Source organism: Cherax quadricarinatus, chromosome 2 (genome assembly GCF_038502225.1).
Source record: "Cherax quadricarinatus isolate ZL_2023a chromosome 2, ASM3850222v1, whole genome shotgun sequence".
Classification (NCBI taxonomy): Eukaryota; Metazoa; Arthropoda; class Malacostraca; order Decapoda; family Parastacidae; genus Cherax; species Cherax quadricarinatus.
In genome coordinates, this window is record NC_091293.1 from 39,251,737 (window position 1) to 39,323,825 (window position 72,089).

Sequence of the window (72,089 nt, forward strand, 5' to 3'; positions counted from 1 at the left end):
TATATATATATATATATACATGTCGTGCCGAATTTGCGATCTTGGCTTAAATAGCAACGCTCATCTTGCCATATAGGACAAGTAAAAATTTGTGCATGCAATAATTTCGCCAAAATCATTCTGAACCTGACGAAAAAAATATATTTCACTGTGTTTGTTTAGTATTAAATTGCTATAAACAAATCTAAAATATATTTAGTTGGGTTAGACTAAAATAAATTGTTCATGTTATAATAAGGTTAGGAAAGTTTTCTAAGATACTTTTGGTGCAAAATTAAAATTTTTTTACATTAACATTAATGAAAAAAGTATATCTTTAAACGTATAAGAATTTTTTTTAGAAAAGGCTTAATTTTAAATGAGTTCTTGCTAATTGACCAGTTTTACATATTCGGCACGACATATACTATATATATATATATATATATATATATATATATATATATATATATATATATATATATATATATATATATAGCCATCAACAACAACCCTGAGGAAGACCCCATCACTGAACAATTAATTTTGCCTGAATCGGAAGTCTATAAGGCTATTGTGTCATTTCCTGCAGGATCTGCAGGAGATTACACGGGAATTCGATCTCAGCACCTCAAGGAGATGGTAAATCCAGTACTCAGTGCATCTGCATCACTTCTTCTCACCGAGTTAACAACTTTCGTCAACAACTGCCTGGCTGGGCGAATCCCAGAAGAAATTAAACCTTTCTTTTTTGGAGCCTCACTGTGTGCCTTGAAGAAAAAGGATGGGGGAATCAGACCCATTGCGGTTGGAAACACTCTTCGCCGTCTCGTTGCCAAAGCAGCAGTAAGAAACATTCGCCTAGAAGCTGCCAGTTTACTCCAGCCACACCAACTGGGCTTTGGGGTCCCTCAAGGCAGTGAAGCTGCAGCTCATGCGGCAAGGGCCTACATCAGGGACCTACCAGAAGACAAGGCTATAGTCAAACTTGATTTTAGAAATGCCTTTAATATGGTAAAGAGAGAGATGCTGTCTTGCCAGCTGTTCGGGATCGCTTCCCCAGTCTTTTTCCCTTCATTTCAGCCTGCTACAGCAAACCCTCAATTCTTTTGTTTGGAGAACATAAAATTCTCTCATCAGAAGGTGTTCAGCAGGGTGACCCACTCGCTCCACTTCTCTTCTGCATGGCAGTAAGAGAACTAACTTCCAGCCTACACAGCGAGCTCAACATCTGGTACCTGGATGATGGCACTCTGGCAGGTACTGAAGAGTCCCTGGTAGGGGACCTACAACTGGTGAAAACACAGGGAGAAGACTTGGGACTCATCCTCAATCCCTCCAAGTGTGAAATCATCACAGCAAACCAGGAAATAATCAATGCTGTGCGAAGAATCCTCCCAGAAGTCTCTACTACCACTCCGTCCAACAGTACCCTCTTGGGAGCACCGCTGGGCCACCAGGCCATCGACACAGTCCTCAAGGACAAATTGAATGACCTGATGAGAATGGAGGAGAGAATAAGCAATCTTGATGCCCATGATGCTCTGTATCTCCTCACAAGGTGCCTTACTATTCCAAGACTCACTTACTTCCTCAGGTGTGCACCCTCTTTTGACAACCCAACACTTGACGAATATGATGCACACCTGAGGTCAACCCTTAAGAAGGCACTGAACCTGTCACTAGAGGATCAGCAATGGGATCAGGCAACCCTCCCAGTATGACTGGGAGGTATAGGGGTGCGCAAAGCAACGCATGTTGCTTTACCTGCTTTTCTGTCTTCGTGTTTGGCTTCCAGTGCATTAGTCAAGAAGATTGTTCCCGAACGCTTGAGAGACATAGTAGGAGCTCAAGACCCCAGGTTTACTGAAGCAGCGATTCGGTGGGACACCCTTACAGATTCCTCCAGTAGACCAGCTCCTCCCAAAGAACACAAACAGTCCCACTGGGACAAACCGCCAACGCCTCAGGAAAGGACAAAGCTCGTCTCCTGGCAGTGAAGGCACCACACTCAAGAGATTTCCTGTTTGCTGTTCCCAATTCCTCCTTGGGCACTCGACTAGACCCACAGGCCATTCGGATTGGTGTTGCTTTTCGCCTAGCCACCCCCATCCTCACCGAACATAGGTGTATTTGCGGCAGGGGGACAGCTGATCAATTTGGACTTCATGATCTCGTGTGTCACACAGCAGAAGGGAAGTATGCCAGGCATGAGGAGGTCAATGACATCATAAAGAGAAGCCTCGCCACAGCCCGTTGCCCAGCTCAACGGGAACCCCCAAGTGCAGAGGTCTGACGGAAGTCTAAAGCGTCCTGATGGAGCCACTATGCTACCTTGGAAGGATGGAAAGCAGATTGCCTGGGACTACACATGTGCCGCCACATTGGCAGACACCTACTTGCCATACTCCGTAGTGGAAGGGGGTGGAGCTGCCAGCCACAGGGAGACTCAGAAGATCCGCAAATATGAAGACCTTCCCCCTTGCTATAACTTCATCCCAATAGGGTCGGAGACCCTTGGAGCATGGGGCAAGTGTGCTCTAAAGTTCCTAATAGAGCTGGGTGAAAAGCTCATCATAGAAACAAAGGACCACAGGGCGACCAGCTTCCTCTTTCAGAGACTCAGTGTTGCGATCCAGAGAGGAAATGCCTGCAGCATTCTGGGCACGCGGCCCACCGCCGGGGAGCTGGACGAAGTATTCGAGATGTAGCTCTGAGTTACCTATGTTGTTTTACTTTGTATCATATTTTTGTGAATGTTTTGTCAATGTATTTTGTCTTTAAATAAAATATATATATATATAATATAGGGGGTGGTAGGAGAAAATTCTCAAACAGCTTCAGGGAGAATCTTTAGTTTTCCCTGAAGCAAGTTTATTCTTTTCTCTGAGGATGAGGGTCCCTATAACAGTTCTAGAGGTGGTACCTAGAGGTGGGATTGATGGGATAAAGATAAAAATGTTAAAAGTAGGTGGGGATATAGTTTTGGAGTGGTAAGTCCTATTATTTAATAAATGTATGGAAGAGGGTAAGGTACCTAGGGATTGGCAGAGAGCATGCATAGTTCCTTTGTATAAAGGCAAAGGGGACAAAAGAGAGTGCAAAAATTATAGGGGGATAAGTCTGTTGAGTATACCTGGTAAAATGTATGGTAGAGTTATTATTGAAAGAATTAAGAGTAAGACGGAGAATAGGATAGCAGATGAACAAGGAGGCTTTAGGAAAGGTAGGGGGTGTGTGGACCAGGTGTTTACAGTGAAACATATAAGTGAACAGTATTTAGATAAGGCTAAAGAGGTCTTTGTGGCATTTATGGATTTGGAAAAGGCATATGACAGGGTGCATAGGGGGGCAATGTGGCAGATGTTGCAGGTGTATGGTGTAGGTAGGTAGGTTACTGAAAGCAGTGAAGAGTTTTTACGAGGATAGCGAGGCTCAAGTTAGAGTATGTAGGAAAGAGGGAAATTATTTCCCAGTAAAAGTAGGCCTTAGACAAGGATGTGTGATGTCACCGTGGTTGTTTAATATATTTATAGATGGGGTTGTAAGAGAAGTAAATGCGAGGGTCTTGGCAAGAGGCGTGGAGTTAAAAGATAAAGAATCACACATAAAGTGGGAGTTGTCCCAGTTGCTCTTTGCTGATGACACTGTGCTCTTGGGAGATTCTGAAGAGAAGTTGCAGAGGTTGGTGGATGAATTTGGTAGGGTATGCAAAAGAAGAAAATTAATAGTGAATACAGGAAAGAGTAAGGTTATGAGGATAACAAAAAGACTGGGTGATGAAAGATTGGATATCAGATTGGAGGGAGAGAGTATGGAGGAGGTGAATGTATTCAGATATTTGGGAGTGGACGTGTCAGCGGATGGGTCTATGAAGGATGAGGTGAATCATAGAATTGATGAGGGGAAAAGGGTGAGCGGTGCACTTAGGAGTCTGTGGAGACAAAGAACTTTGTCCTTGGAGGCAAAGAGGGGAATGTATGAGAGTATAGTTTTACCAACGCTCTTATATGGGTGTGAAGCATGGGTGGTGAATGTTACAGCGAGGAGAAGGCTGGAGGCAGTGGAGATGTCATGTCTGAGGGCAATGTGTGTGGTGTGAATATAATGCAGAGAATTCGTAGTTTGGAAGTTAGGAGGAAGTGCGGGATTACCAAAACTGTTGTCCAGAGGGCTGACGAAGGGTTGTTGAGGTGTTTGGACATGTAGAGAGAATGGAGCGAAACAGAATGACTTCAAGAGTGTATCAGTCTGTAGTGGAAGGAAGGCTGGGTAGGGGTCGGCCTAGGAAAGGTTGGAGGGAGGGGGTAAAGGAGGTTTTGTGTGCGAAGGGCTTGGACTTCCAGCAGGCATGCATGAGCGTGTTTGATAGGAGTGAATGGTTTTTAATACTTGACGTGCTGTTGGAGTGTGAACAAAGTAACATTTATTAAGGGATTCAGGGAAACTGGCAGGCCGGACTTGAGTCCTGGAGATGGGAAGTACAGTGCCTGCTCTCTGAAGGAGGGGTGTTAATGTTACAGTTTAAAAACTGTAGTGTAAAGCACCCTACTGGCAAGACAGTGATGGAGTGAATGATGGTGAAAGTTTTTCTTTTTCGGGCCACCCTGCCTTGGTGGGAATCGGCCAGTGTGATAAAATAAATAAATAAATATATATATATGTCGTGCCGAATAGGCAGAACTTGCGATCTTGGCTTAAATAGCAACGCTCATCTTACCATATAGGACAAGTGAAAATTTGTGTATGCAATAATTTCGCCAAAATCATTCTGAACCTAACGAAAAAAATATATTTCACTGTGTTTGTTTATTATTAAATTATTGTAAACAAATCTAAAATATATTTAGTTGGGTTAGGCTAAAATAAATTGTTCTTGTTATAATAAGGTTAGGTAAGTTTTCTAAGTTCCTTTTGGTGTAAAACAATAATGAAAAAAAATAAGTCTTTCAACGTATAAGAGAAAATTTTAGAAAGGACTTAATTTTAAATGAGTTCTTGCTAATTGACCAGTTTTACATATTCGGCACGACATTATATATATATATATATATATATATATATATATATATATATATATATATATATATATATATATATATATATATATATATATATAACACATCGGCCGATTCCCACCAAGGCAGGGTGGCCCGAAAAAGAAAAACTTTCATCATTCACTCCATCACTGTCTTGCCAGAAGGGTGCTTGACACTACAGTTATAAAACTGCAACACCCCTCCTTCAGAGTGCAGGCACTGTACTTCCCATCTCCAGGACTCAAGTCCGGCCTGCCGGTTTTCCTGAATCCCTTCATAAATGTTACTTTGCTCACACTCCAACAGCACGTCAAGTATTAAAAACCATTTGTCTCCATTCACTCCAATCGTACGCTGAGGTCAGTGGTCACGTGAGGTCATCCTGTCCTAAGCTGTCTGGGGATTAGTGTGAGGTGTTGCTGAGCACCATGGCTTGTTGTAGTGTTTTAGAATCTCATGCTAAAGTGTTGAAGGAGGTTCTACTTCTTCAGGAGAAAAATAGGAAGCTGAAGCTTTGCCTATATGGGTTTGGAGTGTGAGATGGTTGGAGCTGGTAAAGAGGAAAAGGTTACCAGCAGTGAGTTGGAGATTGGCAGCCGCTTTAAGTGGCAAGTTGTTCACAATTCAGGAGGAAGCATCAAGATAAGGAAGGTTAATAGTGAAAATTTGAGGTAGGAAATCGATTCTCTGTTCTCCAGGACGAGTGTACTTCAGTGGTTAGTGAGGTTAAAGGTACTACTGACTCCCCTGCTAACCAAGGAAAGAACATTCTGATTGTGGGAGACTCTCAGATAAGATATATGGACTGTGCTTTTTGTAACAGGATAAGACGGTGAGATAAAGAGTGTGTTTTCCTGGAGCTGGTATTGGTGACATAGTCAACAGGTTGAATATCATGTCAGGTCATGAGAACAAGCCTGTTATCTGTCTCAGTGCTGGTGGAAATATTGGGAAGGGTAGGAGAGAAGATCTGCTACATAAGTACCAGTCACCTATACATTTAATTAGGTCTAAGGGAGGGGTCCCAATCATATGTAGCATCTTGCCTTAAGGGGGGGTGGGCAATGAATGGTTGTCTAGGGCAATTGGTGTAAATTGCTGGCTAGACAGATACTGCAAGGAACATGCAATCCCATTCATTGACAACTGAGACAACTTTTATGGCAAACATGTTATGTATGCAAGGGATGAGGTACATCTCTCTGGGGCAGGGGTGGCAGCATTTGGCAACTTGATCGAGAGGGCCATTGCTGACATGTCCAGGATTTTAAACTGATAGAAGATAGGGGCAGGTGTGTGTGTGGGAAACAGTCAGGTTGCAGCATAAAGATTCAAAATAGTAAATGCTTAAAAGACATTATTCATCATAAAGTTACAAATAAAGACAATGGATCAGGCCAGCAAACAAAGGGAGACAGCGGAGGGCAGCAAGAGACTAGCTCCCTTAAGGTTTACTATACAAACAGTAGGAGTGTAAGAATTAAGGTAGACGAGCTAAGATTAACTGCAAGTGCAAGAAGCATATATAATATTGATATAACAGAGACCTGGCTCAATCTGAAAGAGAAATTCCTTCTGAATGCCACATACAGGGCTATAAATTATTCCACAGTGATAGGGTCAACATGAAGTGTGGCAGAGTAGCAATGTATGTCAGAGAGCATTTAAATTGTGTTACATAAGATATAAAATTAGAAGCATCAGAAGGTGAATTTGATCCATTACAGCTTCTTGAGGGCCGTGAAAAACTAATCTTGGGTGTGATTTACAGGCCCCCAAACCTTGACAGGGAGTGCAGTAAACTTCTATGGGACGAAATTCGTAAGGAATCAACATACGAAATTGTTGTGCTAATGGAGGATTTTAATTTTAGACAAATTGTTTGGGGCAATTTGACAGGAAATTCAAAGTCAAACGACTTTCTTTATATGATTCAGGATTTTTTTAAAACAGATTGTGACCGAACCAACTAGCAGAAATAACCTGCTAGACTTGGTTCTTGCCAGCAGGGAATCACTAATTAATTATCTTGAGGTTAATGATGAGCTTGGGGAAAGTGATCACAAATCCCTAATTTTAATACATCATAGAATTACCCTAATAATGGCAAACAAGTCTCTGTCCCTGACGTCCATCTGGCTGATTTCACAGGACTTAGAAATTACCTGGGTGGACTGAAATGGGATGACCTGACTATGGGTCAGGTAGGTGGTGATGGTTGCCGATATGACGTTTTCCAGAACATAGTTTTAGCTGCTCAGACAACTCATGTTCCAAATAGGGATACCTTTGAAAAAGAGTTTCGAGAGCTTCGCTACTCTCGGAGCCTGGCCTGCTTGCCTGGTCAATAAGGCTGTTGCTGCTGGAGGCAGATCAAATAAAAATAATCTTAAATGGATAAACAATAGATTGAAACATCTCATTGATCAAACGAGGCGCATATATAGGCGAATCAAAAGCGGATAGGGGCAGTTAAGAAATTAATATATTTAGTTAGAAATAAAAAAGGGAATAAGAAAAGCAGAGAGATTATGAGGTTAAAGTTGCAAGGGAATTGAAGACTAACTCAAACGGATTCTTTCAGGTATACAGAAGTAAGATTTGAGACAAGACAGGCCCACTCAAAAGTTACTCAGGTCAGCTCACCGACAGTGATAAGGAAATGTGTAAAATTTTTAACAACTTCCTCTCAGTTTTTACGCAGGAAGATACTAGCGATATTTTAGAAATAATAAATTATGTAGAACAGGATGATAAACTATGCACGATTAGGGTCACAAGTGATATGATCCTTAGACAAAAAAATTAAAACCTAACAAATCCCTGGGTGCTGATGAGATGTATAGAAGGATTCCAAAGGAATGTAAAGAGGAGCTTAGCTAATCTTTTCAACCTATCACTACAAACTGGCATAGTGCCAGATAAGTGGAAAAAAGCAAATATGATACCTATTTTCAAAGCAGGTGACAGGTCCTTAGCTTCAAACTATACAGTGCTAGTCATGGAATTATGTCGCCCCTCCCCCACACACGCACCAAAACACAAACATATACCATGAAAGATTATATATATTTGCACACTTACTGAGGTTTTTAATACTTGGTGCTGCACCCTTAATGCTTAATCACATCCCTCAACCATGTAGGAAGACTCTCACAAATTCTTGAGGTTTCTAGGAGGTACATTATTTCATGCCTCATGTAGAGCAGCCTCCAGCCACGGGATGGAACTGTTATCTTTGCCCTGTAAACTTCACTGCACTATCTACCAGTGGTTTTCAAAAGGGTTTAGGTCTGGGGAATTGCCTGGCTAGTCACTAAGAACCTCACTTCAAAGTCCTAAAGCCACTGAACTACAGATTTGATGGTATGACATGGTGTACCGTCCTGCATAAAAACCGTAGCCCCACACTTGACAAATGCCTCAGGTAAATTGTCATACAATAACTCCTGGTAATTATAATGCAGAGAATTCGTAGTTTGGAAGTTAGGAGGAGGTGCGGGATTACTAAAACTGTTGTCCAGAGGGCTGAGGAAGGGATGCTGAGGTGGTTCGGACATGTAGAGAGAATGGAGCGAAGCAGAATGACTTCAAGAGTGTGTCAGTCTGTACTGGAAGGAAGGCTGGGTAGGGATCGGTCTAGGAAAACTTGGAGGGAGGGGGTACAGGAGGTTTTGTGTGCGAGGGGCTTGGACTTTCAGCGGGCATGCGTGAGCGTGTTTGATAGGAGTGAATGGTTTTTAATACTTGACGTGCTGTTGGAGTGTGAGCAAAGTAACATTTATGAAGGGGTTCAGGGAAACTGGCAGGCCGGACTTGAGTCCTGGAGATGGGAAGTACAGTGCCAGCACTCTGAAGGAGTGGTGTTAATGTTGCAGTTTAAAAACTGTAGTGTAAAGCACCCTTCTGGCAAGACAGTGATGGAGTGAATGATGGTGAAAGTTTTTCTTTTTCGGGCCACCCTGCCTTGGTGGGAATCGGCCAGTGTGCTAATAAAAAATAATAAAATTATACTGGTTCATATACTGGTTTTTGGGAAGCACAATGAGTTCAACACTCTGAGCACTGAAACACCCTGAAACCATGAGCGAGTCTGGGTGTTTGGTGGTCACAGGTGTAGCCTGGGTCTAGCGGGTCACTACCTCTAGGCCGGTACACATGTCCCCCACAGTTGATAAATTAGACATGTGCAACTCTTGGGTAATTTTATTGAGGAAACGTTTCGCCACACAGTGGCTTCATCAGTCCATACAAAGGAGAATCTTGAAGAACAGGAGGAGAATGAGGTAATCAGTCCCTCAACCTTGAGTCGATGTGGTCAGTCCATCAATCTTGAATCATTCTATTCAAGATTGATGGACTGAACCATTCATCTACGTCCCTCCCCCCAGTTACAGGTGACGGTGAAGGTTGCTTCATTGCTCCAAAGTACTTCAGACCACTGTTGAGAATTGCAGTGAAAATATTTCTTTGCATAATCCAGCCTACGTTTCTTCGGTGGCTTGGAGAGGACCACTTTTTTAGCCTGGCAGTGACTACTGTAGCCCATTTCTAACACACGTCTGTTAACAGTTTTACAGACATCTCTGAGAGATGTGGGTTCTTTTCTTTCAATTATCTAACATTTATCTTAGGTGTACTCTCTAACTGCTTCTTTAACATAGTTAAGGAACGAACAGATGTCTTCTTCAAGGTGCCAGGCCGAGGTTTGGCAGACAGTATCTCGTCACTGCCATCAGCCTTGAAATGCTGCACCCAGTTCCTCATGGAATGCTCACACACACCAACATTCTCCACTATTTCTTTTATTTGGTGCCCAGCTTTGTGAAGCCCTATGATTTGAGCTATTGTTTCAGGTCTTAAAGACTTCATTTTACCCATAATCAAACATGTATAGCCCAAAAACCAAAGAGAACACCGGGGGCGGATGAGAGAAGTGCAACACTTCCTCTCACTACGGCAGCCATGTGAGCACTGAGGAGTCACTGTGGAGTGTAGCTGCAGGCCGTGACGTCATGCTAACAGCTGCTACCTGGCATAATGCACTGACGGAAAAAGACCCCACCTTGTATGGTAGGCCTTTGATTTTCGTCACGGTACTGTGCCGGGGCGCTCATCCTGCATGTCATGCCTGGCACTGTAGATCAGTAAGCCTAACCTCAACAGTGCAAAAATTTATGGAATCAATAATTGCCGAGGCAATTCGTAGCCATCTTGAAAAGCATAAATTGATCAAGAAATCTCTGCACAGTTTTACAAAAGGGCATTCCTGCCTTACGAATTTATTAACTTTTTTCACTAAGGTACCTGAGGAGGTAGATCATGGTAATGAATATGATATTGTGCATATGGACTTCAGTAAGGCTTTTGATAGAGTCCCACACCAGAGACTATGGAGGAAAATTAAGGCACACAGAACAGGAGAAGTTTTAACCTGGACAGAGGCGCGGTTGAGAGAGAGGCAGCAGAGTATTTGCACAAATGGGGAGAAATTTGAGTGGGGAAGCGTCACAAGCGGCGTTCCACAGAGTTCAGTGTTGGGCCCCTTGTTGTTCAAAATCTACATATATGACATGGATGAGGGAATAAATAGCGATATAAAGCAAGTTTGCCAATGACACCAAAATAGGCCGGCGAATTCATTCTAACAAGGACATTAGAGCACTCCAGGAAGATTTGAATAGACTGATGCAGTGGTCGGACAAGTGGCAGATGCAGTTTAATATAGACAAATGCATAGTTCTAAACACTGGACAGGTAAATAACCATGCCACATATAAACTAAGTGTTCACAATAAAGCGAACACAATCCTTGGCCTCATACCAAGAAGCATAAATAATAGGAGTCCTCAGGATGTTCTTCAACTCTGTATAGCCTTGGTTAGGCCTGCACAGTTTGGTCACCGTATTACAGAATTGATATAAATGCTCTGGAAAATGTACAAAGGAGGATGACAAAGTTGATCTAATGTATCAGATATCTTCCCTATAAAGATAGACTGAAGGCCCTGAATCTGCACTCTCTAGAAAGGCGTAGAATTGGGGGATATGATTGAGGCATGTAAATGTAAAGCAGGAATAAATAAAGGGGATGTAAATAGCATGCTAAAAGTATCTAGCCAAGACAGGACTCACAGCAATGGTTTTAAGGTGGAAAAATTTAGATTCACGAAGCATATAGGAAAGAACTGGTTTGGTAATAGAATAGTCATAGAAGCTAAGACGTTGTGTAGTTTTAAAAATAGGTTAAATACATTAGTGGATGTGGGTGGGTGTGAGTTAGACTTGACTAGCTTATGCCAGTAGGTTTGATGCTGTGCTCCTTAGGTGAATGTGACCTGACCTGACTAGGTTGGATCATTGGCTTAAGCCAGAGGAAGACTTGGACCTGCCTCGCATGGGCCAGTAGGCCTGTTGAAGTGTTCCTTCTTTCTTATGTTTTGTTCTAAGCGCCTAGAAAAAGCTTGAGGCTGGCTATTATATCTTCTAATTTCATATTTCTTGACTCCTCAAAACCCAGAGACAAGTTGAAAAATTAGACACATGTGCAACATCTGGGTATCTTTATTGTAGACGTTTCACCAACCAGTGGCTTTATCAATACAATAATGATACCCAGATGTTGCACATGTGTCTAATTTTTCAACTTGGCGTTATTGTATACCGTTCATGTACAACTTGTCAGACACTGCAACATCATGGAACCTTGGTTCAGAGGACATCCACATTACCTCTTCACAGCTGCTGCTACTACTACTTCGACTACTACTACCGCGATTACTACTACTACTACCACCACCACTAACCCGTGCCTCAGGTATGACCTACTTCCACTGGAGTTTCCCGCCCACCAGTGAGTATGCCCTCCATCTTCCGCCAGTATAAAAGCAGCAGCCTTCGTCTGTGATCCAGAATCTTCACGACCACGGTGCTCTCAACACCAACTTCAAGGCCGAGGGACTGATTACCTCATCTTTTGTATATAGTTCTACTGTCTTCTAATCATGTTCTAGAATTTGTATTGATAAAGCCACTGGTTGGCGAAACGTCTACAATAAAGATACCCAGATGTGGCATGTGTGTCTAATTTTTCATTTTATATATATAGATATATATATATATATATATATATATATATATATATATATATATATATATATATATATGTGTGTGTGTGTGTGTGTGTGTGTGTGTGTGTGTGTGTGTGTGTGTGTGTGTGTGTGTGTACTCACCTAGTTGTACTCACCTAGTTGAGGTTGCGGGGGTCGAGTCCGAGCTCCTGGCCCCGCCTCTTCACTGATCGCTACTAGGTCACTCTCCCTGAGCCGTGAGCTTTATCATACCTCTGCTTAAAGCTATGTATGGATCCTGCCTCCACTACATCGCTTCCCAAACTATTCCACTTACTGACTACTCTGTGGCTGAAGAAATACTTCCTAACATCCCTGTGATTCATCTGTGTCTTCAGCTTCCAACTGTGTGTGTGTGTGTGTGTGTGTGTGTGTGTGTGTGTGTGTGTGTGTGTGTGTGTGTGTATTTAGTCCTATGTAGGATCACACCCTGGCTGCGGAACGTACATGGGACTAATGTGAGGAACTTATGTAGTTCCCTGTCGAAGACTGCCCAATGTTCTTTGGTAATTCCCCTTATGCACGGAGGGAGAAAAGTTGGGAACTTCTGCAACTCATAGAGTTAATAAATTAGACACATGTGCAACACTTAGGTATCTTTATTATGTAAACGTTCTGCCACACAATGGCTTAATCAGTCCAGTACAAAGAAGAATGGTGAAGATCAGAAGGCGATTGGCGAATTCTGACCAGAGGTTTGGTAAGATGGGGAAGCAAGGAGGATAGGTAAGGATGGAATATGGGAAAAGGGTTGGTGGGGAATGGGGAGAAGGGGTAATAAAGGTAAGTAGCCTAACCACTTTGGTGCATTTAAATAAATGTGTGTGTGTGTGTACTCACCTAATTGTGGTTGCAGGGGTCGAGACTCAGCTCCTGGCCCCGCCTCTTCACTGATCGCTACTGGGTCCTCTCTCTCTCTGCTTCCTGAGCTTTGTCATACCTCTTCTTAAAACTATGTATGGTTCCTGCCTCCACTACTTCACTTGCTAGGCTATTCCACTTGCTGAAAACTCTATGACTGAAGAAATACTTCCTAACGTCCCTGTGACTCGTCTGAGTCTTCAGCTTCCAGTTGTGACCCCTTGTCCCTGTGTCCCTTCTCTGGAACATCCTATGTCTGTCCACCTTGTCTATTCCCCGCAGTATCTTGTATGTCGTTATCATGTCTCCCCTGACCCTTCTGTCTTCCAGTGTCGTCAGTCCGATTTCCCTTAACCTTTCCTCGTACGACATTCCCTTGAGCTCTGGGACTAGCCTTGTTGCAAACCTTTGTACTTTCTCTAGCTTCTTGACGTGCTTGACCAGGTGTGGGTTCCAGACTGGTGCTGCATACTCCAGTATGGGCCTAACATACACAGTGTACAGTGTCTTGAACGATTCCTTATTAAGGTATCGGAACGCTATTCTCAGGTTTGCCAGGCGCCCGTATGCTGCAGCAGTTATTTGGTTGATGTGTGCCTCCGGTGATGTGCTCGGTGTTATGGTCACCCCAAGGTCTTTCTCCCTGAGTGAGGTCTGTAGTCTTTGTCCACCTAGCCTATACTCTGTCTGCGGTCTTCTTTGCCCCTCCCCAATCTTCATGACTTTGCATTTGGCTGGATTGAATTCGAGAAGCCAGTTACTGGACCACATGTCCAGCCTGTCCAGGTCTCTTTGCAGTCCTGCCTCATCCTCGTCCGATTTAATTCTTCTCATCAACTTCACGTCATCTGCGAACAGGGACACTTCAGAGTCTATTCCTTCCATCATGTCGTTCACATATATCAAAAATAGCACTGGTCCTAGAACTGACCCCTGTGGGACCCCGCTCGTAACAGGCGCCCACTGTGATACCTCTTCACGTACCATGACTCGTTGCTGCCTCCCTGTCAGGTATTCCCTTATCCATTTCAGTGCCCTCCCTTTTACATGCGCCTGATCCTCCAGCTTCTGCACTAATCTCTTGTGGGGAACTGTGTCAAAGGCCTTCCTGCAGTCTAGGAAAAAGCAATCTACCCACCCCTCTCTCTCGTGTCTTACGTCTGTTACCTTGTCATAAAACTCCAGGAGGTTTGTGATACAGGATTTGCCTTCCATGAACCCATGCTGGTTTTCATTTACAATCTTGTTCCTTTCCAGGTGTTCGACCACTCTCCTCCTGATAATCTTCTCCATGACTCTGCACACAATACATGTCAGAGACACAGGTCTGTAGTTTAGTGCCTCGTTTCTGTTTCCTTTCTTAAATATGGGGACTACATTAGCTGTCTTCCATTTCTCAGGTAGTTGCCCAGTTTTAAGGGATGTGTTGAAGATTGTGGTTAGAGGCACGCACAGCATCTCTGCTCCTTCTCAAAGGACCCATGGGGAGATGTCCGGTCCCATCGCCTTTGAGGTGTCAAGGTCACTTAAGAGCTTCTTCACCTCCTCCTCAGTTGTTCGCATGTCATCCAACACTTGTTGGTATATTCCCTCTTGATGTTCCCTTCTGTGCTGTCTTCCCACAGCCCTTCCTGTCTCTACTGTAAAAACTTCCTTAAATCTCCTGTTCAGCTCCTCACATACCTCCTGATCATTTCTTGAGAATTCTCCACCTTCTGTCCTTAATCTGATCACCTGGTCTTTGACTGTTGTCTTCCTCCTGATGTGGCTATACAACAGTTTCGGGTCAGTCTTGATTCTCGATGCTATGTCATTTTCATACTGTCGCTGGGCCTCCCTCCTTACCTGTGCATACTCATTCCTGGCTCTGCGACTGATCTCCATATTTTCGTGTGTTCTCTGCCTTCTGTACTTTTTCCATTCTCTATTGCACTTTATTTTTGCTTCCTTACACCGTCGGGTAAACCAGGGGCTCGTGCTGGTCTTCCCGTTGTTACTGTTGCCCTTGGGAATAAACTTTTCCACTGCCTCCTTGCATTTTGTTGTTACATATTCCATCATTTCATTTACTGGCTTTCCTGCCAGTTCTCTGTCCCACTGGACCTCCCGCAGGAAGTTCTTCAACCCTATGTAGTCCCCTCTTTTATAGTCAGGTTTTTCCCATTCAACTCCTGTTATTCTCTCCACTTGCAGCTCTACTATGTATTCAAAGCACAGAACCACGTGGTCGCTAGCTCCTAGGGGACTCTCATACTTGATGTCCTCAATGTCTGAGCTGCCCAGGGTGAACACAAGGTCCAATCTTGCTGGTTCATCCTCCCCTCTCACTCTGGTAGTGTCCTTAACATGTTGGTGCATGAGGTTTTCCAGCACCACGTTCAGCATCCTGGCTCTCCATGTTTCGGGACCCCCATGTGGCTCCAGGTTTTCCCAGTCGATCTCCCTGTGGTTGAAATCCCCCATAACCAGCAACTTTGCTCTGCTGGAATGAGCTCTTCTTGCCACCTCAGCAAGTGTGTCCACCATTGCTCTGTTGCTCTCTTCATATTCCTCTCTTGGCCTCCTGCAGTTCTGTGGTGGATTATACATCACTGCAATGACCACTTTGTGTTCCCCAGACTGAAGTGTACCTGCTATGTAGTCTCTTTCTCCCGTCTCATCTATGCCTTCCATTCTCTCGAATTTCCATCTGTTTTTTACGAGCAGAGCAACCCCACCTCCCCCCCTGCCCCTTCTATCTTTCATGATCTGGTATCCTGGTGGGAAGATTGCATCTGTTATTGTCTCCGTGAGTTTTGTTTCTGTAACTGCTATGATGTCTGGGGACTTCTCATTCTTTCTTGCCATTCCTCATGTTTATTCGTTAATCCATCTGCATTTGTGTGTGTGTGTGTGTGTGTGTGTGTGTGTGTGTGTGTGTGTGTGTGTGTGTGTGTGTGTGTGTGTGTAGGTAGTGTTATTCATGAAAATCACAGGATGGGGTATACCACACTACCCGTCAGCAGCACACAAAAGTTCAGAAGGAGTTTGAGGTAATCAGTCCCTCAGGCTGGAGTCAATGTAATAAGAATATAGCATATGCATGAAGGGGTTTATATACTACAGACAGGCGAGGTGAAGCAGTTGTACGCAGTATCACCTTGGACAAATCCACAGGTGGAAGAAGGTTATGCCCATAGGTTTAGGCAAGCACAGAATTCCCTGAATCATTTTGCACCCTTTGACAAATCTCTTGCTGTTATATGAAGTGATTTCAGTGTGCAGGTTTTGGAGCAGTCTCACTAAGATTTTCTAGGTGTATATTACTGCATACTCATCTCGCTTACATATCAAAGAACACAGCTGAAGGAACTTCAAGAGCTCCCAACAGTTCAGATGTTTAAGTGTATAAGGGCAGTAAAAGTTCTCTGTACGTTTTCCGGATCAGCAATCTCTCCTGACTTAAAGGTGTCCATTAGTATAGAGCAGTATTCTAGCCGGGAGAGAACAAGTGACTTGAAGAGTATTATCAGTGACTCTGGATCTCTTGTATACTTATGCAGCCTATCATTTTCCTTGAGGTAGCAATGGCAACACTGAATGTGAGATCTTCCGACATCATTGCTCCCAAGTCTCTCACATGGAACTTTTTCTCCATCGAATGATTTGATTTTGTCCTGAACTCTGTAAGTCATTTCCTCCATTCGTTCATAGCAGAAGAATTGCAACATTTTCTCGTTAAGCATCACAGTGTTGTCTGCGGCCCACTGGAAGACTCTGAGTTACGTCCACCTGAAGATTAGCTGTGTCATCGACGGATGCTTCTCTTACTTTCTTATATTCTGGTGTCATCAGTAAAGGATGTTATGGCACCAGAATGTTTATGAGAGTGACATCCGTCGAAGATATAGCGAATCTCCCGGTGAATATAAATCCGAAACTATAACGATACTCTTTACTATGTAATCTTGAGCAATTTGCCTCACTTCCACAATCACACACATACATAAATATATAGATATATATATATATATACACACACACACACACACACACACGAAGAAAGGTTAATAATTAGGGGAAATCGGTCTGACGACACTGGAGGACAAAAGGGTCAGGGAAGACATGATAACGACATACAAAATACTGGGTGGAACAGACAAGGTGGACAGAGACAGGATGTTCCAGAGATGGGACACAGAAACAAGGGGTCACAATTGGAAGCTGAAGACTCAGATGAGTCAAAGGGACGTTAGGAAGTATTTCTTCAGCCACAGAGTTGTTAGGAAGTGGAATAGTCTGGCAAGCGATGTAGCCAAGGCAGAAACTATACATAGTTTTAAGACGAGGTATGATAAAGCTCATGCAGCAGGGAGAGGGAGGACCCAGTAGCGGTCAGTGAAGAGGCGGGGCCAGGAGCTGAGTCTCGACCCCTGCAACCACAATTAGGTGAGCTCGCACACACACACACACGCACACACACACGCACGCACGCACACGCACACACCGTATTTTTGGACTGCAAGAAGGCTTTCGACACAGTTCCTCACAAGAGGTTACTGCAAAAGCTAGAGGACCAGGCACACATAACAGGAAAGGCACTGCAATGGATCAGAGAATATCTGACAGGGAGGAAACAACGAGTCATGGTACGCGACGAGGTGTCAGAGTGGGCGCCTGTGACAAGCGGGGTTCCACAGGGGTCAGTCCTAGGACCTGTGCTGTTCTTGGTATACGTGAACGACATAACGGAAGGGATAGACTCAGAAGTGTCCTTGTTTGCAGACGATGTGAAGTTAATGAGAAGAATCGAATCGGACGAGGATCAGGCAGGACTACAAAGAGATCTGGACAGGCTACAAGCCTGGTCCAGCAACTGGCTCCTTGAATTTAACCCTGCCAAATGCAAAGTCATGAAGATTGGGGAAGGGCAAAGAAGACCGCAGACACAATATAGTTTAGATGGCCAAAGACTGCAAACCTCACTAAAGGAAAAAGATCTGGGGGTGAGTATAACACCGAGCATATCTCCTGAGGCGCACATCAATCAGATAACTGCTGCAGCATACGGGCGCCTGGCAAACCTACGGATAGCGTTCCGATACCTCAGTAAGGATTCGTTTAAGACTCTGTACACCATCTACGTCAGGCCCATACTGGAGTATGCAGCACCAGTTTGGAATCCACACCTAGTCAAGCACGTCAAGAAATTAGAGAAAGTGCAAAGGTTTGCAACAAGACTAGTCCCAGAGCTACGGGGATTGTCCTATGAAGAAAGGTTGAGGGAAATCGGCCTGACGACACTGGAGGCCAGGAGGGTCAGGGGAGACATGATAACGACATATAAAATACTGCGCGGAATAGACGAGGTGGACAAAGACGGGATGTTCCAGAGATGGGACACAGACACAAGAGGTCACAATTGGAAGTTGAAGACTCAGATGAATCAAAGGGATGTTAGGAAGTATTTCTTCAGTCATAGTCAGGCCATGGAATAGCCTAGAAAGTGATGTGGTGGAGGCAGGAACCATACATAGTTTTAAGGCGAGGTATGATAGAGCTCATGGGGCAGGGAGAGAGAGGACCTAGTAGCAATCAGCGAAGAGGCGGGGCCAGGAGCTGTGACTCGACCCCTGCAACCACAAATAGGTGAGTACAAATAGGTGAGTACACACACACACACACACACACACACACACACACAGGCCTAGTGTCTAATCGACATGTGCCTAGGACAAAATGGTAACTAACACACACACACACACACACACACACAGGGAATACCTGTCAGGAAGCCAGCAGCAAGACATGGTACGCGGCGAGGTGTCAGAGTGGGCACCTGTGACAAGTGGGGTTCCACAGGGGTTAGTCCTAGGACCGTTGCTGTTTCTGATAATTGTGAACAACATGACGGAAGGAATACACTCCGAAGTGTCCCTGTTTGCAGATGATGTAAAGTTAATGAGAAGAATTCAATCGGACGAGGACCAAGAACTACAAAGGGATCTGGACAGGCTGCAGGCCTGGTCCAGCAATTGGCTTCTAGAGTTCAGCCCCACCAAGTGCAAAGTCATGAAGATTGGGGAAGGGCAAAGAAAACTGCAGACGGAGTACAGTCTAGGGGGCCAGAGACTACAAACCTCACTCAAGGAAAAAGATCTTGGGGTGAGTATAACACCAGGCACATCTCCTGAGGTGCACATCAACCAAATAACTGCTGCAGCATATGGGCGCCTAGGAAACCTCAACAGTATTCCGACATCTTAACAAGGAATCGTTCAGGACCCTGTACACCGTGTACGTTAAGCCCATATTGGAGTATGCGGCACCAGTTTGGAACCCACACCTAGCCTAGCATGTAAAGAAACTAGAGAAAATGCAAAAGTTTGCAACAAGACTAGTCCCAGAGCTAAGAGGTATGTCCTACGAGGAGAGGTTAAGGGAAATCAACCTGACGACACTGGAGGACAGGAGAGATAGGGGGGACATGATAACGACGTATAAAATACGAGAGGAATTGAGAAGGTGGACAGAGACAGGATGTTCCAGAGATGGGACACAGCAACAAGGGGACACAGTTGAAAGTTGAAGACATAGATGAATCACAGGGATGTTAGGAAGTATTTCTTCAGTCACAGAGTAGTCAGGAAGTGGAATAGTTTGGGAAGCGATGTAGTGGAGGCAGGATCCATACATAGCTTTAAGCAGAGGTATGATAAAGCTCACGGTCAGTGAAGAGGCGGGGCCAGGAGCTCGGACTCGACTCCCGCAACCACAACTAGGTGAGTACAACTAGGTGAGTACACACTGAAGAGGACAGTTCTCTATTGACAACAGAGAATCAACAGAAATTGGGGAAGGTATTCATATTAAGAACAAGAAATGATGACAGGTTACAAGGAAACGGACAGATAAACTCACACTATAAGGCAGCCATACAAACAAAGATGTAAAAGGAAATGAACACAAACCTACGGGAACTGACAAATATATCCATGGGTATTAAGGAAAAAAATGGAGTTTCTGTGTAGGTAGAGTTCGAACAACTACCTGTACAGGTAACCTGTAGGTTACCTGTAGTCGCTTCCGTAGGTTACCGCCCCTGCGGCCCAGTCCCGGCCCAAGTTATTGGTACCTGCCGCTCGCAGTCTGAAGTATGCATCGCAGCCCGGCTATCCAGGAACTGATTTGAGGAATTTGTTGAGTTTCGTCTTGAAGACAACGAGGAGCCTATTGGTAATCCCCGTTATGCATGGAGGGTAATGAAAAGTCGAGGTCCCTTCACATTTATTGAATCATGTCTCAATGTACTCATCGCTTCCTTGCTTTTCACCGGAGGTTTCTTGCACCGTCTGCTAAGCTTCTTGTGTTCATATGTATTTATTTCGGTATGCAGAGTTGGGACCAATCCCGTCAGAATCTTCCAGGTGTAATCTACAGGGTAAACTGAAGACTGCTGAAACAGTACCTATATTTCAGAGGGATGACGTAGGGCAAACAGAGAAGAGGTGAGGCTTCATCACCGAACATCATAACACACAGACATCAGCGCGTCTAAAGAACCTACCTGAAGTTTATCTGAGGAAGGTTTGAGGGATCAGCCTCCCACAGTCCGGTCCCAGATTATGACTATTTGTTCACAGCATGAATCAGTGACACTGTTGGTGTTTGCTGCATGCAGTTTGATGTAAGCATCAGTTCAGTAGATCAGAAGTTTGTTACAGTACCTTATAAAGTTCTCTTTCTCGAAAAAAAGTTGTAGGTTTGGTTGTGATTCACTTTATTTTTTATTAGAAAACATTGAATGACTCAGTGTTTACGAGTTACCTCTCGGTGCACTTATTGTGTCTTTCTTTTAAATGAGGAGATTTTGCACAGTATTCCATACCTCCTCATTTCTTTGATATAACTTTGATGAGCTGCGATAGTCTTACTACTCTCGGAGCCAAGCCATGGGCCAGGCCGCCTGGTTTTTGCCTGGTCAACCAGGCTGTTGTTGCTGGAGGCCCGCTGCCCCACATATCCATCAGAGCCTGGTTCATAAAGAGCAATTTCAGTACACAGATTTGAAAGTCTTTCCAGCATCTCTCATGTGTAATTTTTTTTATATAATTTGAGGGATTTTAGATATTAATAATATTAATTTAGGCGATTGAGTTCATAAGAACAGTGAAATTTTCCTTAACATTTCTTCTATCAGCTATTTATAAAGGTGAAAGGAAAAGTCCTGCCGTGAATCAACAAGTACCTGAAAATTAGAAGACAGAGTGACAGTGCGGGAGGAAGTATCAAGTTGTAACGAGGGAAGAAAAAGTGAAGCCTCTCAAGAACCATCAATAGGGGTCACTACTGTTCCTCATAACCTGCCAGAAGGGATTGTGTTCTTTGTAGATGATGTAAAACTATTGAGAAGAATGTGAATGTCAGTGGAAGGATACGTCCTTCAGGGAGACAGACCAGATGCAGGGTTAGTCATAATGGTGGCTGCTGGAGTATAGTTCGAATATATTTAACGTCACGTAATTCTGAGGACGGACACCAAAGATAGAGTAGAAACTAGGGATTACAAAAACTAAAGAAGAGGATCTAAAAGTGTACATCACGCCGGACAAAGATCAAATCGCCTAAAAGAGCCATAATAAATTATCCTTTAGGACTGTACATGTGCACAACACCAAAGTGGAGCCCCACCCAAAGAAGCAAATTCAGAAGCTTGAAAAAGTTTGAATTCTTACAAGATTAGTCGTAGAGCTGAGAGATATGCACTATGAAGAAATATAAAAGGAGCCTATGTTGACCATTCCGGAAGAGGAGAGACTGTTTACCCGTGCTTATCTGTAGAGAGTTCAGGAGATCATTATACCTGTGGCCCCGTCTCAGTCGTAGAAGATACCCAGGAATAGCTGGGGTGGCGCAGAGCCCACTGTTGGAAATGGGAGGATCAGGAAGCAGGAGGTACTACTATCCTGACACGTGAATGCGATATTGAAACTTGTTCTATATGGCCTGCACTCTGGCAGGAATGCTGATCCTTATCTGGTTAATAAGAGGCAGGGCCACAAACAGGTAAGCACACACTCATTTTTTTCCCATTGATCTCACTCTCGTGTAGTTCCTCACCCCCCCCCCCATCACCATCCTTTCTGGAACATATTTCCGCATAATCCCTTTCTTTCCCCCACATGGGATGCTCCACACACTGACTACAAAAGGTCTACCTGCAATTACTCCCCAACAAGCAGGTGTAGAAGCCGGAAGTGAGAAGCATCAGGGCGGAACACAATACACTGAGCCAGGGTGAAGTGCTCCCTCCTTCCTGCCCCCTGCTCTGTTTGTCACCACCCACCCTCTGAAGGACTCTTCCCCTACTTCCATCCCACCAGCCACCACCCTCCCTCTCCACAGCCCACCCTCTGAAGAAATCTCCCTCACCCTCCAGCCACCACTCTCTCTCCCTCCCGCCTCCCTCTGAAGGGCTGTTCCCCTCCCTCCACTACCTCATCCTCGGAGGGGATCTCCCACTCCCTCCACGAACTTCTCCTCAGGAACAATAACAACGTAAGAGGTGGGAGGGGTAGAGACCATTCACAAAGTGTACGTGTGTGATGGTACTGTAGTGTCAGTGTTGTCACCCACCCAGCTTGTCTCCACCCACACACCCAGGTTGTCTCCACCCACACACCCAGCTTGTCTCCACCCACACACCCAGCTTGTCTCCACCCACACACCCAGCTTGTCTCCACCCACACACCCAGCTTGTCTCCACCCACACACCCAGCTTGTCTCCACCCACACACCCAGCTTGTCTCCACCCACACACCCAGCTTGTCTCCACCCACACACCCAGCTTGTCTCCACCCACACACCCAGCTTGTCTCCACCCACACACCCAGCTTGTCTCCACCCACACACCCAGCTTGTCTCCACCCACACACCCAGCTTGTCTCCACCCACACACCCAGCTTGTCTCCACCCACACACCCAGCTTGTCTCCACCCACACACCCAGCTTGTCTCCACCCACACACCCAGCTTGTCTCCACCCACACACCCAGCTTGTCTCCACCCACACACCCAGCTTGTCTCCACCCACACACCCAGCTTGTCTCCACCCACACACCCAGCTTGTCTCCACACACACACCCAGCTTGTCTCCACCCACACACCCAGCTTGTCTCCACACACACACCCAGCTTGTCTCCACCCACACACCCAGCTTGTCTCCACACACACACCCAGCTTGTCTTCACACACACACCCAGCTTGTCTCCACACACACACCCAGCTTGTCTTCACCCACACACCCAGCTTGTCTCCACACACACACCCAGCTTGTCTTCACCCACACACCCAGCTTGTCTCCACACACACACCCAGCTTGTATTCACCCACACACCCAGCTTGTCTCCACACACACACCCAGCTTGTCTCCACACACACACCCAGCTTGTCTCCACACACACACCCAGCTTGTCTCCACACACACACCCAGCTTGTCTCCACCCACACACCCAGCTTGTCTCCACCCACACACCCAGCTTGTCTCCACACACACACCCAGCTTGTCTCCACACACACACCCAGCTTGTCTCCACCCACACACCCAGCTTGTCTCCACACACACACCCAGCTTGTCTGCACACACACACCCAGCTTGTCTCCACCCACACACCCAGCTTGTCTCCACACACACACCCAGCTTGTCTCCACCCACACACCCAGCTTGTCTCCACCCACACACCCAGCTTGTCTCCACACACACACCCAGCTTGTCTTCACCCACACACCCAGCTTGTCTCCACCCACACACCCAGCTTGTCTCCACACACACACCCAGCTTGTCTCCACCCACACACCCAGCTTGTCTCCACCCACACACCCAGCTTGTCTTCACCCACACACCCAGCTTGTCTCCACCCACACACCCAGCTTGTCTCCACACACACACCCCCAGCTTGTCTACACCCACACACCCAGCTTGTCTCCACCCACACACCCAGCTTGTCTCCACACACACACCCAGCTTGTCTCCACACACACACCCAGCTTGTCTTCACCCACACACCCAGCTTGTCTCCACACACACACCCAGCTTGTCTCCACCCACACACCCAGCTTGTCTCCACACACACACCCAGCTTGTCTTCACACACACACCCAGCTTGTCTCCACACACACACCCAGCTTGTCTCCACCCACACACCCAGCTTGTCTCCACACACACACCCAGCTTGTCTTCACACACACACACCCAGCTTGTCTTCACACACACACCCAGCTTGTCTCCACACACACACCCAGCTTGTCTCCACCCACACACCCAGCTTGTCTCCACACACACACCCAGCTTGTCTTCACACACACACCCAGCTTGTCTCCACACACACACCCAGCTTGTCTTCACACACACACCCAGCTTGTCTCCACCCACACACCCAGCTTGTCTCCACACACACACCCAGCTTGTCTCCACCCACACACCCAGCTTGTCTCCACACACACACCCAGCTTGTCTTCACCCACACACCCAGCTTGTCTCCACACACACACCCAGCTTGTCTCCACCCACACACCCAGCTTGTCTCCACACACACACCCAGCTTGTCTTCACCCACACACCCAGCTTGTCTCCACCCACACACCCAGCTTGTCTCCACCCACACACCCAGCTTGTCTCCACACACACACCCAGCTTGTCTCCACCCACACACCCAGCTTGTCTTCACCCACACACCCAGCTTGTCTCCACACACACCCAGCTTGTCTCCACACACACACCCAGCTTGTCTCCACATACACACCCAGCTTGTCTCCACACACACACCCAGCTTGTCTCCACACACACACCCAGCTTGTCTCCACACACACACCCAGCTTGTCTCCACACACACACCCAGCTTGTCTCCACACACACACCCAGCTTGTCTCCACACACACACCCAGCTTGTCTCCACACACACACCCAGCTTGTCTTCACCCACACACCCAGCTTGTCTCCACACACACACCCAGCTTGTCTCCACACACACACCCAGCTTGTCTCCACACACACACCCAGCTTGTCTCCACACACACACCCAGCTTGTCTCCACACACACACCCAGCTTGTCTCCACCCACACACCCAGCTTGTCTCCACACACACACCCAGCTTGTCTCTACACACACACCCAGCTTGTCTCCACACACACACCCAGCTTGTCTTCACACACACACACACACAACTTGTCTCCACACACACACCCAACTTGTCTCCACACACACACCCAGCCTGTCTTCATACACACACACCCAGCTTGTCTTCACACACACACCCAGCTTGTCTCATCACACACATCCAGCTTGTCTTCACACACACACATTCAGCTTGTCTTCACACACACACCCAGCTTGTCTTCAAACACCCAGCTTGTCTCCACACACACACACACACACACACACACACACACCCAGCTTGTCTTCAAACACCCAGCTTGTCTCCACACACACACACACACACCCAGCTTGTCTCCAAACACACACACCCAGCTTGTCTCCAAACACACACACCCAGCTTGTCTCCAAACACACACACCCAGCTTGTCTCCACACACACACACACACACACCAAGCTTGTCTCCACACACACACACACACACACACACACACACACACACCCAGCTTGTCTTCACACACACACACAGCTTGTCTCCAAACACACCCAGCTTGTCTCCACACACACACACACACACACACACCCAGCTTGTCTTCACACACACACCCAGCTTGCCTCCACACACGCGCAAATACACACACACACACACACACACACCCAGCTTGTCTCCACACACACACCCAGCTTGTCTTCACACACACACACACACACACACACACACACACACACACCCAGCTTGGCTTCACCCACACACCCAGCTTGTCTTCACACACACACACACACACATACACACCCAGCTTGTCTCCACAAACACACCCAGCTTGTCTTCACACACACACACACACACACACACACACACACACCCAGCTTGGCTTCACCCACACACCCAGCTTGTCTTCACACACACACACACACACCCAGCTTGTCTCCACAAAAACACCCAGCTTGTCTTCACACACACACACACACACACACACACACACACACACACACACACACACACACACACAAGCTTGTCTTCTCACACACACACACACACACACACACCCAGCTTGTCTTCACCCACACCCAGCTTGTCTCCACACACACACCCAGCTTGTCTTCACCCACACCCAGCTTGTCTCCACACACACACCCAGCTTGTCTCCACATACAAACACACACACACACACCCAGCTTGTCTTCACCCACACATAGCTTATCTTCATCCACACCCAGCTTGTCTCACACACACCCAGCTTGTCTTCACCCACACCCAGCTTGTCTCCACACACACACCCTGCTTGTCTCCACATACACACACACACACACACACACACACACACCCAGCTTGTCTCCACATACACACACACACACACACCCAGCTTGTCTCCACATACACACACACACACACACCCAGCTTGTCTCCACATACACACACACACACACACACACCCAGCTTGTCTTCACCCACACATAGCTTATCTTCATCCACACCCAGTTTGTCTCCACACACACCCAGCTTGTCTCACACACACCCAGCTTGTCTTCACCCACACCCAGCGTGTTTCCACACACACACCCAGCTTGTCTCCACATACACACACACACACCCAGCTTGTCTCCACATACACACACACACACACACCCAGCTTGTCTTCACCCACACATAGCTTATCTTCATCCACACCCAGTTTGTCTCCACACACACCCAGCTTGTCTCACACACACCCAGCTTGTCTTCACCCACACCCAGCTTGTCTCCACACACACACCCAGCTTGTCTCCACATACACACACACACACACCCAGCTTGTCTCCACATACACACACACACACACACACAGCTTGTCTCCACATACACACACACACACACTCCACACACCCAATTTGTCTTCACCCAAACCCAACTTGTCTTCACCCACACCCAGCTTGTCTTCACCCACACCCAGCTTGTCTTCACCCACACACCCAGCTTGTCTCCACACACACACCCAGCTTGTCTCCACACACACACCCAGCTTGTCTCCACACACACACACCCAGCTTGTCTCCACACACACACCCAGCTTGTCTCCACACACACACCCAGCTTGTCTCCACACACACACCCAGCTTGTCTCCACACACACACCCAGCTTGTCTCCACACACACACCCAGCTTGTCTCCACACACACACACCCAGCTTGTCTTCACACACACACACACCCAGCTTGTCTTCACACACACACACCCAACTTGTCTCCACACACACACCCAGCCTGTCTTCATACACACACACCCAGCTTGTCTTCACACACACACCCAGCTTGTCTCATCACACACACCCAGCTTGTCTTCACACACACACACCCAGCCTGTCTTCATACACACACACCCAGCTTGTCTTCACACACACACCCAGCTTGTCTCCACACACACACACCCAGCTTGTCTCCACACACACACCCAGCTTGTCTCCACACACACACCCAGCTTGTCTCCACACACACACCCAGCTTGTCTCCACACACACACCCAGCTTGTCTCCACACACACACACCCAGCTTGTCTCCACACACACACACCCAGCTTGTCTTCACACACACACACCCAGCTTGTCTTCACACACACACACCCAACTTGTCTCCACACACACACCCAACTTGTCTCCACACACACACCCAGCCTGTCTTCATACACACACACCCAGCTTGTCTTCACACACACACCCAGCTTGTCTCATCACACACACCCAGCTTGTCTTCACACACACACACCCAGCCTGTCTTCATACACACACACCCAGCTTGTCTTCACACACACACCCAGCTTGTCTCATCACACACACCCAGCTTGTCTTCACACACACACATTCAGCTTGTCTTCACACACACACATTCAGCTTGTCTTCACACACACACCCAGCTTGTCTTCAAACACCCAGCTTGTCTCCACACACACACACACACACACACACACACACCCAGCTTGTCTTCAAACACCCAGCTTGTCTCCACACACACACACACACACACCCAGCTTGTCTCCAAACACACACACCCAGCTTGTCTCCAAACACACACACCCAGCTTGTCTCCAAACACACACACCAAGCTTGTCTCCACACACACACACACACACCAAGCTTGTCTCCACACACACACACACCAAGCTTGTCTCCACACACACACCCAGCTTGTCTCCAAACACATCCAGCTTGTCTCCACACACACACACACACACACACACACACACACACAGCTTGTCTTCACACACACACCCAGCTTGTCTCCACACACGCGCAAATACACACACACACACACACCCAGCTTGTCTTCACACACACACACACACACACACACACACACACACACACACACACACACACACACACACACACACACACACACACACCCAGCTTGGCTTCACCCACACACCCAGCTTGTCTTCACACACACACACACACACACACACACACACACACACCAGCTTGTCTTCTCACACACACACACACACCCAGCTTGTCTTCACCCACACCCAGTTTGTCTCCACACACACCCAGCTTGTCTCACACACACCCAGCTTGTCTTCACCCACACCCAGCTTGTCTCCACACACACACCCAGCTTGTCTCCACATACACACACACACACACACACCCAGCTTGTCTCCACATACACACACACACACACACCCAGCTTGTCTCCACATACACACACACACCCAGCTTGTCTCCACATACACACACACACACACACACACCCAGCTTGTCTTCACCCACACATAGCTTATCTTCATCCACACCCAGTTTGTCTCCACACACACCCAGCTTGTCTCACACACACCCAGCTTGTCTTCACCCACACCCAGCTTGTCTCCACACACACACCCAGCTTGTCTCCACATACACACACACACACACACACCCAGCCTGTCTTCACCCACACACCCTGCTTGACTTCACACAGACACCCAGCATGTCTTCACACACACACACAATCACTGCTTTGACAAGTGTGGAAGGCTTCAAGAGGACACTGGACTAGTACCTCCCACCAAGTTTCGTATCATCCAGGCTGTGATGAATATATGGGCCAGCGGACCCACATATCCATCTGGTGTTTGCCTGATTCACCAGACAAGGAAAAGACAAAGCCTGACTTCGAGAATAGAAAAACTTTCGAAATTCATCAAGGTATATCAAATGAGTTAGACTGGTAAGAGAATACCTAACTACCTGCAGGGAGTTCCGGGAGGTCAACTCCCCCGAGACCTGGTCCATGACCAGTCCTCATGATGGATCAGGGCCTGATCAATCAGGCTGTTACTGCTGGCCACACACAATCCAACGCAAGATTCATAGCAAATCTGGTCAGGTACTGACTTTAGATATCTGTCCAGCTGGGAGGCAGCTGAACAGTCTTGGGCCCCTGACACCTATTGTGTTGTCTTTAAGTGTACTCATGGCATCCCTGCTTTTCATCAGGGGGATGTTGCACCGCCTGCCGAGTGTTTTGCTTTCGTAGGGAGTGATTTCTGTGTACAAAATTTGGACTAGTCCCTCTAGGAGTTTCCAGGCGTAAATAGTAAATAAATCTTTCTCGCCTGTGTTTCAAGGAGTTCAGGTCAAGGGACTTTAGATGATCCCATTAACTGAGGCGCTTGACTGTACTTATACGTCGAAAGTATATTCTTCAGATCTACAACTTCGCCTGCCTTAAAAAGGGCCGTTAGTGTTCAGCAGCATCCCAGCGAGATCCTTTGACATTATCACTCTCAAGTAAGTGATAAAGAAAATTATAAGAAGTAGGACAAGACTGAGAGAAACACAAAGGAGGAACATCACAGTAGTATGCTGGACGACACCTGCTGATCAACAGACATTGGGAAGGGCAGGAGAGAGGAGCTGCTGGATAAGTACAGGTCAGCCATAGTAGTAGTTAGGTCTAAGGGAGGGATCCCAGTCATATGTAGCATCTTGCCTAGAAAGGGAGTGGGCAATGAGTGGATGTCTAGGGCAATTGGTATAAATTGCTGGCTAGACAGGTACTGCAAGGAACTTGCAATCCCATTCATTGATAACTGGGACCTATTCTTTGGCAAACGTGATATGTATGCAAGGGATGGGGTTCATCTCTCTGGGGATGGAGTGGTTGCATTAGCCAATTCAATTGAGAGGGTAATTGATGACTTGTCTAGGAATTTAAACTGATAGATTATAGAGGTATGGGTGTTTGTGGGAAACAATCAGGCTGCAGCATTAGGGTTAAAAACAGCAGTTATTACCGGGATACCTCAGGGATATGTTTAAAAGACAATATTCAAAATAAAGTTGCTAGTAATGGCAAATCAATTGATCAACAAACAAAGATAGATAGTAGAGGGCAACGAGTGACTAGCTCCCTTAAGGTTTACTATACAAATAGTAGGAGTCTTAGAAATAAGATATACGAGCTAAGATTACTTGCAAGTGTAGGTAATATAGATATTATTGCTATAACAGAGACCTGGTTCAACTTGAAATATAGAGAAATGCCTTCTGAATACAACATACAGGGTTATAAACTATTCCACACTGATAGGGTCAACAGGAAGGGTGGTGGAGTGGCGGTTTATGTCAGAGAAAATTTAAATTGTTGTCTTAGACATAAGATTAGAAACATCGAACACAGAATCTGTTTGGCTACAGTTTCTCGAGGGATGTGACAAATTAATTTTGGGTCTGATTTATAGGCCCCCAAACCTTGATAGAGAGTGCAGTAAGCTGTTATGGGACGAAATTCATAAGGCATCTAGATATGAAAATGTTGTGATAATGGGAGATTTTAACGTTAAACAAATTGATTGGAACAATATGACAGGAAATCTTGAGTCTAGTGACTTTCTTGATACGGTTCAGGATTGCTTTTTAGAACAGGTTGTGACAGAACCAACTAGAGGAAACAATCTGCTTGACTTGGTTCTTGCCAGCAAAGATTCACTAATTAATAATCTTGAGGTTAATGATGAGCTTGGGGAAAGTGATCACAAATCACTTAGTTTCAATATATCACGGAATTACCCAGATAACTGCAATCAAATCTCTGTCCCAGATTTTCGCTTGGCCGACTTCATGGGACTGAAAAATTACCTGGGTGGGCTAAATTGGGATGTCCTGACTATGGGTCAGGTAGGTGATCTTGGTTGCCAATATGACGTTTTTTCAGAGCATAGTTCTAGCTGCCCAGACAACTTTTGTTCGAGGTAGGGAAATTAGATCTAACAAAAATGATCCCAAATGGATGAACAATAGATTAAAACATCTCCTTGGTCAAAATAGAGGCATATATAGGCATATCAAAAGAGGGGATGGGCAGTTAAGAAATCAATATATTCAATTAAAGAGAGAAAAGAAAAAAGGAATAAGAAAAGCAAAAAGGAATTATGAGGCTAAGGTTGCAAGGGCTTCAAAGACTAACCCAAAAGGGTTCTTTCAGGTATACAAAAGTAAAATTAGGGACAAGATTGGCCCACTTAACAGCATACGGGCGCCTGGCAAACCTACGGATAGCGTTCCGATACCTCAGAAAGGATTCGTTCAAGACTCTGTATACCATTTACGTCAGGCCCATACTGGAGTATGCAGCACCAGTTTGGAATCCACACCTAGTCAAGCACGTCAAGAAATTAGAGAAAGTGCAAAGGTTTGCAACAAGACTAGTCCCAGAGCTAAGGGGATTGTCCTACGAAGAAAGGTTGAGGGAAATCGGCCTGACGACACTGGAGGACAGGAGGGTCAGGGGAGACATGATAACGACATATAAAATACTGCGCGGAATAGACAAGGTGGACAAAGATGGGATGTTCCATGGAAGGGACACAGACACAAGAGGTCACAATTGGAAGTTGAAGACTCAGATGAATCAAAGGGATGTTAGGAAGTATTTCTTCAGTCATAGAGTAGTCAGGCCGTGGAATAGCCTAGAAAGTGACGTAGTGGAGGCGGGAACCATACACAGTTTTAAGGCGAGGTATGATGAAGCTCATGGAGCAGGGAGAGAGAGGACCCAGTAGGAATCAGCGAAGAGGCGGGGCCAGGAGCTATGACTCGACCCCTGCAACCACAAATAGGTGAGTAGGTGAGTACACACACACACTAACACGCGCGCACGGACGCAAACACACGCGCGCACACACACACGCGCGCACAAACACACGCGCACACACACGCGCACACACACGCGCACACACACACGTGCACACACACACGTGCACACCCACAAACACCCTGTATACCGTGTATGCCAAGCCTATATTGGAGTATGCAGCACAAGTTTGGAACCCACACCTAGCCAAACACGTAACGAAATTAGAGAAAGTGCAAAGGTTTGCAACAAGACTAGTCCCGGAGCTAAGGGGCATGTCCGACGAGGAGAGGTTATTGGAAATCGACCTGACGACACTGGAGAACAGGAGAGAGAGATGGACAGAGACAGGATGTTCCAGAGAATGGGACACAGCAACAATTGGAAGTTGAAGACTCATATGAATCACAGGGATGTTAGGAAGTATTTCTTCAGAGTTGTCAGGAAGTAGAATAGTCTGGGAAGTGATGTAGCGGAGGCAGGATCCATACATAGCTTTAAGAAGAGGTATGATGAGGCTCATGAAGCAGGAAGAGTGACCTAGTAGCGACCAGTGAAAAGGTGTTGCCAGGAGCTGTGACTCGACCCTTGCAACCACAACTAGGTGAGCGTGCGCACACACACACACACACACACACACACACAAGCGATGTAGTGGAGGGAGGATCCATTCATAGCTTCAAGCAGAGGTATGATAAATTTAGCTCATGGTGCCGGGAGTGAGACCCAGTAGCAGCCACAGAAGAGGCGGGGCCAGGAGCTATGACTCGACCCCTGCAACCACAACTAGGTGAGTACACAGCTAAGCTATATGCAGAGGCCCTAACAGACCACAGCAGTATCCAGAAAAAACTGAGAAGGGAAAATGACAGACCACTGAGCACATGGATATCAAACAAAGAAGAGACTGAAAGAACGCTGCAATGGAGGGAACTGAATCGACTCTGCAGATGCAAAGGGAAATGCAGTGGGAGGACGAAAGGGAGAGGTCAGTTTTTGTTTATGGGCTCCAGGAAGTTGAAGGGAAAACTTATGAAGCAAGAAGACAGGAGGTGAAAAAAACGATTGAAAGAATCATGAATGCAACAGGGGAGAGTGACATGACCCAGTTGACAAATTTTCTGGCAATAGGGTGGTTTGCAAGAGGAAACAAACGGCCAATCAAACTGATATTCAAGGCAGAATCGGCTTGAAACAGGATCCTGCAGGAGAAAGCACGACTAAGGGACATACTAACGTACTGGAGGGTGTACCTCGACCGCGACAGGACACAAGAAAAGTAGAAACTGAAAGAGATGGTACAAAGACACAAGGAGGAAAGAGAGGCAAAGACAGATGAGCAGAACCCAGACTCAGGAGGAAGAGCAAATACAACCTCCTTCAGAACCACCTACAGAAGGACCACAATCACAACAACCCCAATGCAACCAATCTAACCCAAAACCCACACACCATAGCTACTGCCCCCACCTTCATCACAAACTCCACCCCCATGGTTCCCTGCCAGGTCTCCCACTCCCCAAAACCCAACATTCTCCCCAGACCACAGTTTTAGAAAAGAAGCTGAAGGTTTGGTATACAAATGCAGATGGAATAACAAATAAATGTGAGGAATGGCATGAAAGATATCATAGCATTCACAGAAACGAAATTCACCAGGATAACAGATGAAATCTTCCCACCCGGATATCAGATCTTGAGGAAAGATAGAGGGATCAGAAGGGGAGGAGGAGTTGCATTGTTCGTTAAAAACTGATGGGGATTTGAGGAAATGAAAGGAATTGACGAAATGGGCGAGAGACTATATAGTAGGTACAATTCAGTCTGAGGGACATAAGTAAGTCACTGCAGGGATGTACAACCCACCACAAACTGCAGGAGGCCAGGAGAAGAATATGAAGACAGCAAGAGAGCAATGGTGGATACGCTAGCTGAGGTGGCCAGAAGAGCTCACACAGGTTGAGTAAAGTTACTAGTTATGGGAGATTTCAATCACAAGGAGATTGACTGGGAAAACCTGGAGCCACATGGGAGCCCCAAAACAGGGAGAGCCAAGATGATGGATGTGGTACTGGAAAACCTCATGCATCAACATGCTAGGAATAATACCAGAGAGAGAAAGGGAAATCAGGATGAACCAGCAAGATTAAACCTCGTATTCACCCTAAGTAGCTCAGACATCGAGGACATCACGTATGAAAGGTTAAGGGAAATCGGCCTGACGACACCGGAGGAGAGGAGGGTTAGGGGAGATATGATAACGACATACAAAATACCGAGAGGAATTGACAAGGTGGAAAGAGACAGGATGTTACAGAAAATAAACACAGAAAAAAGGGGTCACAATTGGAAGTTGAAGACTCAGACGAGTCAAAGGGATGTCAGGAAATATTTCTTTAGTCATAGACTTGCCAGGAAGTGGAATATTCTGGCAAGTGATGTAGTGGAGGCAGGAATCATACATAGTTTCAAGACGAAGTTTGATGACGCTCATGGGGCAGGGAGAGAGAGGACCTAGTAGCGATCAGGGAAGAGGCGGGGCCAGGAGCTATAAATCTACCCCTGTAACCACAAACAGGTGAGTACAAACACACACACACACACACACACACGCAAGCGCACACACAAACACACACACATACACACACACACGCAAGCACACACACACACACACACACACACACACACACACACGCACACACACACACGCGCACACACACACACACACACACACACACAGTTTCGTGTTCAAGCCTCTACATTACTTTGCATCAATTCCGAGGTCACAGTACCCGCGGTCCGGTCCCCCGTTTCTGGCCTTGGTCGACCAGGCTATTGGTGCCAGCCGCACGCCCGGCTGGACATGAACTGAATTCAGAAACCTATTAAGCTTTAAAACATTGAAAGTTCTTGACGATTTCCTTCCAAACCTTCCTGAGACTGAAACATCATCTCGCCCAAACTTTATATACTTCCCGAGCAACCCAGCACACTCCCTCACACCTCCTTCCTTGCATAATATTCACAACACACATTGAACTTAGACACAACATTCACTGACACCCGCTTCCTCCTCACAACAATATTCAGAGATGAGAGAGAGAGAGAGAGAGAGAGAGAGAGAGAGAGAGAGAGATTCGTACATTATGATGTCAACGAGATAAAGTCAGCTGATCAGATGAAAATGCTGGCCCATAGATAGCTCCACCTTCATCCTGTTCCCTACATGTATGTCTCATCAAAATAAAAATACTTTCAAGTGAGCTGATGTAGGTAATAGCTCTTAACTTGTCAATAAAGCTAGGGGATCCTTAACCTAACCTTGTTAAACCCTGTTTAAAAAGAGACAGAGAGAGAGAGAAAAAAAAAGCGAGAGACCAGAAAGACAAAGAGAGATGAAAGCCCGGAGAGAGAGAGAGAGAGAGAGACGAGAGAGAGACGAGAGAGAGACGAGAGAGTTAGCAAAACACTTGCTTGGGAAAAGAACCTCTCCACTAAACACAAAAACTCCAATGGAAGTCACTTCGTCTGACTTAACTGGGCTATCTTAGATAATCTACACGTCTTACTTACTTGGGCTATCTTAGATAATCTACACGTCTGACTTACTTGGGTTATCTTAGATAATCTACACGTCTTACTTACTTGGGCCATCTTAGATAATCTACACGTCTTACTTGGGCTATCTTAGATAATCTACACGTCTTACTTGGGCTATCTTAGATAATCTACACGTCTTACTTACTTGGGTTATCTTAGATAATCTACACGTCTTACTTACTTGGGCTATCTTAGATAATCTACACGTCTTACTTACTTGGGTTATCTTAGATAATCTACACGTCTTACTTACTTGGGTTATCTTAGATAATCTACACGTCTTACTTACTTGGGCTATCTTAGATAATCTACACGTCTTACTTGGGCTAATTAGATAATCTACACGTCTTACTTACTTGGGCTATCTTAGATAATCTACACGTCTTACTTACTTGGGCTATCTTAGATAATCTACACGTCTTACTTACTTGGGTTATCTTAGATAATCTACACGTCTTACTTACTTGGGTTATCTTAGATAATCTACACGTCTTACTTACTTGGGCTATCTTAGATAATCTACACGTCTTACTTACTTGGGCTATCTTATATAATCTACACGTCTTACTTGGGCTAATTAGATAATCTACACGTCTTACTTACTTGGGCTATCTTAGATAATCTACACGTCTTACTTACTTGGGCTATCTTAGATAATCTACACGTCTTACTTACTTGGGTTATCTTAGATAATCTACACGTCTTACTTGGGCTATCTTAGATAATTTGTGTAACTGTATTTGTGTGTACCTGCATCTAAATAAACTTACTTATACGAGTCTGGAGAAGGCAGATACTACCTTACAAACCACAATGAATGAAATGAATCCATAACAAAACTGAGGAAAGCTAGATTAGGATGGGTGGTCTGCATAATATCAGATTGCCAGAAGACTTTTACCAATGCATTCCACAGGTGACAAATTTATAGAACAAAGTTTGCTGACTGGAGAAAATTTTTAGTAGATATGACAGGACCCAAGAAACGAAAGGCGAAGAGTAATAATGAGTAAGGAATAATGAGGGTGGAGGACAGCGAAATGCAAATAATCAGTATAGAGACCCATTACATTCCTTAAATATGAGCAGCAGCTACCAAGAGAGACTCACTTCTTCACTTCAATATTTACAGACACAAGAGTACGGAAGATACAACAGTTTGGCAGATACAAGAGTATGGCAGATACAACAGTGTGGCAGATACAACAGTGTGGCAGATATAACAGTGTGGCAGATACAACAGTGTGGCAGATACAAGACTATGGCAGATGCAACAGCGTGGAAGATAGAAGAATATGGCAGATACAACAGTGCTGCAGATACAATAGTGTTGCAGATACAACAGTGCTGCAGATACAATAGTGTTGCAGATACAATAGTGTTGCAGATACAATAGTGTTGCAGCTACAAGAGAGCTGGAGACACAACAGTGTTGTACCCATACGACTGACAAACACAAACTTCCTCCAAAAATTAAAAAAAAAAAACAGGTGTTGAGCAGGCAGTGTGTGATGTATATGGAGTGTACACAGTGAGAGTGTACAGTGTGGTAGAGTGTATTCAGCACCAGGTATATACAGGTAGCTGACGTAGGCAGGGACGTAGTGCCACACTCAGTAGTGTACTCCTGGAGGGGTACACAAAAATGAAACGTACAGTGTAAGTGTACATATGTGTGTGTGTGTGTGTGTGTGTGTGTGTGTGTGTGTCTGTGTGTGTGTGTGTGTGTGTCAGTGTACACAAAGAGGTAGGCGTACGTACAGATGGAGAGGGGCATGTAAAAGTGCAAACGGGAAGGAAAATTCTTTTTAATTTAATAAAACTGGAGAGCGATAGAGCGCGCGCGCGCGCGCACGAGAGAGAGAGAGAGAGAGAGAGAGAGAGAGAGAGAGAGAGAGAGAGAGAGAGAGAGAGAGAGAGAGAGAGAGAGAGAAAGAGAGAGAGAGATAAAGAGAGATAAAGAGAGAGAGAAAAGGCTGTGGGCCCAGACAAGTTGAGCCCAAGATTGCTGAGAAGATGTGCAGACCAGCTAGCAGCACCTCTAACTCGCATCTTTCAGCACTGCCTAGTACAGTGTAAATGGCCTTCTCTATGGAAAGAGGCAAATGTAGTCCCTGTTCACAAAAAGAAGAGCAGAGCAGAAATCAGCAACTACAGACCAGTGTCACTCCTGTCAGTCACTGGTAAGATCCTTGAGACAATAATCTCAAGACAAATGACAGTTTTTTGACTACCACTCACTACTTTGTGATCATCAATATGGCTTCAGGAAAGGTTACTCTGCTGCTGATCTGTTGTTAAACCTCTCCACTAAGTGGCACCAGTCACTGGATGAATCCAAAGTCAGCTGTGTGGTAGCACTGGACATTGCTGGTGCTTTCGACCGGGTGTGGCTCCAGGGCCTCTTAGCAAAACTTCAAGCACTGGGAATTGCAGGCTCTACGCTGTCTCCTCAGTGATTACCTTCATGGTAGATCTCTAAGTGTAGTTCTCAATGGAACGGAATCAGTAAGGCATCCTACTGGGGTAAGTGTTCCACAAGGAAGCGTGCTGGGACCATTGTTATAGAATGTCTACTTCAACGACATTCATCTCATTCCAGAATCACATGCATATGCAAACGACTGTACAATGACATTCACTTATCCAAGAGAAGAAATGCCAGCAGCTCTAAGCTACATCAATCACCAGCTGAGAGCTATATCAGCTTGGGGAAATAGATGGCAAGTAACATTTGCACCTGAGAAAACGCAAATGATGATCGTCTCTAGTAAGTAGTAAGTAGTAGCGCAGTAGTAAGGACGAATGGGAGGGTGTTGGCACCTGAAGAAGAAGTTGATATCCTTGGGGTGAAATTTGACTCCAAACTAACCATGAAGAACCATGTTGTAAATCTTGCAAACAAGGCAGCCAGGAAGCTTACAGCACTTCGCCGTATCTCGCATCTGCTTGACAGTAAGGGTTGAAAGATTCTGTACGAGGCACAAGTACGCTCACACCTTGAGTATGCTCCACTTTCTTGGTTTGCCTGTCCCCCCCTCTCATCTGAGACTGCTTGACAGAGTAGAGAACAGAACAAGACGTCTCATCTCTCACCTGGACCCATCCTGGATAGATCTGTCATTTCAGCAGAGCCTTCAACACAGGAGGGATGTGGGTGGCCTTACTGTTATGTACAAGGCCAATATTGACAAAGTACCACACTTGGATCCACTTCGAGTACAGCGTGAAACAAGCTTTTAAGCCACAAGACGGGCAGAAAGCAGCAACTTCACTCTGGCTGTACCCTTCTCCAGAACATCACTCCATCTGAGATCATATATACCCAGGATGACTCGAGTATGGAATACATTCGTACAGCATAATGATGTCAACGAGATAAAGTCAGTTGATCAAATGAAAATGCTGGCCCACAGATGGCTCCCTACTTGTATGTCTCATAACAATAAAAATGCTTTCAGATGAGCTGATGTAGGTAACAGCTCTTAGCTTGCCAATAAAGTTAGGAATCCTTAACCTGTAAATAGCTTGTCAATAAAGCTAGGGATCCTTAATCTAACCTTGTCAAACCCTGTGTAAAAAAAAAAAAAAGAGAGAGGTAGGTAGGTTAGGGAGGCAAGCAGACACAACAGCCATCATGGCACTGTTGTGAAAACAGTCAAATGGTTTACCGTTGACGGCGCCTTGACCCGCTAAAGTATGATAGCTTCACTACGGCCGCGCGCATCGCAGGAGCTGCCGGTTTTCTGTTCAGGCGGCAGATCTTTTTTACTAATTACCTTTTATCTTATACAGTTTTTCATCGCCTTTCATATTTATATTTTTTATCGTCTATCTTTTTCCACTGTTTTGATGCAGTTTATTTTTTATGGATATGGGACAAGACAACCTAACCAAAACTAACTTAAAAATGTATTTCAGACTTCATGTGAGGAAATGACAACTGCTAGAATGACTGACAGAGACAGACTGACAAAGCAGCACGGTCAATGCTGTATTAACAATGATCACACAGTAAGTGTCTGGGACCCAGGACTCTTCAACAGCTTCCCACCAGGCATATGGGGGAATTACTAATAGACCCCCTGGCTGCCTCCAAGAGGGAGCTTGACAGATACCTAAAGTGAGTACCCAATCAGCCAGGTTTTGATTCGTACGTTAGACTACATGTAGCCAGCAGTAACAGTCTGGTTGATCAGGTACTGATCCACCAGGAGGTTTGGTCAAGCACTGGGCCACGGGGGGCGTTGACCTCCGGATCACCCTCCAGGTAGACTCAGCCTGGTCGCCGCCGCCGCCGCCACTACCACCTCCCGTGTCACTCGCCACCAATCAAAAACAACCTAGTAATGGAGAAGCCTTTGCTTTTTTTTTTTCTCAAATTTACAGTGTGTCCAGCTGCACCGGGCTGTGGGTGGACCACCTTGAATCACCTACCTCACTGGCGGCACCACACTCATCTCACAACCGAAAGAACCCGGGTTACATCCTGGGTGTGGGGAATTTCGAATTTCCTGTTTTCCCTAAGCCCTAAGAGGGGAGGGGGTATAAGATGTCGTGAGAGGTGGTGGAGTTGAGAGTTTGCGAGTCCTGTAACTCTTTATCTAGGGGGGAGGGGGTTGCCGTAAGCTCCTCTCTTCTATGTGCGGGTTATTTGTGTATCGTTCCAGTCACGGTATTGTGCCTTTTTTTTATTTAGTCATACTTGTCTGCCAAATTTAACAATTTAATTTAACTGTAGTCTTTTAATAGTCTCCTACTCAATCTTTCTTATAAATACTTAAGTTAGTTAGCTGTAGATTAATTAGCCTAGTTACTTCCATCTCAGCCTATACATCTCCAACAATGGGCCCCACCTGTGCCACCCACCAGCGTGGGGACAACTACCCCACGCTGACCAGTCACATAAACGTGGGACGACACCTACGTGTCGCTTATAAACCTGTGTAGGGAGGGGAACGAAACCCTATAACGCCGGGTCTTTCACAAGACGAGCCCAGCTTCAGTAAGGGCGACTTATCTTTCATTCACTCGTTACACCACTAGACTTCAACAGTGACGGACACTACCCACCTGAAATAGGTCACTTTATCTGACTTTTTTTTTTTGGAGGGGGGGGGGTTATCCTAGGTAAACTACACATATGTTGCTATGTATGATAATTTATGTAACTGTATTTATGTGTACCTGTACCTGAATAAAGTTATTTACTTTTCACTAGCACGCATACGTTCACATACCTCTGATATACCTTTGATGAGTTTCGAGTCTCACTACTCTCGGAGCCCGGCCATGGGCCAGGCTCGTCATGAAACTTTTCTCCATCACAAACCCAGGTGTAAATGGTGACTCATATACGTATTTCGCAGTGTTCCTAACGGGAGTTAATGACCTACAGACTCCACACATCACGAATGTAAATGTTTGTTACCAATACATACTACTGAAAGCGCATTTATATGTATGTTAATGAGTACTGCCCATGTGTGAAAGATCCATCCACTGAACTTCAGGACTCCAGTAATACGTCTACACCCGGGAACACACACTGCTCTGTGTAGTAAGTGGTAAGTAATCCTAGATTATCCTGGGATGGGAAGGCAGGTTCTTCGATTGGATTCAACTAAGAAATTGATCAGATAATTAATTGATCAGTCATAACACACATACCCCTCTCTTCTACACACCGGGTGTTTGCTCGACTCCGAGCCAGTCGAGACGTGGGATAAATGGCTTAAATAGAAACGCTCTTCCTGTCGAATATGGCAAGCGAAAATTTATGTAATAATTTCGCAAAAACCATTCTGAACCTAATGAAAAAATATATTTCATTGTGTTTGTTTATTATTAAATTATTGTAAACTTATCAAAAATATATTTAGTTGGATTATCATAAATTATATTGCGCTTGTTATAATATCACCTGTTTACTGTGATCTTATTGCATATTTTATATATATATATATATATATATATATATATATATATATATATATATATATATATATATATATATATATATATATATATATATATGTCGTGCCGAATATGTAAAACCTGCGATCTTGGCTTAAATAGCAACGCTCATCTTGCCATATAAGACAACCGAAAATTTGTGTATGCAATAATTTCGCAAAAATCATTCTAAATCTAACGAAAAAAATATATTTCATTGTGTTTGTTTAGTATTAAATTTCTGTAAACATATTTAAAATATATTTAGCTGGATTAGGCTAAAATAAATTGCGCCTGTTAGAAAACTTACCTAACCTTATTATAAGATTCTTTTGGTGTAAAATTATAAATTTTTATATCAAAATTAATGAAAAAAAATCTTTAAGCATATAAGAGAAAATTTTAGAAAGGAGTTAATTTTAAAATAGTTCTTGCTAATTGACCAGTTTTATATATTCGGCACGACACACACACACACACACACACACACACACACACACACACACACACACACACACACACACACACACACACACACACACACACACACACATATATATATATATATATATATATATATATATATATATATATATATATAATAAATAAACTGCGACTTGCTGGGGATCGAACTCATGTTAATTTAGCCCGCCTTATGGGAAGCAAGTCAGAATTCGCGACGCTCTTGCCCAGTGGACCAACAATCCTACAAACATCATGTACCCAGTAGCACCGGGCATGTTTCATGATGCGAGGACGTACGTGGTTATGGTAAGCTCAGAACTAATTTCAATCTACTCCCTTTTGAATACCTGGCTTCACAAGCAGTCCAAATATTAATGCAACCATGAACAAGTGGTTTTCAAACAGGACAAATGTCAAACTCAAATCATTTAACAAAGCCAGTTTCATGAGTGAAACCTGGGAGTAATGATGGTGGAAGATCTCACAAAGATCACAACAATGCTGCTATTGCTAGCACAAGGAAAATAACCAGAACTTTCAAGACAATGATGAAACTCATCAAATTCTCTCCAGGCTACTAGTATACTGATGTATACTACTGTATACTCATCAAACTGTTCTCTCCATGCTACTAGTATACTGATGTATACTACTAGTATACTGCTGTATACTACTAGCTCTTCAGCGCAGACGAGATCGATGAACAGAAAGTATAAAGAGCCTGCACTACTCGTATATACTCAATCATCTCAGTTACTGGGAATAACTGAAGTACCTTCAACTGTATTCCTTGGAACTAAGGCAAGAAAAGTTCATCATAATTTACACCTGGGAAATCCTGGAGGGATTGGTCCCTAACCTGCACACTGAAATCACTCTGTATGAAAGTAAGAAACTTGGCAGACTGTGTAAAGCACCTCCAATAAAAATCAGGGTTGCGGCGATTACAATAAAAACACTCATTAAATGTCAGAGGACCACGACTTTTCAATGACCACTTTTCGTGCATGAGAGAGATTAACAGTCTTCCTGACTTCAAGAGGGAACTTTGAAAAGTTAATTGAATCAGTTCCTGAGCAACTGGATGCATGCGGCCAGCATCAACAGCCTAATCGATCAGGACAACAACCAAATCTGGTCTGGAACCAGGCTGTAAGGGGGCAATAACCATCGTAAACAGTAGAAGTTAATCATAATGTAAGCACACACACCGTTACGTGAGTGGCATAAAAAGTTTATGGAGGCTGGAAGTCCTTGGGCAGAGAGGATGACCCAGGCGAGCGATCACTTGTGCTCACCACGTGAAACAAATCTGAGAATCATTTGTCCCACTGACATATCTCTGAACGACTTGGTGGTGTCCTTCACTATTTCGACTGATCCGGTCTTAATGAACCACTGAACCATCTGGGGCGTCATGCCCACTTAAAGAGGGCTGCGTTATTCAGTTATTAACACTCACCTGGGACACTATTTTTGCTGTAACAGACTGAAGTTAGTCTACCTTACGCACAGCAATGCATTATGCTATGATTCACCATTCTGAACATGCACTGATTCAAAGTTACGAAGGTTTCATGTAGACTGTGTGTGTGTGTGTGTGTGTGTGTGTGTGTGTGTGTGTGTGTGTGGTGTGTGTGTGTGTGTGTGTGTGTGTGTGTGTGTGTGTGTGTGTGTGTGTGTGTGTGTGTGTGTGTGTGTGTGTGTGTGTGTGTGTGTGTGTGTGTGTGTGTGTGTGTGTGTGTGTGTGTGTGTGTGTGTGTGCGCGCGTGTGTGTGTTGGTGTGTGTGTGTACTCACCTAGTTGAGGTTGCGGGGGTCGAGTCCGAGCTCCTGGCCCCGCCTCTTCACTGATCGCTACTAGGTCACTTTCCCTGAGCCGTGAGCTTTATCATACCTCTGCTTAAAGCTATGTATGGATCCTGCCTCCACTACATCGCTTCCCAAACTATTCCACTTACTGACTACTCTGTGGCTGAAGAAATACTTCCTAACATCCCTGTGATTCATCTGTGTCTTCAGCTTCCAACTGTGTCCCCTTGTTACTGTGTCCAATCTCTGGAACATCCTGTCTTTGTCCACCTTGTCAATTCCTCTCAGTATTTTGTATGTCGTTATCATGTCCCCCCTATCTCTCCTGTCCTCCAGTGTCGTCAGGTTGATTTCCCTTAACCTCTCCTCGTAGGACATACCTCTTAGCTCTGGGACTAGTCTTGTTACAAACCTTTGCACTTTCTCTAGTTTCTTCACGTGCTTGGCTAGGTGTGGGTTCCAAACTGGTGCCGCATACTCCAATATGGGCCTAACATACACGGTGTACAGGGTCCTGAATGATTCCTTATTAAGATGTCGGAATGCTGTTCTGAGGTTTGCTAGGCGCCCATATGCTGCAGCAGTTATTTGGTTGATGTGCGCTTCAGGAGATGTGCCTGGTGTTATACTCACCCCAACATCTTTTTCCTTGAGTGAGGTTTGTAGTCTCTGACCCCCTAGACTGTACTCCGTCTGCGGCCTTCTTTGCCCTTCCCCAATCTTCATGACTTTGCACTTGGTGGGATTGAACTCCAGGAGCCAATTGCTGGACCAGGTCTGCAGCCTGTCCAGATCCCTTTGTAGTTCTGCCTGGTCTTCGATCGAGTGAATTCTTCTCATCAACTTCACGTCATCTGCAAACAGGGACACCTCAGAGTCTATTCCTTCCGTCATGTCGTTCACAACTACAAGAAACAGCACTGGTCGTAGGACTGACCCCTGCGGGACCCCGCTGGTCACAGGTGCCCACTCTGACACCTCGCCACGTACCATGACTCGCTGCTTTCTTCCTGACAAGTATTCCCTGATCCATTGTAGTGCCTTCCCTGTTATCCCTGCTTGGTCCTCCAGTTTTTGCACCAATCTCTTGTGTGGAACTGTGTCAAACGCCTTCTTGCAGTCCAAGAAAATGCAATCCACCCACCCCTCTCTCTCTTGTCTTACTGCTGTCACCATGTCATAGAACTCCAGTAGGTTTGTGACACAGGATTTCCCGTCCCTGAAACCATGTTGGCTGCTGTTGATGAGATCATTCCTTTCTAGGTGTTCCACCACTCTTCTCCTGATAATCTTCTCCATGATTTTGCATACTATACATGTCAGTGACACTGGTCTGTAGTTTAATGCTTCATGTCTGTCTCCTTTTTTAAAGATTGGGACTACATTTGCTGTCTTCCATGCCTCAGGCAATCTCCCTGTTTCGATAGATGTATTGAATATTGTTGTTAGGGGTACACATAGCGCCTCTGCTCCCTCTCTCAATACCCATGGGGAGATGTTATCTGGCCCCATTGCCTTTGAGGTATCTAGCTCACTCAGAAGCCTCTTCACTTCTTCCTCGGTTGTGTGCACTGTGTCCAGCACTTGGTGGTGTGCCCCACCTCTCCGTCTTTCTGGAGTCCCTTCTGTCTCCTCTGTGAACACTTCTTTGAATCTCTTGTTGAGTTCTTCACATACTTCACGGTCATTTCTTGTTGTCTCTCCTCCTTCCTTCCTTAGCCTGATTACCTGGTCCTTGACTGTTGTTTTCCTCCTGATGTGGCTGTACAACAGTTTCGGGTCAGATTTGGCTTTCGCTGCTATGTCATTTTCATATTGTCTTTGGGCCTCCCTTCTTATCTGTGCATATTCGTTTCTGGCTCTACGACTGTTCTCCTTATTCTCCTGGGTCCTTTGCCTTCTATATTTCTTCCATTCCCTAGCACACTTGGTTTTTGCCTCCCTGCACCTTTGGGTAAACCATGGGCTCATCCTGGCTTTTTCATTAATCCTGTTACCCTTGGGTACAAACCTCTCCTCAGCCTCCTTGCATTTTGTTGCTACATATTCCATCATCTCATTAACTGGCTTCCCTGCCAGTTCTCTGTCCCACTGAACCCCGTTCAGGTAGTTCCTCATTCCTGTGTAGTCCCCTTTCTTGTAGTTTGGCTTCATTCGTCCTGGCCTTCCTGCTTCTCCCTCCACTTGTAGCTCTACTGTGTATTCGAAGCTTAAAACCACATGGTCATTGGCCCCAAGGGGTCTTTCATATGATGTCCTCGATATCTGCACTACTGAAGGTGAATACAAAGTCCAGCCTTGCTGGTTCATCCTCTCCTCTCTCTCTTGTAGTGTCCCTTACGTGTTGGCACATGAAGTTTTCCAGTACCACCTCCATCATCTTAGCCCTCCATGTATCTTGGCCCCCATGTGGGTCCAAGTTCTCCCAATCGATCTCCTTGTGGTTAAAGTCACCCATGATCAGGAGCTTTGCCCTGCATGCATGAGCTCTTCTGGCCACTCTAGCCAGTGTGTCAACCATCGCTCTATTGCTCTCGTCGTACTCTTGCCTTGGCCTCCTGCTGTTCTGTGGTGGGTTATACATCACTGCTATTACCACCTTGGGACCTCCAGAGTGAAGTGTTCCCACTATGTAATCACTTTCTTCTCCGCTGTCTCCTCTCTCCAGCTCATCAAAATTCCAGCGATTTTTGATCAGCAACGCCACTCCTCCACCCCCCCCTGTTCCCTCTGTCTTTCCTCAGGATTTGGTATCCCGTTGGAAAGATGGCATCTGTTATCATACCTGTAAGCTTGGTTTCTGTGAGAGCTATGATGTCCGGTGATGCTTCTTTGACTCTTTCATGCCACTCCTCCCACTTATTTGTTATTCCATCAGCATTTGTGTACCATACCTTCAGTTTCCTTTCCAACACTGTGGTTTGGGGGGCCTGTGAGGGTGGGAGACCTGGTGGCATACTGTGGGATTCTATAGCTCGGTGTTGGGTGGAGGCTGTGGGTATGGATTGTAGTGTGTGTTGGGATGGTGTGATAGGTTGTATGGTTCTGAGAGTAGTTGTGTGTGTCCTTGCCCTTGCTGTTCTGTTCTGCTCTGACTGACCTCTGCTGGTTCCCTCCTTGTCTCTTTTCCTAGCTCCTTTCACTTTTTTGTCCTCTCCCTCAGCTGCTGTCATTCTGATTTTGTTCTGTCTCTGTCTAGGAACACCCTCTTGTACTCTTCCGTGTGTGTGTGTGTGTGTGTGTGTGTGTGTGTGTGTGTGTGTGTGTGTGTGTGTGTGTGTGTGTGTGTGTGTGTACTCACCTATTTGTTGTTGCAGGGGTCGATTCTTAGCTTCTGGCCCCGCCTCTTCACTGACTGCTACTAGGTCCTTTCCAGACTATTCCACTTCCCGACACCTCTATGACTGAAGAAATACTTCCTAACATCCCTCTGACTCATCTGAGTCTTCAACTGCCAATTGTGACCCCTTGTTCCTGCATCCCATCTCTTTAACATTCTATCTCTGTCCACCATATCAATTCCTTCACATCATCTGCAAACAAGGACACCTCTGAGTATATCCCTTCCGTTATGTCAATCACATACACCAAAAACAGCACTGGTCCTAGGACTGACCCATGTGGAACCCCGCTCATCACAGGCGCCCACTATGACACCTCGTCACGTACCATGACTCGTTGTTGCCTCCCTGTCAGGAATTCTCTGATCCACTGCAGTGCCTTTCTTGTTATGCGCACCTGATCCTCCAGCTTTTGCACTAATCTCTTGTGAGGAACTATGTCGAAGGCCTTCTTGCAGTCCAAGAAAATGCAATCTACCCACCCCCTCTCTCTCTCGTGTCTTACTTCCGTTACCTTGTCATAAAAATCCAGTAGGTTTGCGACACATGATTTCCCTTCCCTGAAACAGTGCTGGTTGTTGTTTATAAGCTTATTCCTTTCTAGGTGCTCCACTACTCTCCTGATTATCTTCCCCATGACTCTGCATAGCATACACGTCAGTGACACTGGTCTGTAGTTTAATGCCTCGTGTCTTTCTTAAAAATTGGGACTGCATTTGTTGTCTTCCATACCTCAGGTAGTTGCCCAGTTTCAATGGATGTGTTGAAGATTGTTGTTAGTGGCACACACAGCATCTCTGCTCACTCTCTAAGGACCCATGGAGATGTGTCCGGTCCCACTGCTTTTGAGGTATCAAGTTCACTTAGCAGCTTCTTCACCTCCTTGGGTGTGTGTATTTCATCCAGCAGTTGTTGGTATATCCCTTGTTGGTGTACCCCCCTATTCTGACTTCCCAGAGTCCTTACTATCTCCACTGTAAATACTCCTTTAAATCTCATGTTGAGCTCCTCACATACTTCTTGGTCGTTTCTTGTGAGCTCCTCACCTTCCTTCCTCGCCCTCTTGTTTTCCTTTTGATAGTTTCTATACAACAGCTTCGAGTCAGACTTGCTTTTCGATGTTATGTCATCTTCGTACTGTTACTGGGCCTCCCTCCTTATCTGTGCATACTCGTTTCTGGCTCTTCGAGTAATCTTTTTATTTTCCTGGGTCCTTTGTCTTCTGTACTTTACTAGTGCACTTAGTTTTTGCCACCCTACACCTTTGGATGAACCAGGGGCTCGTTCCGGTCTTCCCAGTATTTCTGTTGCCCTTGGGAACAAACCTCTCCCCTGCCTCCTTGCATTTTGTTGTCACGTAGTCCATCATTTCGTTTACTGATTTTCCTACCAATTATCTTTCCCAGTGAACCTCCTGCAGGAAGTTCCTCATGCCTGTGTAGTCCTCCCTTTTGTACTTTGGCTTTTCCCATCCTACTCCTGTTACCCTCTCCACTTGTAATTCTAATATGTATTCAAAGCTCAGAACCAAGTGATCACTAGCTCCGAGGGGCCTTTCATATGTGATGTGATGTGATGTGATGTGTGTGTGTGTGTGTGTGTGTGTGTGTGTGTGTGTGTGTGTGTGTGTGTGTGTGTACGAGGAGCTCGAACTGCGGTCTATAAACTGATAGTCGGATGCTCTACCGTCTAGGCTCTGAGTCGGAGAACCACTAGGGTAAATTACCGCAAATTGGGTAAAAATGAAAATTTCGGCGATAATGAAGTAAAAATGTTTCCAATGAAATTCTTCAGTTCCTTAATAATATTTTTATTAACTGTCACTATTTTTTATTTCACGCAGTTCTTCGTTTTATAATTTTGTTAATTATGTTTAATTTTTAAAATTGCTTTATTGCGTATAATAACATACTTTTCCGTCTGTACGTCTGTTTACTCCATAAAAATGGATTCAATAAACTATTTAAAATTTGAATGCTCCTTGTGTTTTCCGGATTCTGTGGACTTTCAAGTCCAGTGGGAAATTTTGCTGTACACAAATCTGTTTTGAGGTAATACCCAAAAAAGTTCGCCGACGTGTGTGTAAATCTAGGCTAACCCAAGCCGCAAATAGGTATTAATTTCGGATTCTTTCTACTAGTTGCCTGGGTTACCCTAGACCAGTGGTTCCCAAACTTTTTCAGCTTGTTACCCAATTTAACATGCCACATAAAGCATGTTACCTCTTTCACAAAATGTTGTTATTATTGATATATATGGCTAAACGTGAACGTATACAGCCTCGCATACTCTGCTAATCCTAGCAAAACCATAGAAAACGTAAGAACCACACATACATTATATATAAAATTAATAATAGCTACAAATTCACAGTAACAGTGGGTAAATACTAACTATATACTGCACAGGGCAGTACACATACATACCAGCTTATGTCTACCTCGGCTGATGCTCACAGATAAACTGACAGTGTGAAATAGAGGCAGCCTCAGGAAGTGAGTGACGCGTACTGGACAGGTCGATCTGGGCTACTGAGTGACTTTTGTCCTGAAGCATACTTGTCAAAATACTTTTGGGTTTCCACACACTTAGCTATATATTTCTTCTTTTCTAATACTATATATTAGTTTTTGATGTTTATTGTTATTTGGTTTAACTCTATTACTTACTTATAATAGGTTTACTTTACAACTTTATATACTAAGACAAAGTTAACAATAATCCTCATACCGGGTACCGCATTGTTTTCTTGATTTTCAGAATTCATAACTTTTTTTCTGTCACCCCTCCATTACCCCCCAAAAATGGTTAAATTACCCCCAGTTTGGGAACCACTGCGCCTAGACGGTAGAGCGTCAGTTTACGGATCGCTCACGTCCAGCTTCGGAGGAGCTGGACGTGATTCATAACGTTTGATATATTGTACCAATGTACTCATGTTTGTGTTTTCTATCAATGTATTCTGTCTATTAATAAAGTTCATATAATATATATATATATATATATATATATATATATATATATATATATATATATATATATATATATATATATATATATATAATGTCGTGCCGAATAGGCAGAACTTGCGATCTTGGCTTAAATAGCGACGCTCATCTTGCCATATAGTTTTTTTTTTTATCATCACACTGGCCGATTCCCACCAAGGCAGGGTGGCCCGAAAAAGAAAAACTTTCACTATCATTCACTCCATCACTGTCTTGCCAGAAGGGTGCTTTACACTACAGTTTTTAAACTGCAACATTAACACCTCTCCTTCAGAGTGCAGGCACTGTACTTCCCATCTCCAGGACTCAAGTCCAGCCTGCCGGTTTCCCTGAACCCCTTCATAAATGTTACTTTGCTCACACTCCAACAGCACGTCAAGTATTAAAAACCATTTGTCTCCATTCACTCCTATCAAACACACTCACGCATGCCTGCTGGAAGTCCAAGCCCCTCGCACACAAAACCTCCTTTACCCCCTCCCTCCAACCTTTCCTAGGCCGACCCTTACCCCGCCTTCCTTCCACTACAGACTGATACACTCTTGAAGTCACTCTGTTTCGCTCCATTCTCTCTACATGTCCGAACCACCTCAACAACCCTTCCTCAGCCCTCTGGACAACAGTTTTGGTAATCCCGCACCTCCTCCTAACTTCCAAACTACGAATTCTCTGCATTATATTCACACCACACATTGCCCTCAGACATGACATCTCCACTGCCTCCAGCCTTCTCCTCGCTGCAACATTCATCACCCATGCTTCACACCCATATAAGAGCGTTGGTAAAACTATACTCTCATACATTCCCCTCTTTGCCTCTAAGGACAAAGTTCTTTGTCTCCACAGACTCCTAAGTGCACCACTCACCCTTTTCCCCTCATCAATTCTATGATTTACCTCATTTTTCATAGACCCATCCGCTGACACGTCCACTCCCAAATATCTGAATACATTTACCTCCTCCATACTCTCTCCCTCCAATCTGATATCCAATCTTTCATCACCTAATTTTTTTATTCTCATAACCTTACTCTTTCCTGTATTCACTTTTAATTTTCTTTTGCACACTCTACCAAATTCATCCACCAATCTCTGCAACTTCTCTTCAGAATCTCCCAAGAGCACAGTGACATCAGCAAAGAGCAACTGTGACAACTCCCACTTTGTGTGATTCTTTATCTTTTAACTCCACGCCTCTTGCCATATAGGACAAGTGAAAATTTGTGTATGCAATAATTTCGCCAAAATCATTCTGAACCTAACGAAAAAAATATATTTCCCTGTGTTTGTTTAGTATTAAATTACCGTAAACAAATCTAAAATATATTTAGTTGGGTTAGGCTAAAATAAATTGCGCTTGTTATAATAAGGTTAGGTAAGTTTTCTAAGATTCTTTTGGTGTAAAATTATAAATTTTTATATCAACATTAATGAAAAAAATATATCTTTAAATGTACAAGAGAAAATTTTAGAAAGGACTTAATTTTAAATGAGTTCTTGCTAATTGACCAGTTTTACATATTCGGCACGACATATATATATATATATATATATATATATATATATATATATATATATATATATATATGTGTGTGTGTGTGTGCGTGTGTGTGTGTGTGTGACGTGCCGAATAGGCAGAACTTGCGATCTTGGCTTAAATAGCAACGCTCATCTTGCCATATAGGACAAGTGAAAATTTGTGTATGCAATAATTTCGCCAAAATCATTCTAATCCTAACGAAAAAAAAATATATTTGATTGTGTTTGTTTAGTATTAAATTATTGTAAACGTATTTAAAATATATTTAGTTGGGTTAGGCTAAAATAAATTGTTCTTGTTATAATAAGGTTAGGTAAGTTTTCTAAGATTCTTTTGGGACAGAATTATAAATTTTTACATTAACATTAATGAAAAATATATATCTTTAAACGTATAAGAGAAAATTTTAGAAAGAACTTAATTTTAAATGAGTTCTTGCTAATTGACCAGTTTTACATATTCGGCACGACACACACACACACACATATATATATATATATATATATATATATATATATATATATATATATATATATATATATATATATATATGTATATATATATATATATATATGTATATATATATATATATATATATATATATATATATATATATATATATATATATATATATATATATATATATATATATATATACCTTCTTTCTTTCAACACACCGGCCGTATCCCACCGAGGCAGGGTGGCCCAAAAGGAAAAACGGAAGTTTCTCCTTTTACATTTAGTAACATATACAGGAGAGAAGAGGTTACTAGCCCCTTGCTCCCGGCATTTTAGTCGCCTCTTACAACACGCATGGCTTACGGAGGAAGAATTCTGTTCCACATCCCCATGGAGGTAAGAGGAAATAAACAAGAACAAGAACTAGTAAGAAAAATGGAAAAAAACCCAGAGGGGTGTGTATATACATATATGCTTGAACATGTATGTGTAGTGTGACCTAAGTGTAAGTAGAAGTAGCAAGACGTACCTGAAACCTTGCATGTTTATGAGACAGAAAAATGGACACCAGCAATCCTACCATCATGTAAAACAATTACAGGTTTCCGTTGTACACTCACTTGGCAGGACGGTAGTACCTCCCTGGGTGGTTGCTGTCTACCAACCTACTACCTAGGATATATATGTGTGTGTGTGTGTGTGTGTGTGTGTGTGTGTGTGTGTGTGTGTGTGTGTGTGTGTGTGTGTGTGTGTATGTGTCTGTGTGTGTGTGTGTGTGTGTGTGTGTATACTATATAATTTGCAATATTCCAGCAGTACTTGGAGTGGCAGGAACAGGTTCTAGTGGAGTCAAAGCCAAGCAAGAGAGAGGTCAAGAAGTATTAAGCTTGCACAATATAACCTATGACCTGACCTGAGTCATGTCAAGTAATATATACCGTGCTGGAGCACCTCCTGCCAACCACTGCTGCAATATGTAAAGTCATGTCTTATTCTATAATGTATATTTATCTCTTCATTTATAAACCATATTCACACACAAACTAGAATTAAACAGGGAAAACGTTACACGACGTTTCGTTTCGGTCTTGATAATGGTCTAGGACAGACCGAAACGTCGTCTGATGCTTCCTCTTCAAACTGTGAGTTAGTCGTGGCTAATTATTTATGCACCTCATAATTCCTTATGCTGATCGAAACGGTCCACTAATACATTTTGTATCAATAAATATGGCCTTAGGGTGATGGACTCCTGGCCTAGAAAAATTCTGGAAACTGGTCACAGGTATAGCTATATAAGTTAAGATTCTCGAAACCTTTCCTTCATAAATCTTTGAATCTTTTAATGAACATTTATGACTGTTTTTGGAGTATTATTACCAAAACAAATATGTGTAGAGCGAAATTCCCCACTAGACTTGAATCCTTACCAGTTTTACATTATTGCAAACTTAAGAAAAGGTCCCCTATAAATCAGACTTTTTATTTTATTAAGAAACTATAAATTATTTGTTTAAAAAATATAACTTTCATAATTTGCCTCACTTACAAATAATAATTTTTTATGCAATTTTATTTATATATGACATGAGCGACACAAATCTCCACCAGTGCCTAGAGAAGCTGAATACAGAAGTATACAAAGTATGTATGAAACATGTACCATTGAGGAAACCCAGAAGAAGATCAGATATAGAGAGAGAGCGTAGGAGATGGTACAGAAGAAGAAAACAGGTTACTGAACTGCTTAAAAACACAAATATGCTACAACAGAGGAAAGATAGACTTAGCAGAGAGATCACTGAATTAGAGCAAAAACTTAGGATGTCATACCTCACAGAAGAAGTACAAAGGGAACAAAGGGCCATACAGGATATTGCAAGAAACCCAAAACATTTCTATTCCTACGCAAAATCCAAGTTAAGAACTACCTGTAGAATTGGACCACTACTGAGAGGAGACTCGTATACTGACGATGAACAGGAAATGAGTGAAATCCTAAAAGAACAGTATGAGTCGGTGTTCAGCAACCCACTAAATGACAGCAAAGTAGAAAATGTAGAAATATTTTTCACTCCAGAAGAAGGCCGCACAGACCAACTAACTCACATTAGTACAAATCCCATAGATTTCGAAAAAGAAATGGAAAACATGGCCACTCACTCAGCACCTGGACCAGATTCATGGAATGCTCTGTTCATAAAGAAGTGCAAAGTACCACTAGCACGAGCCCTCATTATTCTTTGGAGAAAGAGCTTAGATCTTGGTGAAATACCGGAGGCCTTAAGAGTGCAGACATAGCTCCTTTGCACATGGGAGGTAGTAGAGCACTAGCTAAAAATTACAAACCAGTAGCCCTAACCGCTCACATCATAAAAATCTTCGAAAGAGTGATGAGACGGCAGGTTACAAATTTCATGGACCAGCACAACCAACATAACCCGAACCAGCATGGTTTTAGAGCAGGACGATCATGTCTGTCACAGCTGCTGAACCATTATGACAGAATTACGGAGGCACTGGAAGACGACCAAAACGCAGATGTGATTTACACAGATTTTGCAAAGGCGTTTGACAAATGTAATCATGGAGTGATAGCGCACAAAATGAGGGCCATGGGCATTACGGGGAAGGTAGGCAGATGGATTTTCGAGTTCCATACACACAGAACACAAAAAGTGATAGTGAACAGGGCAAGATCCAGCATCAGCGAGGTCAAAAGCTCAGTGCCCCAAGGCACTGTCCTGGCACCTCTGCTGTTCCTCATCCTCATAGCAGACAGACAAAAACACCCGGCACACTTTTGTATCATCATTTGCAGATGACACTAAAATAAGCATGAAAGTCAGTACGGTAGAGGACACTGAAAAAGTACAGGAAGACATAAACAGGGTTTTCCAGTGGGCAGTGGAAAACAACATTACGTTCAATGGTGATAAGTTCCAGCTGCTTAGGTCTGGAAAGAATGAAGAACTCAAAAGGAACACTATATACAAAACTCAAGAGGGTCACGAAATAGAACGTAAGGAACACGTTAAAGACCTAGGTATAATTATGTCAGCGAACCTTTCTTTTAAAGACCATAACAAGACAAAGATCACGACAGCCAGGAAGATGACTGGGTGGGTATTGAGAACTTTCAAAACAAGGGAAACAATGCCGATGGTGACACTCTTCAAATGGTGGTGACGTGTACTTAGCTCAGTGGTGACGTGTACTTAGCTCAGTGGTGACGTGTACTTAGCTCTGTGAAGACCTGTTCGTGTGCTCTTGAGTGGTGACCTGTACTTTGAGTGCTGACCTGTACTTAACTCTGTGAAGAAGTGTCTTGTTTGCTCCCGTGGACTGAACCAAGATGCCCTCCATCGAGCAACTTTACCAGCAGCTTAAGGAAGAATTGAAGGCAGCGAAGATGGAGATACGGCGATTGACCGAGGAAAACAAGAGGATTCGTAGTAGTCCTCCTGTTTCGAGTCCTCAGGTCAAGAAGGGATCGTGGTCAGTGGCTGGACAGCAGGGGACGACGAAGTTGACGATCAAGAAGACGAATGGAAAGCCAGAAACGATGAAGAAGAAAGAGACTGCTGTGGAAACTCCCGTGGAAACCTCCAACGCATTCTCGGTGCTACCCGACGAATGTGAGTCTACTACTGGGATCGTCACGACGAACGACAAGGAAGGTAAGAATATTGTTGTTGTTGGGGATAGCCAGGTTAGATACATGGATAGGGCATTCTGCTTGAAGGACAGGAGTAGGAGACAAAGGGTATGCTTTCCTGGGGCTGGGATGGAGGACATTGTTAGCCGGCTTGACAACATCATGAACGGTAATGGGATCAATCCTATTATTTGCCTCAGTGCTGGAGGCAATGATGTAGGCAAGCGTAGAAGTGAGGATTTAGTTAGAAAGTTCAGGACAGCTATAGACATGATTAGGAAGAAGGGGGGGCGCCCTGTTATATGTGGCATTTTGCCAAGAAGAGGTGTTGGTAATGAATGGTTGTCCAGAGCAATTGGTATTAATTGTTGGCTGGATAAACACTGTAAGGATAATGCAGTACCATTCATTGACAACTGGGACAACTTCTATGGCCGAAATGACATGTATGCCAGGGATGGGGTTCACTTATCCAGGGCAGGTGTGGGTTTTCTTGCTAACTCAGTTGAGGGGGTTGTTAGGACTTTAAACTAGGATTAGTTAGAGGTATGGGTTTAGAAATGATTAATAATGAGTATGGATATATTGACTTATGCTCTGATATTAAGAATCTTAATAGTAACTGTCATGGAGTAACTCTGGGTAATGATAATTTCAGAAATTGTGTAAAAACAAAGATGAATAGGAAAAATGTGCAGAAGAAAAAACATATGATGGTATTTTATGCTAACAGTAGAAGTGCAAGAAATAAAATTAATGAACTACGTTTGGTAGCATGTGCTGGGAACTTTGATATCATTGCATTAACTGAAACGTGGTATGATTTAAAGAGTCGGGATATGACTGCTGAGTGTAATATTCAGGGATTTAAGTTATTCAATGTGGATAGATGTAATGGGAAGGGGGGAGGAGTTGCATTGTATGTTCGAGAAAATATTAATTGTTGCATAAAAAAAGGTATAAAAATAGATGGAGCAGTAACAGAGTCTGTTTGGGTAGAGTTCGTGGAGGGTCAAGAAAAACTAATTCTAGGTGTAATATACCGACCTCCAGGCTTGGATCACGATAGAGGGAGACTTCTTTGGGACGAAATTGTTAGGGCTTCTGGACACAGTAACGTAGTCATAGTAGGGGATTTTAACTTTAGCCAAATTGACTGGAATTCTTTGACAGGTAATCTAGAGTCCAGTGACTTCATGGAAACAGTTCAGGACTGTTTTCTGAAACAGAGTGTAACTGAACCTACCAGGGGTAATAATTTGCTAGACCTAGTCTTGTCAAATAAGGAAACACTAGTGAATAATCTGGAGATCACTGAAGAGCTTGGCGCAAGTGATCACAAATCCATCACCTTTAGCATTAATTGGGAATGCAAGAATAATGATAATACAGTAAAAATCCCCGATTTTCGTTCTGCCGATTATAATGGACTTAGGGAACATCTCTCTAATCTTGATTGGGGTTATCTAGCTAATGACTTTATTGACGATAATCATACTTATGAATATGAAGGGATCTGCTTTTATGATTGTTTTCTTAATAATGTACACAGTGCCCAGAGTATATACATTCCCCAGAGAGAAATTAGGTCTAATAATAATGATCCCAAATGGGTTAACAGGAGGTTAAAGCATCTATTAGGGGAGAAAAGGGGAATTTATAGGCGCATCAGAAGAGGAGAGGTTAACCTTACTGACCAATATGTTCAGCTTAAAAGAGAAGTAAAAAAGGCGATTAGAAAGGCTAAACGTGACTATGAAATTAGAGTCGCTAATGAATCAAAGACTAATCCAAAGGGGTTCTTTCAAGTGTATAGGACGAAGGTGAAGGAAAAAGTAGGACCTCTGAAATCTGGGAATGGACAGCTGACGGATAATGAACTGGAAATGTGTTCCTTATTTAATGACTATTTTTTGTCAGTTTTTACACAGGAAGATGTAAATGAGATTCCAGTAATTAACAATTATTTAGTTCCTGATGAATTTAAGTTAACTAATATTACTGTCACGAGGGACATGGTTATTAAACAGATAGACAAACTGAAACAAAATAAGTCCCCGGGACCCGATGAGTTGTTTTCAAGGGTACTTAAGGAATGCAAGATGGAGCTTAGTCAGCCATTAACGAGTGTATTCAATGCGTCCATCCTTACCAGTGTTGTGCCAGAGATGTGGAAGATGGCTAATGTGGTTCCTATATTCAAATCAGGGGATAAGTCCACTCCTTCAAATTACCGTCCAATAAGCCTGACATCTATAGTGGGCAAGTTATTAGAATCAATTATAGCTGACATTATCAGAAGTCACCTTGAAGAGCATAACTTGATAAATGAATCTCAGCATGGATTCACGAGAGGTCGTTCCTGCCTGACAAACTTACTGACGTTCTTCAATAGAACATTTGAGGCAGTTGACAGTGATAAGGAATATGATATTGTTTATTTGGATTTTAGTAAAGCCTTCGACAGAGTACCTCACAAGAGACTCTTAAGAAAAGTGGCAGCTCATGGTATAGGAGGTAAAGTTCTAGCATGGATTGAGGCATGGCTTACCAATAGAAAGCAGAGAGTTACCATTAATGGAGTGAAATCTGAATGGGGATTAGTCACTAGTGGCGTTCCACAAGGATCAGTTTTAGGCCCTCTCTTGTTCATAATTTACATTAATGACCTTGATGAAGGGATTACTAGTGACATGAGTAAGTTTGCTGATGATACAAAGATAGGCCGTATAATTCACTCTGAGGAGGATATCAATGAACTCCAGGACGATTTGAACAAATTAATGTCTTGGTCTGAGAAATGGCAGATGAAGTTTAATGTGGATAAGTGTAAGGTACTTGCCCTTGGTAATGAAAATAACCCTCGAAGCTATAATCTAGGTGAAGTAGAGCTTGGTCATACAGAATGTGAAAAAGACTTGGGAGTCATGGTAAGCAGAAATCTAAAGCCAAGACAGCAGTGCCTCAGTGTGCGCAACAAGGCCAACAGATTACTTGGATTTATCTCAAGAAGTATAAGTAACAGAAGTCCAAAAGTTATTTTACAGCTCTATACATCACTAGTGAGGCCTCATTTAGATTATGCTGCTCAGTTTTGGTCCCCTTACTACAGGATGGACATAGACTCATTAGAGAACATACAGAGAAGAATGACTAAAATGATTTACTGTGTAAGGAACCTCCCGTATGAAGATAGACTTAAAGCCTTAAATCTCCACTCTCTGGAGAGGCGTAGAATGAGGGGAGATATCATTGAAGTGTATAAGTGGATGACGGGCATAAACAAGGGAGACATTAATAAAGTACTGAGGGTGTCGAACCAGGTAAGAACCAGGAATAATGGATTTAAGTTGGATAAATTTAGATTTAGAAAGGACATAGGTAAGTACTGGTTTTCTAACAGAGTTGTAGATGCGTGGAACAGTCTTCCCAGTGTGGTGATAGAGGCTAGGACCTTGGGTAGCTTTAAGAAGAGACTGGACAAATATATGAGTGGGAGGGGCTGGGTTTGATTGGTGTTGGGGGTGCGGGAGTTGTTTCTTGAGTAGCTTTAGGTAGATGTCGTTTTGATAAGGACCTGCCTCGTATGGGCCAGTAGGCCTTCTGCAGTGTTCCTACATTCTTATGTTCTTAGTGGGATGAATTGTAAAGGACCTGCCTAGTATGGGCCAACAGGCCTGCTGCAGTGTTCCTCCTTTCTTATGTTCTTATGTTATGTTCTTAAATCGCCAGTGGTCCCTTACTTAGAATATTGTTCAGTGCTGACGGCCCCGTTCAGGGCAGGAGAAATATCGGAGCTGGAACAAATACAGAGATCGTTTACGGGTCACACTGAGCCAGTAAAGCACCTAAATTACTGGGAACGCCTGCAAGTCTTGAACATGTACTCACTGTAGCGGAGGAGAGAGAGGTACATGATAATATATACCTGGAAGGTACTCGAGGGCTTGGTCCCAAATCTGCACACTGCCATAACAACATACTGGAGTGAGAGATATGTGAGGAAGTGTAAAGTAAACCCAGTGATGAGCAGGGGTGCGGTGGGGACAATAAGGGAACACTGCATCAACATCCGGGGTCCCAGACTTTTCAACATCTCACCAGAAGATATCAGAAACACTGCTGGAACAAGTGTTGAAGCCTTCAAGAGGAAACTAGACAAGTATCTTCACCAGGTGCCAGATAAACCAGGCTGTGATGGATATGTGGGGCAGCGGGCCTCCAGCAGCAACAGCCTGGTTGACCAGGCGAGCACCAGACAAGCCTGGCCCATGGCCGGGCTCAGAGAGTATATACTCTCGAAACTCTTCAAAGGTAAAGGTAAGGTATATGTTTATTAAGCTTTCATTACCCCAGAGATTTTCATCTTTACCCCATTTGGGGGTAATTTACCCCGGTTTCCCAACATAGGATTTAGGTGATCCACACGACGAGGAACTTGAGCAACAAAACCCTCGTTGGAACTGACGGGAAATTTTCCTGAACTCTCAGCAACTTAAAACTTTGTAACAGTAATGTTTTATTAAATAACTAGATGTGATAGAAGAATTATGATGATGATTACATAAATATGATGTACCAAACTGTTCTCGATGAGAGTAAGACACATGTGCAACATCTGGGTATCTTTATTGTAGACGTTTCGCCATCCAGTGGCTTTATCAATACAAATTCCAGGACATAACTTGAAGACAGTAGAACTATGTACAGAAGATGAGGTAATCAGTCCCTCAACCTAGGAGTAGGTGCGAACAGCACCATAGTCGTGGAGATTCTGAAGCAGAAGAAAGAATCCTGGCGCTTATATAGTAACGTCAGGTGAAGCAGACGAGGGCAAATTCACTGGTTGGCGGGATTCCCCAGTGGAAGTAGGTCCGTCCCAAAGAGATGGGTTGGTTGTAGTAGTAGATGTCGTAGTCGTGAAGGTTATGTACATGTCCTCAGAATTAAGATTCCATGATGTTGCAGTGTCTGACAAGTTGTGTACGAATGGTATATAATACCGACAAGATGAGAGTAAGACACATGTGTCTTACTCTCATCTTGTCGGTATTATATACCATTCGTACACAACTTGTCAGACACTGCAACATCATGGAATCTTAATTCTGAGGACATGTACATAACCTTCACGACTACGACATCTACTACTACAACCAACCCATCTCTTTGGGACGGACCTACTCATCTTCTGTACATAGTTCTACTGTCTTCAAGTTATGTCCTGGAATTTGTATTGATAAAGCCACTGGATGGCGAAACGTCTACAATAAAGATACCCAGATGTTGCACATGTGTCTTACTCTCATCTTGTCGGTATTATATACCATTCGTACACAACTTGTTCTCGATGAATACAGTGATCATAAAGCCCTTTGCGGAGACTTCATCCAGTCATAATTTAAGTACTAAGTAACACAAAAGATCTATTAAGTTAAACAAATTTAATTAATGATTTAAGTTTGTCTTGTACTCCGTTTCAGTCTTTATTTCTTCCTTTCTTCCACAGCAAAATAAGTGAAACTTGTCTTCATTAAAGCTACTTCTTCGCACCTGTGCGGAGAAGTAGCATATATACCGTAGGCAGGAGAGGATGGTGTTAAACCGCCTCCTATGGAAACTTGGACCGCCTCATCATCACATATTTGGCTTCATCAAAGGAGTGGGTACAGCAGAGTGCATAACCACCCAACTAAGCCAGATTGCTGATAGTAACAAAAAACCTAGTATCGTCATCTACCTCGACCTCGAGAAGGCATTTGAGCTATCCAGCCCCACAGCAATTCTAGCAATACTAGCTCGGAAGGGGATCAAAGGACGCCTCCTAGCCTGTATAGTCCTACCTTAGGGACAGGCAGGCCTGTGTCAGCTTTCAGGGACACTACTCTTCCTTTAAAACCCTGGAAAACGGCACGCCACAAGGTGTGCTCAGTCCTACCCTGTTTAACGCCCTTATGCAGGAACTTGTGAGCCTTCCCTTTCATAGTGGTACGCAGCTCCTCAACTATGCTGATGATCTTGCACTCGTAGTGAATGGGAAAGGCAATTTAGAACGACAGGCCCAGAGAGCTTTGGACCTAATAACGCAGTCTTGCAAGGAACTAGGCCTCAAGATCTACGCCGAGAAGTCTCTTGCAATGATGTTCAAGGGACCAGATCCTGTGAGTAGATTACGTATTCGGGATATAGAACTTGAGTGGACAGGCTCCTGCCTATACTTGGGAATCGATATTGATGAAAAACTGACCTTTCAGAAACAGGCAGAGTATGTCAGATCCTGTGCTCTACTCAGACTCAACGCCATGAGAGCCATGACAAGGCACCGTGCAGGGGCGAGCAAAGATGTACTTCGCTTGTACTATATACAAGCTGTGTGCTCGCTCATTGACTATGGTGCACCGGCGTTAGCTCATCTCTTTCCGCAGAGCAGGCAAAGGGTGGAGGTCGTACAAAACCAGGCGATAAGAACTATGCTTGGGGCCCCCATTTGGACCAACACAATATGTCTCAGATTTGAGGCCTGGCTTCCTTCCCTGGCTGACAGAGTAAGATACATAAACGCCTGCAAAGTAGCCACGATTCTGCACCGGCAGCAAGGTACCCCACTGAGAAGACGGATTTTGGCAACCATGATACAAGATCCAACTCTCTTCACGGACTACTACTGGATTCGTTCGTTTTGTGCTGCTGGGCGGAAGCTGCTGCCTATACAACTACTCCTTGAGAAGAGTTGTGACCTTCCTGTTTGACCTTCCTGTTGCTGGGTATCATCCACCCTGGCGCCCAGATCCGGCCGATGTTTGCGTCATGCAACTACCTACCTTTAAGCGTCTCTGCAGTCAAGACACCCTCAGCAATCATGCTGAGACAAGCATGGCACTGGCAGAGGGATGCACATGTGCAGTGTATTTCACAGATGACTCTGTCGACCCTGACAGGAAGAGAGCAGGAGCTGGACTGTACCACAATGGCCACACACAAAGCTGGCGACTCCCTGACCACTGCACGATCCTTCAAGCTGAGTTGGTGGCGATTCAGCAGGCACTGTCACATGCCCTACGACATCGACTCCGACCTGTCATACATGTTGACTCCACCTCTGCAATCAATGCCCTCTCCCATCCCCAACCACAGGACAATGTTCACCTCATCACATCAATTCTGAGCGTAATGACAGCCTCAGAAGTTCAGGGTAACAGATCGACATTGAACTGGATCTTCAGCCATGCTGGCATCCGGGGAAATGAGGCGGCAGATGATGCAGCCAAGGCAGCCACAGATTATCCACATGTTGGGATTACTGTCCCCATCACCCTACGCCAGTTCAAACTGGTGGCCGCCAGAGCAATGAAACTTATGGGGGAGGTCCTAGATGATACCCAACATCAACAGTGGCACCGAGCAGCGACTCAGGGAGAACCCCCTCCATATGATAGAAGCTGGTCCAGAGGCAGTGTACCGCCATACATTGGCTTCGTTTGGGCTTTCCCACAGCCAAGATGATGGTAGACAAGGCAGAGATGTGCCAGTACTGCCAGCACGCTGTCCAGCGCCCCCTAACACGCTATCTCCTGGAGTGCCAAGCTACTGAGACACTCAGCAGGCAACTACCACTGATGTCCCCTCCCGAAGAAGACCCAGAGAGGACTGCGGCTGCACTAGTGTACCATGGAGTCAACGAACCAGACAAGCTGTTGCCTGTGATAACGATATATCCTCCTCCTCGCTAGTGTCCACAGTTAGGAGTACATACGGTTTTGTCGCTTATGAGATGCACCAGAAGAGCTGACAAGAACAGTGCTTGATCAGCATACATTGCAACACTGCAGAACCCTTTCTCCTTTGGGAGCCAAAAGACGGGTCGTCGCAAGATTAAGACCCGTGCCAGGACTCCGGTCTTGGCGATTATATATACATATCTATACTGTACTTTCTAAAAGACTGATGGACAGAACACATCGACTCCAGGCTGAGGGACTGATTACCTCAAACTCCTCCTCTCCTTACACCCTTCTGATTTGTACTGGACTGATGAAGCCACTGTGTGGCGAAACGTTTCTTCAATAAAGATTCCCATATGTTGCATAAGTGACTCAATCTTCAACTATTCGGTTTTAAACCATTTTTCACACAGTATATAAGCCACTTCTTCGCACATATGCTGTATTCTATTCAAGATTGATGGACTGATCACATCGACTCAACGCTGAGGGACTGATTACCTCAAACTCCTCCTGTTCTTCACCATTCTCCTTTGTATGGACTGATGAAGCCACTGTGTAGCGAAACGTTTCCTCATTAAACATACCCAAATGTTGCACATGTGTCTAATTTATCAACTTCAACCAGAACAACAGCTGCTATAACATAGCTGAACCCCTCGCCAACAAACTTCTTCATCGCTATCTCACATAAGAACATAAGAATGGAGGAACATTGCAGAAGGTCTACTCATATACGTGGTGACGTGTACTTAGCTCAGTGAGGACGTTAGTGTACTCTCCTTGGACTGAACCAAGATGCCCTCCATCGAGCAACTTTATCAGCAGCTTAATTAAGGAAGAATTGAGGGTAGGGAAGATAGAGATACGGCGACTGACTGAGTAAAACAAGAGGATTTGTAGTAGTCCTCCTGTTGTGAGTCCTCAGGTCAAGAAGGGAACCTGGACAAATGGCTGGACAGCATAGAACGAAGTTGACGATCAAGAAGACGAATGGAAAAGTAGAAACGATAAAGAAGGAAGAGACTGTTGTGGAAACATCTAATGCATTCTCCGTTCTACCCGACGAATGTGAGTCGACTACTGGGAACGTCACGTTGAACGACACCAAGGAAGGTAAGAATATTTTTGTTGTTGGGGATAGCCAGGTTAGGTACATGGATACGGCCTCCTGCTTGAAGGACAACAATAGGAGACAGAGGGTTTGCTTTCCTGGGGCTGGGATAGAGGATATTGTTAGATGGTTTGATAACAGAACAGCAATAGACATAATTAGGAAGAAGGGGAGGGCACCCTGTTTTATGTGGCATTTTGCCAAGAAGGGGTGTTGGAAATGAATGGTTGTTCAGAGCAATTGGTATTAATTGTTGGCTGGATAAACACTAAGGATAATGCAGTACCATTCATTGACAACTGGGACAACTTCTATGGCCGAAATGACATGTATGCCAGGGATGGGGTTCACTTATCCAGGGCAGGTGTGGGTTTTCTTGCTAGCTCAGTTGACAGGGTTGTTAGGACTTAAAACTAGGATTAGTTAGAGGTATGGGTTTAGAAATGATAAATAATGAGTATGGATATATTGACTTACGCTCTGATATTAAGAATCTTAATAGTAACTGTCATGGAATAACTCAGGGTAATGATAATTTCAGAAATTGTGTAAAAGCAAAGGTGAATAGGAAAAATGTGCAGAAGAAAAACATATGATGGTATTTTATTCTAACAGTCAAAGTGCAAGAAATAGGATTATTGAACTACGTTTGGTAGCATGTGCTGGAAACTTTGATGTTATTGCATTAACTGAAACCTGGTACGATTTAAAGAGTCTGGATTATTGCAGAAGCTGGAAGATCAAGCGTGTATAACACGAAGGGCACAGCAATGGATCAGAGAATATCTGACAGGGAGACAACAACGAATCAAGGTACGTTATGAGGTATCACAGAGGGCGCCTGTGACGAGCAGGGTCCCACAGGGGTCAGTCCTAGGACCAGTGCTATTTTTGGTATATGAGAATGACATGATGGAAGGGATAGACTCAGAAGTGTCCCTGCTCGCAGATGATGTGAAGTTAATGAGGAGAATTAAATCAGATGAGGATCAGATAGGACTACAGAGAGACCTGGACAGGCTGAACACGTGGTCCAGCAACTGGCTTCTCGAATTCAACCCTGCCAAATGCAAAGTCATGGAGATTGGGGAAGGACAAAGAAGACCGAAGACAGAGTATAGGCTAGGTAGCCAAAGACTGCAAACCTCAGTCAAGGAGAAAGACCTTGGGGTGAACATAACACCGAGCACGTCTCCAGAAGCACACATCAACCAGATAACTGCTGCAGCATATGGGCGCCTGGCAAACAAGAGAATAGTGTTCCGTTACCTTAGTAAAGAATCGTTCAAGACTCTGTACACTGTGTACGTCAGGCCCATACTGGAGTATACAACACCAGTTTGGAACCCACATCTGGTCAAACACGTCAAGAAATTAGAGAAAGTGTCAAGGTTTGCAACAAGGTTAGTTCCGGAGCTCAGGGGAATGTCCTACGAAGAAAGGTTGAGTGAAATCGGCCTGACGACGCTGGAGGACAGCAGGGTCAGGGGAGACATGATAACGACATACAAAATATTGCATGAAATAGATAAAGTGGACAGAGACAGGATGTTCCAGAGAGGGGACGCAGAAACTAGGTGTCACAACTAAAAGCTGAAGATTCAGGCGAGTCAAAGGGATGTTAGGAAGTACTTCTTCAGTCAAAGAGTCTCAGGAAGTGGAACAACCAAGTGATGTAGTGGAAGCAGGGACCATAAATGGCTTTAAGACGAAATATGACAGCTCAGGGAGCAGAGAGAGAGGACCTAGCAGCGATCATTAAAGAGGCGGGGCCAAGAGCTGCGTTTCGACCCCTGCAACCACAATTAGGTGAGTTCAACTAGATGAGTACACACACACACACACACACACACACACACACACACACACACAACAAGAGATTCAAAGAAGTGTTCACAGAGGAGACAGAAGGGGCTCCAGAAAGACGGAGAGGCGGGGCACACCACCAAGTGCTGGACACAGTACACACAACCGAGGAAAAAGTGAAGAGGCTTCTGAGTGAGCTAGATACCTCAAAGGCAATGGGGCCAGATAACATCTCCCCATGGGTCCTGAGAGAGGGAGCAGAGGCCCTATGTGTACCCCTAACAATAATATTCAATACATCTATCGAAACAGGGAGATTGCCTGAGGCATGGAAGACAGTAAATGTAGTCCCAATCTTTAAAAAAGGAGACAGACATGAAGCACTAAACTACAGACCAGTGTCACTGACATGTATAGTATGCAAAGTCATGGAGAAGATTATCAGGAGAAGAGTGGTGGAACACCTAGAAAGGAATGATCTCATCAACAGCAGCCAACATGGTTTCAGGGACGGGAAATCCTGTGTCACAAACCTACTGGAGTTCTATGACATGGTGACAGCAGAAAGACAAGGGAGAGAGGGGCAGGTGGATTGCATTTTCTTGGACTGCAAGAAGGCGTTTGACACAGTTCCACACAAGAGATTAGTGCAAAAACTGGAGGACCAAGCAGGGATAACAGGGAAGGCACTACAATGGATCAGGGAATACTTGTCAGGAAGAAAGCAGCGAGTCATGGTACGTGGCGAGGTGTCAGAGTGGGCACCTGCGACCAGCAGGGTCCCACAGGGGTCAGTCCTAGGACCAGTGCTGTTTCTGGTATTTGTGAACATGACGGAAGGAATACACTCCGAGGTGTCCCTGTTTGCAGATGACGAAGTTGATGAGAAGAATTCATTCCATCGAAGACAAGGCAGAACAACAAAGGGATCTGGACAGGCTGCAGACCTGGTCCAGCAATTGGCTCCTGGAGTTCAATCCCACCAAGTGCAAAGTCATGAAGATTGGGGAAGGGCAAAGAAGACCGCAGACGGAGTACAGTCTAAGGGGCCAGAGACTACAAACCTCACTCAAGGAAAAAGATCTTGGGGTGAGTATAACACCAGGCACATCACATGAAGCGCACATCAACCAAATAACTGCTGCAGCATATGGGCGCCTAGCAAACCTCAGAACAGCATTCCGACATCTTAATAAGGAATCGTTCAGGACCCTGTACACCGTGAACGTTAGGCCCATACTAGAGTATGCGGCACCAGTTTGGAACCCACACCTAGCCAAGCACGTAAAGAAACTAGAGAAAGTGCAAAGGTTTGCAACAAGACTAGTCCCAGAGCTCAGAGGTATGTCCTACGAGGAGAGGTTAAAGGAAATCAACCTGACGACACTGGAGGACAGGAGAGATAGGGGGGACATAATAACGACATACAAAATACTGAGAGGAATTGACAAGGTGGACAAAGACAGGATGTTCCAGAGATTGGACACAGTAACAAGGGTACACAGTTGGAAGTTGAAGACACAGATGAATCACAGGGATGTTAGGAAGTATTTCTTCAGCCACAGAGTAGACAGGAAGTGGAATAGTTTGGGAAGCGATGTAGTGGAGGCAGGATCCATACACAGATTTAAGCAGAGGTATGCTAAAGCTCACGGTTCAGGGAGAGTGACCTAGCAGCGACCAGTGAAGAGCCGGGGTCAGGAGCTCGGACTCGACCCCTGCAACCTCAACTAGGTGAGTACACACACACACACACACACACACACACACACACACACACACACACACACACACACACACACACACACACACACACACACACGCACACGCACACGCACACGCACACGCACACGCACACGCACACGCACACGCACAGTCACCCCATTTATGAAAAATCGGTACACACTGACATAAAAGCTAATAATATCCTGCTTTTATCTGTGAAGAAAAAAAGGGCTTCATCACTCATATCGGTGTATAAACATTGAGTTTAAAACACACTTAACACTGTTATCAGGGGTTCAGATTGAAGCTGACACATTGCTGAATGATCATATGTGGAGCAGCAGTATACTCCAAACAGAGAATACTGCTGGTACTGAGGGGTGGAGAACACAGTACAGTGCTGGTATTGAAGGGTGAAGACACAATATAGTGCCGGTATTGAGGGGTGAAGAACACAGTACAGTGCTAGTAAACCATACCCCCAGCCGGGATTGAACCCGCGGTCATAGAGTCTCAAAACTCCAGACCGTCGCGTTAGCCACTAGACCAGCTAGCCACAATAAAATTCATCCAACTAGGTATATTTCTACACCATAGGAAGGTTAGTACAGGCACCTCTGTGACCACAAATGCAAGTTTTTACAGACGAATCTCCAGCTAGCGTGGCCGTGACGAACTCTAGCTCGTCACGGCCACGCTAGCTGGAGATTCGTCTGTAAAAACTTGCATTTGTGGTCACAGAGGTGCCTGTACTAACCTTCCTATGGTGTAGAAATATACCTAGTTGGACGAATCTTATTGTGGCTAGCTGGTCTAGTGGCTAACGCGACGGGCTGGAGTTTTGAGACTCTCTGACCGCGGGTTCAATCCCGACCGGGGTATGGTTTGGTTTCCCAGTACCACACAGGCAAAATTAAATGACAAATATGTGCTGGTTTTGAGGGGTGAAATCACAGTACAGTGCCAGTATTGAGAGGTGAAGTACACAGTACAGTGCTAGTATTGAGAGGTGAAGTACACAGTACAGTGCCGTTATTGAGGGGTGAAGACACAGTACAGTGCTGGTATTGAGGGGTGAAGACACAGTACAGTGCTAGTATTGAGGGGTGAAGACAGAGTACAGTGCTAGTATTGAGGGGTGAAGACACAGTACAGTGCTAGTATTAAGGGGTGGAGAACACAGTACAGTGCTAGTATTGAGGGGTGAAGACAGAGTACAGTGCTAGTATTGAGGGGTGAAGACACAGTACAGTGCTAGTATTGAGGGGTGAAGACACAGTACAGTGCTAGTATTGAGGGGTGAAGACACAGTACAGTGCTAGTATTGAAGGGTGAAGACACAGTACAGTGCTAGTATTGAGGGGTGAAGACAGAGTACAGTGCTAGTATTGAGGGGTGAAGACACAGTACAGTGCTAGTATTGAGGGGTGAAGACACAGTACAGTGCTAGTATTGAGGGGTGAAGACACAGTACAGTGCTAGTATTGAGGGGTGGAGAACACAGTACAGTGCTGGTATTGAGGGGTGAAGACAGAGTACAGTGCTAGTATTGAGGGGTGAAGACAGAGTACAGTGCTAGTATTGAGGGGTGAAGACACAGTACAGTGCTAGTATTAAGGGGTGAAGACACAGTGTTAGTATTGAGGGGTGAAGACACAGTGCAGTGTTAGTATTGAGGGATGAAGACACAGGACAGTGCTAGTATTGAGGGGTGAAGACACAGTACAGTGCTAGTATTGAGGGGTGAAGACACAGTACAGTGCTAGTATTGAGGGGTGAAGACACAGTACAGTGTTCGTATTGAGGGGTGAAGACACAGTACAGTGTTCGTATTGAGGGGTGAAGACACAGTACAGTGCTGGTATTGAGGGGTGAAGACAGTACAGTGCTAGTATTGACGTGTAAAGACAGTACAGTGCTGGTATTGAGGAGTGAAGACACAGTACAGTGCTAGGATTGAGGGGTGAAGACAGTACAGTGCTAGTATTGAGGGGTGAAGACACAGTACAGTGCTAGGATTGAGGGGTGAAGTACACAGTACAGTGCTGGTATTAAGGGGTGAAGACACAGTATAGTGCCGGTATTGAGGGGTGAAGAACACAGTACAGTGCTGGTAGTGAGGTGTAAAGAACACAGTATAATGTTGGTATTAAGGGGTAAAGACACAGTATAGTGTTAGTATTGAGGGGTGAAGACACAGCACAGTGCAAGTGTTAAGGGGTGAAGACACAGTACAGTGCTAGTATTGAGGGGTGAAGACACAGCACAGTGCCAGTATTGAGGGGTGAAGACAAAGTACAGTGCAAGTGTTAAGGGGTGAAGACACAGTACAGTGCTAGTATTGAGGGGTGAAGACACAGTACAGTGCTAGTATTGAGGGGTGAAGACAGTACTGTGCTAGTATTGAGGGGTAAAGACACAGTACTGTGCTAGTATTGAGGGGTGAAGACAGTACAGTGCTAGTATTGAGGGGTGAAGACACAGTACAGTGCTAGTGATGAGGGGTGAAGACACAGCACAGTGCTAGTGTTGAGGGGTGAAGACACAGTACAGTGCTAGTGTTGAGGGGTGAAGACACAGTACAGTGCTGGTATTGAGGGGTGAAGACACAGTACAGTGCTAGTACTGAGAGGTGAAGACACAGTACAGTGCTAGTATTGAGGGGTGAAGACAGTACAGTGCTAGTGTTGAGGGGTGAAGACACAGTACAGTGACAGTATTGAGGGGTGAAGACACAGTACTGTGCTAGTATACAGTGCTAGTATTGAGGGGTGAAGACACAGTACAGTGCTAGTATTGAGGGGTGAAGACACAGTACAGTGCTAGTATTGAAGGGTGAAGACACAGTACAGTGCTAGTATTGAGGGGTGAAGACAGAGTACAGTGCTAGTATTGAGGGGTGAAGACACAGTACAGTGCTAGTATTGAGGGGTGAAGACACAGTACAGTGCTAGTATTGATGGGTGAAGACACAGTACAGTGCTAGTATTGAGGGGTGAAGACACAGTACAGTGCTAGTATTGAGAGGTGAAGTACACAGTACAGTGCCGTTATTGAGGGGTGAAGACACAGTACAGTGCTGGTATTGAGGGGTGAAGACACAGTACAGTGCTAGTATTGAGGGGTGAAGACAGAGTACAGTGCTAGTATTGAGGGGTGAAGACACAGTACAGTGCTAGTATTGAGGGGTGAAGACACAGTACAGTGCTAGTATTGAGGGGTGAAGACAGTACAGTGCTAGTATAGAGGGGTGAAGACACAGTACAGTGCTAGTATTGAGGAGTGAAGACAAAGAACTGTGCTAGCATTGAGGGGTGAAGACACAGTACAGTGCTAGTATTGAGGAGTGAAGACACAGTACAGTGCTAGTATTGAGGGGTAAAGACACAGTACAGTGCTAGTATTGAGGGGTGAAGACACAGTACAGTGCTAGTATTGAGGGGTGAAGACACAGTACAGTGCTAGTATTGAGGAGTGAAGACAAAGAACTGTGCTAGCATTGAGGGGTAAAGACACAGTACAGTGCTAGTATTATGGGGTGAAGACAGTACAATGCAAGTATTGAGGGGTGAAGTACACAGTACAGTGCCGTTATTGAGGGGTGAAGACACAGTACAGTGCTGGTATTGAGGGGTGAAGACACAGTACAGTGCTGGTATT